The sequence below is a fragment of the Chinchilla lanigera genome, unplaced genomic scaffold (assembly GCF_000276665.1).
Source record: "Chinchilla lanigera isolate Chin_1 unplaced genomic scaffold, ChiLan1.0 scaffold00001, whole genome shotgun sequence".
Classification (NCBI taxonomy): Eukaryota; Metazoa; Chordata; class Mammalia; order Rodentia; family Chinchillidae; genus Chinchilla; species Chinchilla lanigera.
Window position 1 is genome coordinate 4,652,808 of NW_004955402.1, and position 72,089 is coordinate 4,724,896.

A 72,089-nucleotide genomic window follows, 5' to 3' on the forward strand; every position below is an offset into this window, starting at 1 on the left:
TATTTATCAACTAAAAATAATTTTAGGCCCAAAACTGTTGATACTGAAAATCTCTTTGAATTGGGCAGTTTAATTTCAAGGATGATTTAGTCATTCACAATGTTCTGCAAAGGATTGTGGGTTAAATTGGATTTAGTCATTCACAATGTTCTGCAAAGAATTGTGGGTTAAATTGCTCAACTAGTAGAAATCCTGGAATTCAAAGGGCATAGTTAATCCAAATTTTGAGTAATATAAAAACAAGATAAACTGAAGGAAATTGAAAATAAGTGAACAAAAAATGATACTGAGCTCTCCTCCTATAAACTGGCCATGGTTCTCTTCACATGTCACTTGGTATCTTTGTCATATTTAAGAGGAAAAGATAAGACAAAAGCAGAAATACAAGCAAATGGTTCAAATTAAAATGCTTTGGCTGATTTGAAAAGAGGACTGTGCCAAAGTGTGCTTCAGAACAAATATTACTAACAAGTACCCTTTGCAACCTGGGGGCTTTGTGTTCTGTTGCACCCTGAGAGCTCAGGGAAGGACAGAGGAACGCATATGTGGAAAGAAACAGACCCTACCCAACAATCCCTCAGCAGCCTTCCTTATAACAAGGTACCCTGATTAAATAGCCGAGTAGACAAATCTGAGGCATTTAGAATGAATTGATCCTATCTGAGACGCACAGGGGAGGCACTGTGGTTAAATACAAAGCGTCTCCCAAGACTCACATGTTGGGGTCACTAACCTCATCAGTAGATTACTCCATCAGTCGGTGCTGAACAGGCTATTATGAGGCAGGGCTTAGCTGGAGGAAGTAGGTCACTGGGGTGTGGCTTTGAGGGATGTGTCTATTCTCTGGCTCTTTCTAACCCTCTTGCTTCCTGGCTGCCATGAAGTGAGCGGTTTCCTCTGTCAGACCATGTCTGCCTTAGAGCTAGCTGACCGTGCATCGCTACCATGAGCCAAAATAAACCTTCTTCCCTTTAAATTGTGTATATTAGACATTTGTCCCAGCCAAACGAAAACAAATGAGAAACAAAAACAAAACTTAAAAACTGACAACAGTAACACAAAAAGTTGGTTCTGAGAAATAGGGCAGTTTCTGTGACTATCCTTGAGTTCAGAAGACTTTCCAACTGGTTTATGAGAAGAACTTGGAAAATTTTGGAGAAGCAGGTTAGAAAGAGTCTGGGTGCTATAAGCCGGGTTTGATGGCTGATACCTCTCTGAGCCCCAAGGACCAGTTTGATGGCTGATACTGGTCTGAGCCCAAAGGACCAGAATATTGATAGGAATGTAAGCAGTAGAGACCCTGCTCATAAAGTTTCAGATGGAAATGAGGATTATCTTGGACACTGGGCTAGATGGTGTGTATGTTACATGCTGGCAAAAAACTTATCTACATTTTTTCTGTGTCCTCAAACTTTAAAGGAGGCTGATATTAAAGGTTATGGACTAACTAGTCTGGTGGAGGAAATGTCAAGACAGCACAATATTCACGCAGGCTACAGCCTGGAAACTGCTGGATATTTGTAGCCAGATTTACAGTGTCATTCAGGACCAAAATCAGAATAGAAAGACTCAAAATACTTGTAGTTTGGCCAGAAAAGAGGCAAATGTAAAGACAGGGCCTAGAAAGGTGGTTGTTGAAGAGATCAGTACCAATAAAAAGAAGCCAAGTACTTTACATGAGGAAAATAGGAAAGAGGCCTTGAGAGCATCTCAGGAATTGGTCAGACCATAGTAAGAAAGAGTTAAGGGTGTGGAAGTATAAGCTTCTTTGAAAGACTTTCCTTTGAGAAGAGAAAGATGAGGTACACTATTTACATAGGGCTTGCACAGGCCCTAGTTAGTTCCGCAGGATTTGTTTTACTATATTCAGCTGTCCAAGCACTTAGAAGCCACTGCAGCCATGATAGAAGGAGGCCTAGCCACTGGTGTAAACTGGTAGGAGACCTTGGTGTCATCCATATGATGGTGATTTTACCGGTATACTGAATATAAGAGGTTGTGGAAGTTTTCATCTAGATTTCCAAGGAAGGCTTAGGAATCCAAACAATATGTTACAGGATCAGAATCCTTACCAAGAGCATCAAGAAGGGACCGTGTGACACTGTGAGGCCAAAGCTGCAGTGGAGAACTAATGAAGTTGGAGATGCCAGGCATGTAGAGCATCTGCTGGGGAGAGCTGTAGAAGGTGAACAGAGCCAGCCCAAGAGACAACTATGTGAGCTGCAGCTGGTAGGGATGTGAGGTGGGGCTGCCCAAGCCTTTGCAGGCTCAAATCTCATCACAGCACACTCCAGATGGTGGACATGGAGCTGTACAACCTAATGTTTGCCCTGCTGAATTTTGGCCTTGCTTTGCTCTGATTCCTGTCTACCGTTTCTTTCTTGGAATGGGATTGTTTACTCTGTGCCATTGTATTTTGAGAATATGTACCTTGTGTTTTGATGTCTTACTAGTGCTCACAATTAAGAGTTTGCCTTGAGTCTCAGAGGAGAGACTCTGGACTTGGACTTTTGAGCAATGCTGGAATTGTTGAGACTTTGGGGAAAGGAACTGGTGCATTTTCAGTTGTGTGTAGGATAGTTAGGTGGGATTATAGCCTTGCTATTTTACCCCTTTAGAGATTAAATGTGGTTTAAAGGGACGTGTTAGGGGGTCACATTCACAAGGGGTGGATTTGTGATTGCTAGTCTTGAATGTCAACTTGGTTTTCTTTGGACTAGAAAGTAAGGGTGACACTTGAAACAGAAAGTGTGCAACACCAAACCCCAGATTTAATGGGGCTCCTGTGTTGGAGACCAGCCTGCCCCACCAGTCCCAGGTCCCTGCCCCAGGTGCCACCCGTGGGGAGCCAGCCCACTCCTCACAGCTTCTCCACCCGGGCAGTGCTTGTACCCCTGACCTGAGGGCGAATGCGGGTGAATGACGAAGAGACACCCAGTCAGTTTAACCTGTGGGCAGCCAGGGCGCTCTGGCTCTGGTGTCTGGCTCCTTCTTTTATTCACGCAAACACAGTTACAAACAATTAAAGTAACACAAGGCTCATCTGCCTTCCAGTATCCACTTAGCACAGGTTCAAGTAAACAAGGTAAAGTCAGCTGTATTGACTTTTCCCTTTGCTCCCACAAGGGAGGCCAATTAGGCCTCAACTTGCCTCTGGTCTCCCACATTCCTGTGTGCTCGGTCTTATCTCAACTTGTACTGCAGTACTTACCCCCTTTTCTGATATAAATTCATACATTTGATTCTGGATTCAGAATAATTCACAGAACTAATATTCATTCCCTCCTTCCATCCATATTTTACTCTTAAAAAATACCATGTGTTAGAAATGGGCTTATAAAAAACTAGACATTGTAACCTTCTCTCATTTTCTTTCCTTCTTTCTTTCTTTTTTTTTTCTTTTTAAACAGGGTCTCACTATGCATTTCAGGCTGGCCTGGAGCTCACTTTGTAGCCCAGGCTGCTCTGGAACTTGCAATGATCCTCCTGCCTCAGCATTCTGAGTGCTGGAATTACAGGCATGTGTCACCACACCCGGCTTCTCTCATTTTCATAATATGTAAGTTGTGGGAGGGTTACAGAGATGATAGAAATAAAATATTGGGTGCATATCCAATAAATGTCACAGTGGTTTTTCTTTTTTAAATGAAGATGTGGGATTTTCTACATGAAAAATGGAGATAGTAGAAAAGGAAGTTGGGATTCATATTGGATTATTACTTTGAAAGGCAGCATTCAGATTTGTTGCTAGAAAAGATACACTTTATACATGGTTTTGTCAGCTCCATTATGAAATTTTCTTCCCTAATATGAAGTATCAATAAATCTGTTCCTTCAACGTGAAAAACGAGAGCAGTTTAAGTGGTAATTTAGAGGCGCTAACAATAGGAGTCAAGTGTCCATACTGCCTCCGTAGCGTAAGAGGGATTTTGGTGACAGGGGCCATCATGGTGAAACAGTGTGAGTAATGACACTTGCCAGCTTGCAGTCTCATCCCCTTGCCAGTCTGAGAAGAAGTGAGCAAATCTGTTGAAGGAATTTCAGAACTGATATATAAGATCCATTCTTAGTATCATATTTATCAGAAATTATTTCTAAGACTGAAGACACAATGTCAGCATATAACCCAGCTGACTTCAGCACACCCCTTCCAGAACCTTCCAACCACCTGGAGATACATGTGGCAGAGATGAGCTGAGGGCCTGAGTGGCTTCCAGAGGCAAAGTTACCATGAGTGACACTGGACAAAACTAAATAAGTGGGGTGAGAGGACGAGTTATTTGAAATTCCATGAGAATGGCCCTGGCCATTCTAACTTACTGCCTAGTTCATGGTCTAATTCAGGACAGACTTCCCCAATATTCTCAAACAGTATAGAAAATGAAATTTGACATTAAGTTCAAAGGAGTTTCACAGTTGGCTTACTTGAAATACTGTAGCTAAATGCTTGCTCTCACAAGAGACCCCTCCGCCCTACCTGTCCCTCCACAGGTCCCTTATTGCTTGCCGGCTTACACAGCACCTCTACGACATGCTGGCTGGAACTGGACTCAGAGTCTGCCAGAGCAAAAACAAACACTTTGCCTGTTTTCCCAACACACAGGGGATGAATGGCTGCTCTCAAGGTCACTTCTCTTCAATAATTATACTTTTTTTTTTTTTTTTTTAAGACAGAGTGTTACTGTATAGTTCAGGCTGGTTTTAAACTCAGTATGTAGCCCAAGATGGCCCTGAACTTGTGGTGATCCTCCTGCCTCAGCCTCCCAATTGCTGGGATGGCAGGTGTCTGCCACCATGCTTGGCCAATAATCATACATTTAAAACAAGATTTTCTTCTTATGATTTTCAGTAAGTGGTACTTATACAATGGAGCAAGGGCATCCTAAAGATGAAAAGGCATCGGATTGAGCTCAGGACCTCCAGAAAACCCACTTCACCATACAGAAGTGAGAGCATGTTCCAGGCCCCGTGGGAAATGTCTCCTTTCCAACTGCTGAGTTGTGGCAGCTGGAGTTCACTACAGAGCTCAGCTCTGAGGAAACCACAGTCCCAGGGCCATTCTAATGAGATTTCAAATAACTCCTCCTCTTACCCCACTCATTTATTTTTGTCCAGTGTCACTCATGGTAACTTTGCCTCTGGAAGCCCCTCAGGCCCTCAGCTCATGTCTGCCACATGTATCTCCAGGTGGTTGGAAGGTTCTGGAAGGGGTGTGCTGAAGTCAGCTGGGGTATATGCTGACATTGTGTCTCTAGTTGTTGGGTTTCCCACCTTTCATGACTGCAGAGTGGGGATTCGGGGCAATGTGCTTCTAAATTCTCACATCAGTGTTTGGAAGGGGTCCATGGGAATTGGAAGGATTGACAGCTGATACATTCTCAAAGACATATTTTCTTTTTTTTTTGGTATGAGGAATCGAACTCAGGACCTTGTGCTTGCAAGGCAGGCACTTATGCCCCTGAACTATATTCCCAGCCCCTTTAATTCTTAGGCACATTTTCTTTCTTTTATTTTTATTTTTATTTTTATTTTTTTTTTTTAAAGAAATGACTGCTTGAATGTTTTGGCCAGAAGGAATCTGTGAATACATTCCGGCTTAGTGCATATTTATTTTCCCTTTCTTTCATTTCTTCTTTGACTGCTTGTTTCTCTTATGGTTCTGGGTCTGAGGGCACTGCTATGATTTTCATCTTTCAAATATAAAATTATAGTTCTGAACTTGCTTTACATTGAGTATATCTTTTCTTCTTTAGCATTGGATGCAAATTTGCGTTACAACTGTATATTTTTTCCAGACTCATTTCAGAGTATGTAGTTCAAGAACTTTTCTTGAGGGAGGAGATGCATAAAAGGCATTTTTACATGTGTCAAAAGAGTGTTTTGTTTTGTTTTGTTTGCTTTTTAATGAGAAACCTTGATGGAGTCCATATCTCCATTTTACTGGCAGCCCACAGAGCATATGATCTGAGAAGTGGCTTCACCCGTGGGGAAAACACTGACTCAAGAATCGAACCCAAGCTTCAACTGCAAGATGGTGTTATACACCTCAGGGTTGCTGAAGAAGAACGCCAGAGAGCAACGGTGAGACCCACAGTGCACAGCCCGCTGCCTCTGGGTATTGGCACATGCACTTCTGGTCATGAGCTAACAGAACCTGGGGAAACACAGGTGAAGAGAATTAGATTCCATGTCTGCTTGGAGGACCTGCTAAACACCCTGGGTGCTAGCTGAACCTGAAATGTGAAATAGAAATGGTCTTTGATTAAACCTCAAATTCTTATGTTTTCTTGCCCTTGGCTTTCAAATCTACAAGCAGAAGGATATTTGGTTGCTGCAAGTTTGTTACTTAGACTCTAGGTTATTAAAGTTTTATGTATCTGTCTGGAAAGATAGATGTCGGATCCACGGCAGCATGTGTTTTATGGGATGGCTATGTGCTCAGAAAGATCAAAAGTGTGCTTGTGGGCAGGAAAGGGGAGGTAAGATTGAAGTTCTGGCCAGACATCCTGCTCCTACCTCCCTGGAACTGTGCACAAGTCTAAGTGGGGTTTGGAGACTCCTCAAGTTAAAGTAATAAACATGTTGGGATTCACATGTAGACTGGAGAGACAGAGGGGCGAGGGAGATATCTGAGGAAACACAGTACCGTGTGATGGCTACAGTCCTGCTTTTTGGCTTCCTTTCATGCCATAACTCAATAAGCAGCCTGTGAAAATTCAGTCTCAAGTCAAATGAAAAGATCCGAGAAGCAAGACTATCCGGAGACAGTCTGTGTGCTTCGCCGGACCTGCTGGCTGTAGCGGTGCCTGGGAAGTTCTCTGTTTCTGTTATCACCTGCCACTGTTAGGCTTGGGATTTTATTCTGGAAATGTGCTCTGGCCCAAGCCCTACCCACACATGAGGAAGCCACCATGTTGCACACGTCTTTAGGCAGAGACAAACAGGAAGTGTGCACAGACTCTGGGGTGCGTGTGTCTGCCTGCAGGCAGCCAGACGTGTGACCCTCGGTCTTGCCTCAGCCAGAGTGATTATCCTGCACGTCGGGGAGTCACATTGAGGTGTCTCTCAGAGGCCCGTGTTCATTCTGATGTTAGTTCCATCTCTCACTAGTTAAACATCTATTCTTCAGGGTAGGACTGTGGGAAGACGAGAACTCTGACTCCAGTTAGGGAGCAGTACTCCGTGCTCTTCACTGCAGATGGGGGCTGCTTTGCTACCCTGTCTTCTTGCAATTCCCTGGATGAGATTTCCTTGGCTTTGGTTTTAAAACAAATACTTTCTTATTGTTTTTATTTTTCTCCCTTTTTCTTTGCTTGCTTTTTCCAACTTCCTTAAATCAAAAGAGCGACTCATTTGGATGATTTATTTTTCAGTTCACCTTCTGTGTCCTTTATGTAACCGGCTGTCTTCAGCCTTTTAGTTTTTCCATTCTCTAAAAAATGAAGACAAATATACGTTACTTACTAAGCATCTTCTAAAGATCTGACTTTCTGCTCCACATTTTAAAATTATATTTCAAAATCTTAAAGGCTCCAGCATTTTTATCTCTGCCTTACATTTAGAAGCCTTCATACCTTTATCTTTGCTGGAGCAGCAGTTTCCAAATGTCAAGTACAGTTCATGCCATCTTAAGGAAAGGATTTCAAGTGAATACATTTTTTCAAATCTTTACATCTTTTGGGCAAAATTATGAGCTCTTGAATGAGTCCTCGATGCAAGCCTTTCCCCAAACTCGTCACGGAACTATTGACCGCAGAGGAATCTCCCGCCTCCCCTTCCTCCTTTCTCACATGGGGGGCGGATGTCCATCACTAGGCCTCCGTCGGTTGTTTGCCTGTGTGTTTGTCCACCACACAGTGAGTGAATATCGCTGTGGCCAAGGGAACTACACAGCCTGAAAAGCTTTGTAAATACAGCTGCAGTTTTTTAAAACTCAAAAGGAGGCCAGATCCCCAGACCCTTCTAGAAGGACATAACCTTGTCCACTGCTGAGCCATTTTCCAGGTGTTGGTCAGTTTGGGCTGACCATGGCACAAGCTCCCCAGATAGACGGGGGAGGTGAAAGTTGAAAAATGGAAAAATAAAAAGGGTCTGGAAGCCAAGTAGGCAAATTTCCAAGAAATGAGAGAATTGCCAGGAAAAGCCAGAACTCTACCTTCCAGAATTAACCGTTCCTTACCCCCTGTAGGCATTCTCCTCCTGGCTCGTTCTGTGGATTGAGTCCCAAAGAGGCCAAAACAGAACAACAAGACGAAAGATGCAGGTGAATTCCATCCAGGGTGTTCCCTTAGAGCTCCGATTCAGGAATAAGAGGAATGTGACAGGACTCGAGCCTTTATACAAGATGCCATTATGAGTGGCACACCTAAAGCATGTCTGTTTATTTATTTATTTATTTTTGAGACAGGGTCTCTCTATATAGTGCAGGCCAGCCTAGAACTCACTATGTAGCACAGGCTGGCCTCAAATTTGAGGCAGTCCTCCTGCCTCAGCCTCCTGAATGCTGGGATTACAGGCTTATGCCACCATGCCTGGCTTAAGGATGTCCCTTTAAACTCATCCCTAGTTAATGATTAATTATTTGATCAACCGTGCATTTCTATATTTGTTTTCCTGAGTAACCACTTTGAAGTTATCAATATGTAATACAGTGACCATTGCTAATTCCCTGTCACCTTGTTTGTAATTCAGTATTGCTTGTACTATTCTTGTGCTACTTTGTAAATGGTTGTCTGTTTGTTAATGTTTTCATTCTTTTACTTTTCAAATAAAAGAATAAATTAAATAAAATAAATTCTCACTTTTCAGGGGACCGCTGGAGAACAGGTGGAAAGACAGAAGCCCCTGGTGTTTGGCACTGTTGAACCTGAGCCTGTGCCACCTGCTTTCCTCCCTGGGTTCCTGTTTGCGATTGTGCCTCTCAAATTTAGTTACAGACTTCTGGGATATGAAGCAGTCACAGGATAAATGGCACCAGTTTTCCTCCAAAAATGTAGAAGGATGGAGAGAAATTAAAGCAATACAGCTGGTAACTTAAAATGCTTTGTAATTAAAAGCACAACAGTTATATTCTCAAGAGGGATGTGAAATCCCCACTTTTGCATAGCAGAACCCAAGTTCAGAGACCTTGCTGCTGAGAGTGTGGATTCTCTTTGACAGAATGGTGTTCGGTCTCTGTGTATGAGGATGGGATTGCTGGATCCTGCGGTGAGGCTGTGTTTCTGTGGCTTGGGGAACCTCATATATGTCTTCATGATCACAGAACAAATTCTCTCTCCCACAGATGGCCGCAAGTGTTCTCTATGGATGTTCTCCACAGCACTTGTTATCTTTCAGTTTTTGGTAATAGCCATTCTCACAGGTGTGAGGTAATAGCTCACTGTGTTTTAATTTGCGTTCCTTTGATGATTAGTGATGTAGAGCTACCTATTAGCCATTTATATATCTCTTGGGAAGGATCTATTCCAGGTCCTTTGAGTTATTTCAGTGTCTTGCATATATTTGGATATTAGTCTCTCCTTATGTGGATAGCTGGAAAGTGTTTGCTCCCGTGTTGGAGACTGTTTATTGCTTCTTTTGCTTGCAGAAGCTTTTTGGTTTGATGTGATCCCATTCATCTATTTCTGTTTTGGCTGCATATGCTTTTGGGGCCATATTTAAAGAACCTGCCAAGACCAAATATAGATTTCAATCCCTCTGTTGTTTTCTAGTAGTTTCACCTCTTGCATTTAAGTCTTTGATCTATCTTGAGCTGGCTTTTATATAAATGTGAAATTAGAGTATGATATCACTCTTCTGCATGTGGGTGTCCAGTTTTCCCAGCACCACTTATTGAAGAGGTTGTCTTTCCACCAGTTGTATGTTTTTGGCATATTTATTGAAAATCGACTGCTGGGTGTGGTGGGCACACCTGTAATCCCAGCACTTGGGAAGCTGAGGCAGGAGGGTTGTTGTGAGTTTGAGACCAACCTGGGCTACCAAGTGAGCTCAAGGCCAGCCTGAACTGCAGAGCAAGACCCTGTCTCATTAAGACAAAAAAGAAAAAGAAAAAGAAAAAAGAAAGTCAACTGACCATAAATGTGTAGATTCATTTATGGACTCTCCATTCCAGTATCTGTCTTTTTTTTTTTTACTCCAGTATGATACTATTTTACACACTGTAGCTTTGTAGTAGATTTTGGGGAGGGGGGAGTACCAGGAATCAAACTCAGGACCTTGCACTTGCCAGGCAGGAGCTTATGCCACTGAGCTATGTCCCCAGCCCTGTAGTAGATTTTATATTCAGGTATTGTGCTGCCTCTAGCTGTGTTCTTTTTCATTAAGGGTTGTTTTGGCTTTTCAGGGTCCACTGTGGTTCCTAAAGAATTTTACTATTTTTTATTTTGTACTTCTGTGAAAAAATGTCATTGGAATTTTATTAGCATTGAACCTGCACATCAAGAAAAACCTGTACATCATTTCAAGTACTATGGACATTTTAACAATATTACTTCTTCCAACTCAAGAGCATGGGACATCTTTCCATTTAGTTATATCCTCTTAATTTCTTTCATCCACACAGTTTCCAGTGTATGGGTCTTTTAGCATCTTGACCCTTTTTGGCATCTGTTATGATTAGGGTTGTTTTCTTAATTTCTCTTTGGATAGTTCAGTGTATTGAAACACTGGTGGATTTTTCAATATTGATTGTTTTATCTTGTAACTTTATAGAATTTGTTGGTTATTTCAGTACCATGTTTTAAAAAATACATATGTACGTAGTAGCACATACTGCTTTTACAAAATGTTGGGTTTCACTGTGGTGCCTTCCTACGTGTACACGCCATAGTCTGACCCTGGCCACCCCTCCGATCACCCTCCCTTCCTCCTCCCTCTGCCTGCCCTTCCCCCTCCTCTGTCTAATAATAGTCGCCCTTCTACTTTCCTGTCATCTGCACTTTCTGTTCCATACCTTAGGGAAAACATGCAATACTTGTCTTGCTGTGTCTGGCTTCTTTTGCTTAACATGGAGTTCTAGTTCCATCCGTCTTCTTGCAAGCAAGAATAATATTCTTTGGTGCATAGATAGCACATTTTCTTGATCTATCCGGTGTTGCTGGCACCTGAGGTGTTTCATTTCTGTGCTATTGTAACAGCATATTGTTGAGTTAGCAAAAAATTCATTCACATTGGTGGAAAGTGTGTGACTTGGCAGGTTAAATACATGTGGGTCCTACCCCTTGGATCCTTCCCCTTGTCAAGGGGATTTGTGCACTTAGACAAATTACTGAAGGCCTCTGACCTTGAGTCTCTTTATCAAATAAAATCAATAAAATGTTATGCGATGCAAATGAGAAAACACAAGAAAAGGGCTTTGTGAAGAAGCAGGTGCTCAGCTGACGGGAGCCTCTCCTCTCCTCTGGTCCCCGGGGTGATGAGCAGGACCAGCAGGAGCAAGGAGAGCCCGACCTCTGCCCCCGCAGCAGACAGTGGGTGCTACATGAGCAGCGCTTCTTGTGAATTTCAGTTTGGTTTCTCGCCTCAACTTTCCAGACCTATGGATACCTCAGAACCGAATCAGAAGCCAGGGGTAGTAGCGAAAAGACAAGGAGTGTTTAGAGGTCTGGCGCGTCGGAGGGGTTAAATTCACCAGCTGTATTATAAATGCAGATCCTCCAGACAGCAAGACTCCCAGTACCTGCCCGTGCCCTGCACACGGTGGGCTCCATCAACGCACCTAAGACAACTGGACCAGCGAGGAGGCGTTGACGCTGACGAAATTGATCTCAGACACAGAGGCTGTACCTCTTGCAGGCTAGCCTTGGGAAAAACTGTGCAGTGCATGAAACTTATCTCTGCATTGAATGAGTTTCTCCTTTTAAAATTTTTCTCTTTATTAGGACAGGCTTGCAGTACAGAACGATCACAGTCAGCGGGGGGCGCTGGTCCGTGAACATGGCACGTGGTCATTCTTTTTACTGCCCCTCCCCCTCCCTATGTCGTCTCTTGGTCCCCTTCCCATTTGCAAAAGATCTGGCGCCCTGTTTCCTATGATCTCTCTTTTACTTTGCCCTTCATTTGTGTTCTGGGTTTCTCCTAGAAGAGAAACCACGGGATATTCAAGCTTGTTTAACTTACCAGAGGGGTCCTTTCCCCAGCGCCCTGCTGGGAATCCGACCACCTGAACAAGGGACCTGAAGTTGTCTGGCTGGGGATGGCCTAGGGCAGCTTCCTGCCTTGTGGGTTTCAGTGCCTGGAGTTAACCTGGGGAGACACGTGGGAATGAGATTTTTCTGCTGGTTCAGCAGGAGTCCATGCAGTCTGTAGTGGTGCACTTGCCTCTGTCTCTGGAATTCCCAGCAACCTGCAGAGGTGACGGAGGACATAAAGACACTCAGACAACTGCATGGAGATTCACAAAAGGGAGTGTAAGACAGAGAGGAAATACCCGCCCTCAGGGTGCGCAAGTGAGGGTCGCTGGGTCATGCATTTGCCCTGTGCCCACTGAGAGCTTGTTTGCCACCCATTCCTGTGCCCGTAAGGCCAGGTCTGCATTGCTGGGAATTTTCATATGCGCAGGTGGCAGGTTTTGATCATATCCACCTCTCCTGTTTCCCACCCGTGCCCTCTGGGAGGTCAGTGTGCTGACCTCAGAGGAGAGGGTATGGTCAGGCGCCAGGGGACGCCTCCCAGCACAGCATCAACGGCTTGAGGCCATTGTTGAAGGGAAATGTGCAGCTCTTTTCTCTGGCAGTTCAGACAGCGCATTTCTCTGCAGTGATTTCACTGTGGTTGTTCCTGATGGTAAGTGATGCCCTAAAACATTTGCCTTTGGCATTTTCTGGTCCCAAGATTTAGACCCATGTGTGTGGAGATCCAGGGATAAGTTCCCCAAAGCCCTGAGGTCACAGCTCCCCTGGAGTTTACACTATGCTGAGGGTGGGGGGACCTTAGGGAGGAGCCTCCCTCCAATATAGCGCCGAGTGACTGAAGTGTGTCCACTTACCTTCGGCCCCTTCCTGCTTTGGAAGGTAGCCCTGGCCTGGCGTGGACAAGACCTTCCCTCCTTGGGCTCAGTCACCCACAACCTCATACGGTTGTTCTGCTTCTCCTAATCAGACCTCTGCTTTTCCCTTCCAGCAGAGGCGGGCATAACCTGGGAGGTGTTTCCATTCTCCCCAGCATGAAACAAGGCGAGGGGGAGATGTTTCCCACTAGCCCCTTGGCCGGCTTCTGTTTCTTCCCAAGATCCTCTGCTCCTCCTGCAGGCCTGGCCTTAGCGCTTCCCTCCTGGGAGGAGCTCTCTGTCCCTGACCTCACGGCTAATGCACACAGGCCCATGTGGGTTGGAATAGCACCTTGCTGCCTCCTTCCTATTTCTCCATGGTGGCCCCTTGGGCCAGGGAACTGCGTGTTACAAAGGCCTGGGGAAGAGCTGGGGTCCACGGTGGCTCGGCTGCGTGGCAAGCCTTGTGGGTTTGGCTCTCCCTGGATCCAGATTTTGTGACTCACTTTGGAAACTTGAGTTGCAGCTTTTGATTATACTCAGGGCATGTTTGGTAAGCCGAGGGACAAGGGGGTGAGGGAACACTGTGGTAATCCGTGTGCTCTCATAGATGCTTCTGCCAGAGTCATGTTGCTCAGACACAGCTGTGATCGTGTCCATTAACCAGATGGAAATCTGTGGTTATCTTTGTTGGTGCAGGACATCAAGTATGACGCCCACTCCTGCCCACATGGCAGTCAGCAGGTCCTCCTGGACGCCGCCCCCTCTGCCTCACCGACCAAAGGAGCCTTCTCCATTTCCACTTGCTGCTCATCCTCCTGGGGTCATTTCCAACACCAGCTCTCTTTTGCCCTCTTTTTTTATCAGTATATGTCTGTGATACCTAGTAAATACATTTGCAGGGCTGAGGACATAGCTCAGCGGCACAGTGCCTGCCTGACAAGTGCAAGGTCCTGAGTTCAATTTCCAGTACCAAATAAATAAATAAATAAATACTTCCATCATGCACACATTGTATTGTACCTTGGTCCTTCTTATTCCCCCCTCCCATGCACCTTCCCATTCTTCCCCATCCTCAAAGCACTCCCATCTCCACAAAGCCCATCTCTCTATTTTCTGTCATCTACCTTTTATTCATACCTTGGATTTCTCATGTAAGAGAAGCCAACTTATACTTACCCTTCTGTCTCTGATTTACTTCACTTAGCATTAGGGTTTTTTGAAAGAATTAAGGACATCGTGTTACACTGAGCCATGCACGCCATGTTTATGATGACCGCCAATAGCTAAACACTGGAAGTGGCCTGTATGCCCATCGACAGATGAATGGATAAAGCAAGTGTATTATTTACACAGGGCGGAGCACCACTCTGCCATGAAGAAGGGTGAATTTGATCACTGTAGGAAAATAGGTGCACTTTGAGACACCAGTTCTCCTTTGAAGTGGACCTGACCCTCTAGAGGAGGAGAAGGGTGAAGCTCCTGCTCTGGGTTCTCATAAGGAAGCAGCAAGGGCCTGCCCTCAAAGAGGAGAAGGAAACAGCTCCTGATCACCACACTTGGAGGCAGCAGATGCTGAAGGAAAGCGCAGGAAGTCTGTGCCCCTAATGCCACACTCTCCAGGCATCCTTACAACCTTCCTCCCCCTCTCATGGGACTTCTGAGGACCCAGACTTCCTTCTGCAACTTTTTTTCCCTAGGAGCATAGAATAGTGGTGGCCCCCGCAGATGCTCATGAAGACCTTCCTAACCCAATGGTCTATTGACAGCCTAGGAGAAACCCAAATTAAACTCAGAAATCACAGCAAACACTCTTTTGGTTGAATTTCCCATTAGGTGGGAGAATTCATTTTCTTTCTCCCCACTTCTGCCTCTACATAGCTGTCTCTAAGTCCAGATGATGAGAAGGAGCTCAAGAAAAATGCTGGAGCTGTGATGCAGGTGTGGAACGTGGTCCCTCTGACCTCTCTGGAGGGCAGCAGGACTTTGATTTATAGAGGGTGAGGAAGAGAGTTTCTTTCAGCACAGTCTTACCTATGGTCTGAACGTGTTTATGTCCTCCCCACAATCCTGTGCTGAAATCTCACCACCCGTGTGATGCTCTTGGGACGCAGGGCCTCTGGGAGGTGATTAGGTCAGGATGAGATTAGTGTCTTCATGACTGAGGGTCCAGTCCTGCATGGTGGTGCACCCCGTAATCCCAGCACTCTGAAAGTCTGAGGCAGGGGGATCACAGTTTCAAGCCCAGCCTGGGCAACTTAGTGACTTAGTGAGATCCTATCTCAAAATTTACAAAAAAGTTTTTAAAAGTGCTGGGGATGTAGCTCAGTGCAGAGGCCCTGGGTTCAATCCCCAGTATTGCAATAAACAAATAAATTGACTCCAAGAGTTAGCTTACCCCTTCTACTATGTGAGGACAGAGAGGGTATCACCTCTAAGGGAACGTTACCATCCTCACCAAACAGCAAATCTACCAGCATTTTGACCTTGGACTTCCCAGTTTCCAGAATTATGATAAATAAGTAAATGTGCTGCTTACAAGTTACCCAGTGTGGTATTTTTGTGACAGCAGCCTGAACAGACTCAGAAAGTCCTGGTCACCTACCCACTTCCTGTGTGGCATTTTCACTTTCCTGTGGCGCTCAGAGGACTGGGTTCTGCCCACCACTTTCTAAAGTAAGTCAGTGATTTAGGATAAGAAACATAGCCGGGCATAGTGGCACACACCTGTAATCCCAGCACCTGGGAGGCTGAGCCAGGAGGATCGTTGTGACTTCAAGACCAGCCTGGGCTACAAGGTGAGCTCAAAGCCAGCCTGAACTGCATAGTGAGATCCTGTCTCAAAGAGATGAAAAAAAAAAAAAGAAAGAAAGAAAGAAAGAAAGAAAAATAGAAACATGTGGCAAGATAATCCAACTCCATCTTCATCCAACTCTTAGGGCTGAGATCTCTGATCATCTAACAGTTCTGTGTCTTGTCGATCTTGAGCATAATCTCAGTATCTTTCCAACAACGCCACTAGCAATCTGTCAGAGCCGGGACTCTAAATGAAATATATTTGCCCTCACTGGCTGGACTCAGGCCATGCAGGTGGAACAATTACACACAGGCAGGAAATGCAGTGGTAACACTCGGACTGCCATTGTTCTGCTAATGGGCAGGTCCTCACAATCGTGGTGACACTAGCCAACACCCAGCTGCAGGTGCCTGAGTGTCCTGCCATGAGGGTCATCTGCAGCGAGAAGACTCCATTTTGCATCTCCACACAGCATCCAAGAAATGCTGGGGAATTAACAATGAATATCTGAGAGGCAGGTGGGCGTGGTGTATAAATACTCCAGCTCCTCACTCTAAAGGCGTGGCAGCTATTTAATGGAGCACCCAGAGGAATTACCCTGGTCCCGTACAGTGGTTATTTGCTGGGTTATGAACCTTTATTTGCTTTTGCTTTTCTTTTTCCCACCTTACTTTTCTTCCCACCTGTTTCTCAGGATTGCCGCCCAAATGAACTACTTTCACTCAGATGGTGGCCTTAGGGTCCGCTTCTGGGGGAAGAAAGCCAAGACAACGCTAAGCTCAAGAGCCTGGGAAGAAGGCGCTGTCACAGCCTTTGCTGTGCTCTGGGGTTGCTTACTGAGAGGATAAGAACTTGTGGTGCTTTGGCTCCGGGAGACAGGTCACGTGGTGTGGAGCCCAGGAGGGTGAGAACAGAGACCGGAGGTGAAGGAGAGAGGAAGAAGCGTTTTGTTCATGGAGTTGGTTCTGTCAAGGTCTTCAGAAGAGAGCGCAGGAGCTGAGCTCGTGAGGCGAGCCATGTGGAAGGTCAGGAAGCTGCCTGCAGGTCAGGCCTTCCAGGAAGCAGGGACTCTGACTGACAGACATCTGCCTCAAGGGCTTCTTTGTGCTTCACTTCTTATTCTTGGGAAATTTGCATATTATTCGGCTAAGAAGAGAGATATAAAGTGTCTTCAAAAATATCAAAAAGTAAACTATGGTACAAGGTCTTTGGTTTTGAATAGTAAGGACTGTATTTTCCTGTTTCCTTTGGAAATTAGATAGAATATTCCTGATGAAAAGGTGCTTGAGGAAAGTGCTTAGAATATACCACTACCTGCTCCACCCCTAAAGTTTTCTTGCCATGATCTTTCTGCATGGAAATCGCGTAGATTGCAGTGATGATCCTGCAGCTGCCGAGTGAAACAGTTTGAGGTTATGTTGATTTCCTATATTGAACATGTCACTGTTTTTACTGCAAAAGAAATTACCTAGGCCCAAATAATTACCTAAAGGCCCTAAATCTGTTGACATAAAATAGCAAAATCTTTTAATAGATGATACACCAAGACCGAGGATAAAGTGAGCTCAACAAAAATCAATTGCTGTGAGATTTAGTTTGTCTGCTTTGATTCTTCTTGTCTTTGCTGCGGGAAAAGGAGCACATATTGCTTCAAAGACAAGGTCAGGAAACCACTGAAGTCATCCTTCTTCGGTCCCCACACAGGGGCCTCTTCCCTCCTGTGTCTGAGGCAGGGGCTGGGGTAAGCCAGGACCCTACAGGAAAGGTGCTGTTAGTTGGCTTTCTGTCACTGTATCAGGTACCTGAGAGCAATCAGCTTAGGAAAAGAAAAGGGTGATTTGGGCTCATGGTTTTGGAGGCTCCAGCCGAGGGCCAGGTGGCCCTGTTGCTTCAGGACTGTGGCAGTCATGGCGGGAGCCCATCATCATGGCGGGAGCCCATCATGGCTGAGTAACGCCACTCACCTCATGGTGAGGAAGTGAGAGAAAGCGCAAGGGATCAAAGTCCCACAATCCCCTTGGAAGTCACAGCCCAATGAGCCAACACCTCCCCCTAGGTCCGGTATGGTTTAGATCTAAAATGGCCCCCAAAGCCTCCTGTGTGCAGAAGGTAACTGGATTATGGGAGTTTGGAGCTGGCTTGCTGCTGGAAGGTAGAGTTGGACTGGAGCAGATGAGTCACCGGAGGTGCAGCCTGGGGGGCGGTGTTATCTCCTTCCCTGGTCCTTCTCCCACTCTCTCTGCTTCCTGTCTGCTGTGCCATGAGCAGCTCTCCTCCACCACACCCCTGTGCCATCCGTGCCATCCTGCCTTGGAGCCAGCTGACTATGAGCTGGAACCTCTAAACGCTGCGAGCTAAACTAGCCCTCTCCTCCCTGAAGCTGAGGATGTAGGGTCTTGTGTCTGAGGGAGGAGGAAAGAGACCAAAAGAAGGTCCTAGTTCTTAGAAATTCCACCACCTCCTGAGAGCATGGAGCTTGGGACCAAATCTCTAAGCCATGGGCTGACAGAAGCTGACAGAGGCCAGTCAGATGCAAACCACAGCAGGAGGCTATGGCACTGCACCCTGGGAGGGAACAAGCAGAAGCCAGGGCAGGAGAGGAGCACACAGACAGGATGCTGTCTATGCCAGGGAGCGAAGGTGGGCAGGGAAGAAAGAATGTGCAGCATGGTGGTGGGGTTGGAGGAAGTGGGGGACTTGCCCTGGGTTGGAACTTCAAGAGGAAATGCTCAGTGCCTGGGGCACGTGGGTCAGCACACGGCATTTGGCAGAGTGCAAAGAAGGTGAGGGGACCGTCATCCAGAGAGAGGGGGCCACTTCAGAGCAATTTCTGCCCGGGCAAGGGAATTACCCTGAGGCTACCAGCACCACAGGGATCTACTTCAGAGGGATTTTTAAGGTGTCATATACAGAAAGAAACCTTGCTTGTGTACTGACCAGGTACCTTCCTCCCAAGGTACTCGGCACTACTCATGAGCTCATGCAGAAATTCTTGTTCTGTCAGTAAACACAGCTTGGAGAGACGCAAAGAGAGGCAGGGCAGGGCAAGCTGAGTTGTTGAGATTCTTCTGAGATAGAGTGGCCAGTGTGGGCCAATTCTATCACTGTCTCAGAAGAGTCAGGTGACCCAAAGCATCCACCCAGCTGCAGGAGTGGAGCAGGAGAAGCCCACATCTCAAATCGGGTGCCATACTGTTCCTTTCCTCTTCTGCAGCAGAGGAGATGGAGAGAAAGCTACAAAACCCCAGCTCCAGATGGACTCAGTGACCACACCCTCAAACCTGAAGTGCTGGTGGATGTGTGAGCTGCTTCTCCAAGGCTGGCCTGGGCAGTGTAGCTGTCCCATCATGGGGGCCCCAGGGAGAACAGGGGATCCCCAAGGGTACAGCCCCTGGAGGACAGTGGCAGACAGTGCGGGAGGGAGAAGGTCTTGGGAGTGTCCTGGGCACCATTTTCCACACAAGTGGATATCTGGGAATAAGAAGTGTGTGCTGGATCTGAGGACCACTGGGACTTCCGTGGGCTCCCACATCAGTTCTTTGGTTACTGTGTGTCTGGACCACACCTCACCCACCACACATTGCACCCTCCCTCGCTGTCTGCCCCTTTGGCTTCTCCTCCATGAGCTTGCCTGGCCTTCTGCCTTCTGGAAGCCTCCACAAACCCCCGACCTGGGCTCCCCCTACTCACACATCAGTCTCAAATGCCTTTATGTTCCACACACACATCAGGGATTTCAGTGTCCAACACCACCTATGGACCAAAGCAGTGTCGTCCTCAGCCTGCGCTCCCCAGCACTGCGGCATAGCAAGCACTCAAAAGATGTCCTCCGCTGGGAACCACAAACTCACAATGATTCATTCTGCACACTCCTCTAGGGGATAAATGGAGGCTTGGGATTATAGTATCACCCTTTTGAGATTTCCCATTGACTCTAGGGATGGGCCATCCTCTCCCACCCACGAAGACTAAACTAAGACCACTGAGATTAAAAACACCACAGGGCAAGCTCCTCCTTAGCATGGGAGCATCTCCATCCTCTCGAGTCATCCCAGGATTATCCATTGCCCACTGAGTCATCGACCTCGAATCTTCCGCTGACCTTGAATCTTCGGCCAGCCCCTGCTATCCTCGGACACACCCAGTGGATAGTGGCTGGCTCGGGGTGTCTCTGTCTCTGCCCATCCTGAGGCACTGACCTCCCAGCCCCACTTCATGCATTGCTAAATTTGTCTCCGTTTCTTATTTCATCCTTTCACTGCACTCCTTATACAGGTGGTTGGGGATCTTGGCCAGGTCCCTGGTAGTTCTCCGAGCTACTTCTACCTCTGAGATATCTTCACTTATGTTCTTTCACGTCTTCTCACTAGAAGGCACCTCCCTCCAAATGCTGCCTTGATCCATCATCTTGTTAATAAGGTGGTCGGCAATGACTGCAACCTGTGGGTGTGGACGGAAGGGCTTGAGCAGACCCTCTATGCAGAGCTGATCCTTTCGGCTGTCTGCCAGACCAACCTGAGAAGTCTGACTGCCACTGTGACTTGCCAGACGTTCAGCTGCATGTGAGCTGTCGATCTGGGCTGTCACAGTTACACTTGGCCGCTAGCCAGGTCCCATGGGTGCACCCCAGCCACCTGTCTATTGAGGTCTCTCAGGTCTGTCCCCTGTGCTGACCTTAGTGCTGCACCTTGTCCCTTCCCCTGCCTCGCACAGTGGCACAGTGACACGGCTTTCCTTTGCTAAAGGGCCAGCACCACTTCCAAAGGAATCCCAGGTCCTCAGTGCTCCAGGACCAGGACGGCGAGCCCCTCCCTCAGGCCCCACTGGTCTGACATCTGCTTTGTCTCTAGAGTGTAGGTGGTGAGTACTTCTCTCCAACGCTGGCAGACAGTCCAGACTCAGGACTTCTATGCTAGGACAGACAGTGCAAGGTCGGCCTGTCCCAGTCTCTCTGCTGTTCATGATGCAGAGGAAGCCACCGAGCTCTGTGCTGAGCCTTCATGCTGTTTCAATTCTGACGAAATAAAGCACTGATATTTTCCTCCTTGAATTTGTTCTCTGCATTTGGTGTATGCTGTTGGCCGGGGTGCTGCTAAAGGAGCTCACTTTGATTCTCTTTCTCTCACCACAAAGCCTTAAGCTCAGCCTCCTTGGGGCTCCCTCTCAGCACACAGGGCCATACTTGTCACCTAAGCACTCATAACCGGAAGTCTTCGTGCTCACACAGAGCCAGTCACAGCACAAAGGGCCACAGGAGTCTAACTGAGCATGGCCTACAGGAGTGGAAAAGCTCGTCAGATACAGGAAAGTAAGTTCCATAAGCTTCCAGGGTCCCTGTCGTGTACCCCAGTATGACTCCACCAAAATGGTCAAACACAGCTGAAACTGACAAGTGCCTGCTTCCCTTCAGCTTTGGCAAATCCTTGCTTCCCTGTGGCCTTTGGAGTCCCACAGGCCTGGAAACTAGGCTGGGTTTGGCCACTTCCCACTGGCAAAAAGAAAGCTTCCCTTAGCCCTTTTTAAAGGTCAGTGGGAAATGCAATCCCCCTTGCTCCCTGGGGCCTGCTTGTTCTGGAATGTTCTTAGTATGAGGGAGTCTTGCTCTCCTGCCCCAGCACAGATTGGACTGTCCACCTCAAGTCATTCCCTAACTGGAGAGCAGGGTGCAGAATTTCACACTGTCCCTGACTCCTACAGCCCACCATGGCCAAGCAGCCTCTTCCACACCAAGAGCTGAGGGCAGGTTTCTGTTGTAGGCCTGCACCATTCTCTCAGCGGCCTGGTCATCAGACTTCAAGACTCCCGCACTCTTCCTCTCTCTGGGCCCATCTTTTCTTTAGCTACTTATTCCACCTTCTCCACTATGTGTCCACGCAACTCAGTCACGAACACTCTTGCTACTCTGTTATTATTGCTGTTGTCCAAGGGGTGATGCTTTCTCTTGGGCCAGTCTTGGTGGGAGATTCACAGCCTCGAGCCCTGGTAGCTGTGGGGAACATGGCAACATCATACGAAGTAACGGTTAAATACTCAGGTTCCATCCTCTCCCTTCCCAACTCTGCTGCTCAGTGGCCCTGTGAACTGGACAGTTGGGCTCCCTCCTCTGCGTCTCTTTTTTCTTCATTTGAACATTGAATCTTACAGTAACAGTGCCTTTCCCACAGGATTCTGGGGGGATCAAAGGCCTTTTGTGTAAGCAAAGTATTTAGTGTGTTGCAGCTCCTAATTCCAGCAAGACCTCAGTAGCAGTTATCACTAAGAAAAAGGTAAGGGAAGGAGCAAAGTGACCCTGTGCCCATAACGAATTGTACTCACGGCCACACTGACACCCAGTTCTCAGCGTTGTTTGTGCAAACGGACAAACAGCAATGCTTTGCTTTTAGCTGGAAGAGATTAGAGGATTATTGTAACCAATTCTCTCCTTATGGAAGACAATAGAGACTGTGACCTTGAACGTCAGGTAAGGACACTCTTAAAAGACAAGTTGAGGCACAATAAAGATTTTAAGGGTTTACTCAAGCAAATAGCAACTCATGAAATAGAGGACCCGGCTGAAAGCAGCTGGGGCTCCGTCCCAGGAATGTGCAGGAAAGGCTTTTACAGAGTGAGCACAGCAGACAGCAAAGGAAATCTTTGCTGAGTTACATTCACGTAGTTGCCTTATTGGGTCTCTCTTCTTGGAAAGCCTGAGTTGTATCATTATAGGTCAGTTGGCAGCCTCTTTAAATTTCATCTTTCTCTAATTTCATCTTTCTCTAATATGGGCGTTTACAAGCAGTAGCCCAAGTTAGGTTGTTTTCTGTTTTTTATTATTGCATGTTTGTGCTACATAATGTGTACATTCCCTGTGTGGAGTTGGCGCATGTGCAGAACACAATTTATTTTCTTATTTCATCCTTTTCCCTCTTCTCCCTGCCTTCCCTCTTTCTCTTGATCCTCTTCACCTTTGAGAAAGACCTAGCTCTCTACTTTCTGCAATCAATTACTTTTTTTTTTTTTTTTTTTTTTTGGTTTTTCTCCGGTACCGGGAACCGAACTCACGACCTTGCGCTTGCCAGGCAGGCGCTTTTGCCGCTGAGCTAAATCCCCAGCCCCTGCAATCAATTACTTTTGCAAGTCAAGCAAGGCCAAGGTTACCTCCTGGGCCTTAGGGCCTGTGTTAGTCAGCTTTCTGTCACTGAGAGAAGGTCCGAGATAAACAACTTACAAGGAGAAAAGGATTATTTTGACAAAGATCACTTGGCCTTTTTGTTTTGGGGCCCATAGTGAGGACAGAGCTGCTTGCCTGTGTCAGCCAAGAAGCAAGAGAGAGCAAGAAGGGGCTGGATCCCAACATCCCCTTGAAGGCCACGCCTCCAATGACCTCACTTCCTCCCACTAAGTCCCGCCTCTCAAAGATTCTACTGTACCCAACAGGGCTGCATGTCAGGGGCCAGGCCTTCCACACAAGGGCCTTGGAGAGCAACGTCCAACTCAGACTCTACTGCTGGCTTTGTGAGCTGGGGTGGGGTGAGGGCCTCAGGCTCAGTCTCTGTCTCATTTTACTTTAACAGGGGTGGCACTGGTGGGTCTCCAGAGAGAGGCCTCCTGCCCAGAGAGAGGGTCTGCTTTATGCTCCGCCTGTGTCTGTGAGTGGTTCCAGAAGAGAGGAGCGTGTGAGCTGGTTGCCAGGGTAAAGTCAGCACCTGCCTTCCCTCCCCGTGGGTGGCACGGGCCAGTCTTCTAAGGCCAAATGGGACAGAAAGGCAGAGGAAGGTAGGACTGATGCTGCCTGGCTGCGTAAACGGGGACAGGGACTTCACCTGTCCTCCGCCCTTTTGGTGCCGGACTCAGACTGGAATCTCCACCTGTGGGCCTCTGTCTCATGGGCGTTCTGACTTCTCAGCCATACAGCACCGGACTTCCTGGGCCCCCAGCTTGTTGATGGCACAGCCTGGAAGTCTTGCCTTCTGTAAGCATGTGAGCCGATCCCTCAGAACAGCCATTTCCAAGATAGCTGTGGTTCTGTTTCCCGGGAGAACCCTGACTGATAACCGCAATCTCACAGGAAGGCCTCCCGCCCAGGAAAGCTCTCAGCACACCCAGTTATCCAGAAAGCCTTCCTGTCCACACTTGGGCTCCTGTGAAACCCGGCCACTGTGCATCCCCATCCTGCTCTCCGGTTCTAAGTGTTCTGTCCTCGACACTGCTGCCGCCACACTGTGTGCAGCTCGCCTGCAGAGTCTTCCATCCACGCAAGCGTGTGTCCAGACGAGGAAGACCCTTTTGTCCTTTCTCTGTGTCCACGGCCCAGAGTGTGGATTGACATAAGGAAAATATTAACAGCTGTTAAACTCGTGGTGTCATATCCACAAGTTGCTTAAAACCTGGCAGGTAAGCGAGGTGAGACGAGAATGTCAGAACCAGCCGTATTTCGAGTAACAACTGAGCGGACCTGGTGCCAGTTGGGAGATGCTTGCAGAGCCCAGGAACCCTGGGGCGGCCTCCGCCTGCCCAGGAACCATGGCTCTTCTTTGCTCTCTGAGTAGCATTGGCGCTGAGTGCTGGGGCCGGCTGTCCTTGCTGCCTTGGATGCAGCTGAGTCAAGCAGCGGCTGGTTAAGCCCTCAGCTGTCCGGTGGCTGACAGCTGCTGCCCTGGAGCCTGCCAGGAAATGGCTGCACCAGGTGGGAGCCCGGAAGGAGGAGGTGGCCCCACAGGGATGTTGTGCATTTGAGTGGCCTTGTCCTTCCTGGCACTTCTCACTGTCTACAAAAAAAAGAAAGAAAAAAACTCTCAAAAACCATTACACACAAAAAAACATAACTTGGCTGATGCCCAATTGGGGTGGGCATTACAGACACCTCAGTCCAAAGCCAGGCCATGGGATGGTCTTTGGTGAGGGAGGGAAGCTCATCCCTGAGGTGGCCCTGCTGTGGAACAAGACCGTTCTCACACAGGGCGTTGCACCACACTTCCGGGTAAAGGTTCAGCCCTACATCTGCTTCCTTCTCCCGGACATCTCACATCTCAGGCTGTGGAGCAGAACAATCCCCCGAAACATCCTCAACACAGTTTTAAATGCCTCATAAAAGTACAAGTTTGGCCCTTGGTGATTTGGAGGCAACAGAATCTTCTTGAGAGAAACCAATAAATAGTAGATAGGAAGAGAAAACAATCCCGGAGGAAAAGCATTGATTAGAAACAAAAAAAGCTGCAGTGTTCCTGAAAACAATAGGGGGGTTGTTAGCATAATGAGCAGTTAAAATGTAAATGTCAAGTTGCCTCCTAATCTCTTTGCTAAGCCTGATGGAATAAGCGAAACTGAAAAGGTGAAATTATTTCTCCCCTTGAATTTAGAACTTGGAAGACAGCCAGCAGCAAACTCCAGAAATTACTGGGGCCCGTACTCAGGGTATCCTGGGTCCATCCAACCTGCAGCAGGGATGGATGGAAAGCTTTCCACGGAGCCTTTGTGGGGAGCTGCCTTTCCCAACCTTCCATACTGGGCAGGAAGTCACAACCTGGGGCTTTAGATCTACAGAGGATGTTAATAGCCCAGATGCTGCATATTTGGCATGAGGGGATTCACTAACCTCTTACTGAAAACAAAAATCCATGTTACACTGTAAACGAGTCCAAGTGGTCCTGTGGTTCAGCCTTTGGGTATGTTTGTTCTTTCAAGTTTCAGAGTCTCCAAAGAACTTAACAGTGCTTGGCACAAGCTAAGCACTCCTACACAGCAGCTGCCTCTGGTTTCAGATGCCTTTGGACTGGGGTTCTAGGGATGGGAATTTGGCCAAGGCTTCCTTTGAGGACCCAGTTGTGGAGAAGAGTTGCAGGGAGCTCTTGCCTTCTTTGTTTTCAAGCTCTGGTGCATACCCCAAAGTATGGCTCTGCAGAAGCTAACCCCTGCTGTGCAGGGATTTCTCCTTCCTGATCATATGGGCATTGGATGCACTGCTGAGGTAGGATATTAGGGTGTGGCAAAACTGGCTGGGAAAGCGGATGGGACCTGTTAATTACAAGATCCTGACACACATGCAACAGTTCCCAAAGCCCTGAGGGTAAGTCTCGCGAGAACTGGAGCAGGTTTTCAACAGAATGCCTGGACCAGACCTCAGCCTGAGAGGTGGGATCTCAGCGCCGCCTCTCAGGACCCGGATGTAGAAGTTCTCCCAGGTTTCCTCCAGATTTGGGTGGCATAAAAGGAGAGGCAAGCCCTGAAGAGTTTGCTATCACAACTTTCCACTGTAGCCCACGCTCTTCCCCAGATGCAGCATGTGCATTTGTCTTTGTGCTCACTCTCTTTTTGTATCTACTCAGCCCCAGCACACTCCGCAGAGCCAGTTTCTCCCCCAGGCTTCACTTGTACTTTCTCAAACTTTGTTACAGGTTTTTTTTTTTTTTTTCCCAATTCTTTGTTTAAAAGATGAACTTGGAATCTAACTCCAGAGAGAGGCGAGCAACTCAAGAGCCTGGTAATGTTTAATTGGTGAGCCACTTTTAGAAGCAGGCTACCTGACGACACTGCTGTCCCGAGGAGTGGACCAGAGAAGGCTTCTCTGCCCTGCACCTTCACCTCTGCTGGGTAAGGAACAGTAAATGGAAAATAATAAGACCTAGCCCATAGGGCTGTTAGAGCGATAAACAGGACAAGTTGTGAGGTATGATGACAGAATACAGTGAATATTTAATTTTATTTTATCTTTTTGAGACAGGGTCTCGCTATGCAGTTCAGGCTGGGCTTTAGCTCACTTTGTAGCCCAGGCTGGCCTCGAACTTGCAATGATCATCCTGCCTCAACCTCTTGAGCGCTGGGATTAGAGGTGTGTGCCACCATGCCCAGGAAATATTTAAATTTTTAAAATGTTTACCAGTAAGTTCACATTCCATTAATCATCCTTAGAATATTCTCTTCAAACACACTTATCCCATCTTCCTTGCCACTTCCTTTGGTCTTTTTTCTCTTTTTTGGTACCAGGGATTAAACTCAGGGCCTCCCGCTTGCCAGACATAAGCTACAGTGCTGCGTCACCAGACCCCTTGCCACCTTCTGCAGTAGTTCTAGAAGTCCTCTTTCCCGTGAGTGTCTTTAGTTGTGCTGTCATAGCTGCCTTGATGTTCTGAACGGATTCAAAACATTCCCCTTCTGTGGTCATTTTGACTTTGCGGGAAGCACCAGGAGGCTCCTGGGGCCAGATCTGGTGAATAAAGTGGACGAGGACTCCGTGTCATCTTTTCCTGGACCTGCCTTTCTGTTGGAGGCCCTCAGCTGCAGCACTCAGGTATTTTTGGTCACATCTCCTAAACACACAAAAGTGGGCTTTCAGACTGCTTCAGAAACTGGCCAGAATGACGGGATAAGTGTGTTGGATTCAAGGGGGGATTTTGAGGGGGGTTAGCTGCAGTGACTTTTACTGTAAAATGTTTTGAAAAACTTTAAACACACACACACCATGTTTTCTGATCAGCCCTTATATCTAGAGCCTGTGCACACACTGCTCAGCCAGAGTTCCTTTCCTTCTGCTGTGACCGGCCTATGGATTCGTTCCCACCTCCACTTCTGCGCGCCCCTCTGGGGAGACGGGGTTGTAGCTGTAGATTTCCCTGCTCCAGTTAAATGCTGCCTGTCCCGAGACGACTCTGGCCTATGTGCTGCCACAGATTGCCGAGGCTCAGCGTGACTCAGAGGGAAGTTCCTATGCTTCACAGGCATCAAGCGAGCCAGTTACCCAGTCTGAACACACCCTGCAGCACTCTACATTTTTATATTATCTTGTAATTCACAAGTGATTTTTTTAATAAGAAGGCAAGACGTGGAGCAAGTCAAGCTACCATATTATGGTATCAGCACCCCAAATCTATGTTCCAACTGTAGCTCTGATATTTGAAAAATAAATCTTGGTCTTTGGTAACTTGCAACCACTTTGGAGACTTCAGAGCCGTGGCTAAGGCAGGCGAGGTGGCGTTGGGACCACGTGGCCTGGCTCAAGGCCCTGCTGGGGACTCCCTGCAGGGTCCACCTCTGACTCAGGGGTCCTCAGGGGCCATGTCCCTGAGGACATTTCTTCGATTTCAAAACTTTCACTAGAAAATATGACAAGCAGTGGCTCGTTTCATTTCATAAATTACATTACTCAGTTATTTAAAATCCCATGGTAACCTCAACTCCTGTGAGAGTAACCATCCAAGTTTTTTAATAACCTAGAGAGAAAACTTGGTGGACTACAAGATAGTGAGTGAAACCTCTTCCTTTACTGGAGTGCTGGGCAGGGTGGAGATGGGTCGGTGTGTGTGTGCATGTGTGTATATGCAGCCTTCGCAGTCTTCCTTTTCAGTCTCTCCTTCTGAAAACAAGAGCAGAAAGTGCGTGATTGGAGAAGGAAGCTTCTAATGAACATGCACATCCACCATCTTTGACAGCACAGCCAGGAGCACTCCTTAGTGTTTTCTGAAGGCACAAGTCACTTGTTTATAGTTTTACTGCTGTGGCTTAGATAAGCATCGCCCAGGGGACCATGCATTGTAAGCGGGGTCCCACATCTGTGACTGCTACTGCAAAGTGCTGGAAACTTGATGTCACTGTGGGCGTGTCTTTACAGAGGACGTCGGGACCCTGGCCCCTCCTCTTCTCTGTTTGCCTCCTCGTCCACATTTCCTACCACCATGTGCTGCTTCACCACAGACCAAATGTAAGGGGTCAGCAGACCGCGAACTGAAATCTCAGAAAGGTACTTCAATGTAAACCTCCCTGCCTTTATAAATTTATTGCCTCAGGTGCTTCATCGCAGTGATAGAACACTGATTAATATATTTAAAGAGGTACTGTTCTTTTTTATACAATATGTTCAACATTTTATAATTAGTTTGTTTCATTTCTTTTTCTTTAAGGATTTATTACTCTCCAGTGTTATCTGGGAGCTGTCAGCTGTCTAATAAATGTAAATTCTCAAAGACTCTTTGTTTTTGAGACAGGGTCTCACTGTGCAGTTCAGGCTAGACTTGAGCTCACTTTGTAGCCCAGGCTGGTCTTGAACTCGCAATGATCCTCCTGCCTCAACCTCCTGAGAGCTGGGATTACCAGCATGTGCCACCACACCCCACTTTCAAAGACTCTTTCTTACATGACATTGACAAACTGACATCTGGAGTTTCCAGGACTGTCCAAGGATTTCAGCTGTAGGGTGTTTCACAGTTGGAGTCATAAAGCCTATTTATCTTCAACTGCCGTGTAGTATATGTTATATGTTTGTATCAGGGCTGATAGAAAGATGGTGTTTTCATAGATTGCTTTTCAAGTTTTATGTGTTGGGCAAACTATATTGGCATTTTAATTGTGAACGCAAAAACGCTGAAGTCCAGTAGGGCTTGTTTTATGGGGCACTCGTCTATGTTTATGTTCATTTGCCTTAGCATTTTATCAGCACACATCAGAAAATGTTCCCCGGGGGGTGTGAATGCCGATCCAGTGGAGCCTAGCTACGCGACACGGGAATGTTCTGGCACAGTCTTAGAATAATGTTCAGTGTGGCTGCATACATAAAGCTTAATTAGTCAGAGAACAAACTTTGAAAGCTCTGAACAACTTAATTATTTGCCAGCTATCGGGGTAACGACTGCTTTCCTAGAAATGCCGCCCTGAGGGGGGTGCCAGGTGCCGCCGATGACGGTAAAAATAGCCCTGCAGAACTTCTGAGCCTTACGTCCCCCACCCGGAGCAGTAGAGCGCCAGCTCTGATACCACCCTGCCTCCTGGTGTGCCATGTGGAGTTTAGACCTGCTTCCCCAGCTGGGTTATTATCTGCTCCAGGGGCTGTTTATTCATTCATTCACTGGCTCACATATTCTCTTAACACACATTTATTGAGAGCTGCCGCATGCCCACTGCCTGGTCTCCGACCTCATGGAGTCTGCAGTGTGGTCTCAAAGCCACTGGTGGCCCCGTTGCTTTGGGTCTGGACCGAGACAGCCCATCATGGAGGGAGCTTGTGTGGGAAGAACTCAGCCTGACCCTGGCTCGGTGTGAGAGGAGGGGGCCAGGGTCCCACGGTGCCCTTCCTGGGCCGTGCCGCAGTGATCTAGAGTCTCAGCAGGTGCTCTGCTCAGAAAGTTCCCACTGCCTCCTGATAGGGCGGAGGGGTGAACACACTCTAGGTCACACAAAGGACTGACGTCAAGGACGACCTTAAAAAGCTTAGCAGATCCCACACCAATTTGAGGGTTGTTTTCTCTTGTTCCACGAGGAATGCTGTTGGTGCTTTGATTGGGGGTGCGTTCCCTCTCAGCTGTGGAGGTGTGGGCGCTTGGACCACAGTGGTTAGTGTGAGGGACAGGGTCCCCGATGGTGCCTAGGTTCTCGAGCTCAGTGAACCAGACCGGCAGTGATGGCAAGGAGACCGCAGCCTGGTTTAACAAGGTGGCCGTGCGCTCAGACTGACTGGGCTCACGCCGGCCAGAATGAAAGTGGCGCAGCTCTGAGGTTCTGGGTGGGGGAGTAAACATGCTCACTGGGTCTCGGGCGCCTCCCGTTGGGCTTCTACCCAAGACTGACGCAACTGACAGGGGCTGAGTCTTGCCGGCTGCGCCTGCTGCTTACATTCTTTCCCATAATGCACCCTGCTGTGATCGCAGGCATGAGATGTAGTGCATACGCGTGAACCCTCGGTGAGTGCCGGTGGAGGAAGGTCACTGGAGGTCACGCAGGGGCACCCTGGAGGTGGGTGCTGGCCCCCGGCCTGGGTTCAGGGGAGTGGAGGGGCGTGGCCCACTAGCCCCAGTTGTACTGAGACCAGGAGACAGACAAACAGTAGACAGCTAGGACGGGGGCCTGAGTAAACCGAGTTAAGCACCAAGAAAACTGGAACCCAAGGGAGAAGCTCCCTGAAGGGAAACCTCGCTAACTGCGGCCCCCGCGTTGTTTCAGTCTCACTTCCTCCAAGGGCCTGTGAATCCCTGAACTTGGGCACCTCCTCAGCATCCTCCCTTGCGCCCTGGTTGGTTAGTGAGAGCTTTTCTTTGTTCTTTCCAGCAAACTATACTCGATCCGCTCACACTGCTGTGTCCCTGGGCTTCAGTCTTCGTCATCCTTCGCACGAGAGCCGGGGGGACAGGAGAGTTGGCCCCAGTCCTATCTCTGTTGTATGGGTTCTGCCTTTGCAGGAGCGGAGGTTATCTCCTGTCTGGTGTCTTCTTTGATCTCCTTTGTCCGAACACCACAGTTTTTGTCATAGTGGTCTTTGATTTCCTTGGTGGGTTAATTCCCAGGGATGTAATTTTTCTTGATGCTGTTGTAGATGGTATTGTTTTCCTATTTCCAGGTGAGTTCATTATCGATTGTACAAGCATGTTACTACTCTCCCGTAAGGAAGGAGACACTTGAGCCATCTGTAGGAAAATGGGTGCACTCTGAAACCATAATGTTCAGTGAAACACACAAACTTAAATATTGCATGGTTCCTCTTATGTGAGAAACCCAAAATATCAATAAAGAGCAAAATAAGAGATAGTTAATAGGAAATAGGGAGGCAGATCTTTTGCAGCTGGGAGGGGGAGGGAGTGGGGGAAGGGGACTGAAAAAGAAGTCGGGGGTGCTGTGTCTATGCATCAGCTCCCTGCAGGGAACGTGGTCAATACGTATTGCAAACATGTGTTGCTGATGTGTGTAGCTTATTGAGAGGAACAGCCAATGCTTACAATTTTCTTTTTTCTTGACCAGTTTTGCACACTTGAATCTGGTGATCAGAATGACTGATCTGAAAACAACAATATGCAGCATAAGAACCATTGTTGAACTCCTACCATCTTGTGTGATGAACTCGGCATCATTTCCAGTGTTGCTTTTTTAAATTGTTACTGTCTTTGATTGTTTGATTAATCTTATTCTTATGGTTGATGGACTGAGCAACTTCACTGAAGATAACAGTGTGTAATGTAGCAACCACTGTTAATTCCTATCATTTTGCTTTGAGGTCACATATCGATTTTGTTGTTTTTGTGCTGTTTTGAGTTTGTCTGCATTGTCGTTTTGTTAGTTTTTTAATGTTTTAAAGTTAAAAAAAAGAAAAAAAACTTTAAAAATCTTTTAAAGCCTGCTATGGAATTGCACCCTGAAAGTGCCACAGTGTCCCTTGAGAACCGACCCTGGGCAGAGACCCTGAGGAAGGCTGCGTTTGAGCCATCCCGGGGCTCCCACGCATGAGAGCTGAGCTGCTCCTAGGCCAGACCTTACTTCTCCTGCTCTGTGACAAGTAGTGTCTCTTACAGGCCCTGCTCTGGATGACCTTGGGGTGTCTCAAGTCCCTGTTACCATCCACAGCTCCCCAGCTTTTGGAAGTGCTCACCACCAGGCCCTTGGCTGCACATAATGGAGCAGAGGCTCAACAAAGTGGAGGCTCGGCCTGCAGCTGTGAGCGCAATGGCTGCTGGGACCGGATCTTGGGCTGTCTGGCTGCTCCTTGGCCCATTTGCCACCCAGAGTGAGGCCGTGCCTGGACCACCTTCCTAGGAAGCCAGGGGCCTGTGTCAAGTCTTCAGCTCCCAGTGCCTCTCTTCATGTCGCTCCAGCTTTATCTCGAGGTCCCAGAGCCCTGATCATGGCCCTTGGCCCAAGACCCAACCCAGTCAGAGTTCAACCCTGCATCTCCAAGCTTCACTCTGGGAAAATGACTTCACTGCTCAGTTCCTCCACGGAGAGCTGAGAGTTAGTGCTGCCAGCCGAGCGGGGCTGCTGGGGTGAGTCCACCAGAAACGCTTTCCTCTGGCCTCGTAGATAATCCGCAGCACCTCCTCTTCCTCCACCAGCCCCTCCCATTGTCCCGCCCTCAGCTATTAGTAAGTAGGAAATGGCTCTGATAAGAGGACCCACAGCCCATTTGACCTGGAGCAAGGTGCAAACCCGTGATAAAGCTGAATGTGGCTAAAGAGCCTGAGGCCATTCGAGCCCTAGCAGAGAGAGTTGGCTCTCTTACCTTAAAGCTCCAAAGCCGGACTGAGCTGACCTGGGGGACCTGTGGCAGCTGCAGATTGTCTGAGAAGCCCAGCAGGGGACCATGCCCTGCCAGGCTGCCCCAGTGTCTCTTTCCTCTTACCTTCCTGAGGGTTGGCCAGCGTACACCTCTCTTCCTCTCTACCCCCATCCACTCATGGCTGCAGAAAAATTATCCAGGACATTAAAATGGACAAAACTGAGTGTTACATGTCTCGGCTCCCTTCTATTACTAAAACAGAACACTTGGTATTGGATAATTTATAAGGAAAAGACATTTATTTCTTAAAGTTTGGGGCTGTCACCAGATCAAGGTGACATCTGGCGTGTTATCAGCTTCCCACCGTGTTATTGTTTGTGTCCAGATGTCCCCACAAAAGCCTCATGCAGTCAAGGGTATGGGCTAGAATTTGTATTGACTCACAGTCCAATGCTGAGATGATGGGTGTGAGTGCTACACCCACCCTGGGGTGGGCAGCCTGCATACCATGTAAGGCAGGGGAAGAGGCTTGTTGCTGCTGCTGCTGCTCCTCCCTTTTTGCTCTTGCTGTTTTCAGCCGCCATTAATTGTTGCCCTCTGCCATTTGCCACTCTGCCTTGGAGCCAGCCGAATATGGACTGAAACTTCCACAAACCGTGAGCTAAATAAACCTTTCCTTCCTTAATTTTGGGCATTGGGTATTTTGTCTCAGCAACAAGAGAAAAGCATGGGCTGGGGATATAGCTCAGTGGCACAAGTATCTGCCAGGCAAGTGCAAAGTCCTGAGTTTGATTCCCAGTACCAAAAACAAAAACAAAAACAAAAACAAAAAAAAAAACAACAAGAGAAAAGCAACCAACACATACTGATACAACAAATACTTGAGGTAATAGTCTTTGCTTATAGTTTTGGAGTTTCTTGTCCAAGATTGCTTTCAACCCTGTGCTGGGAGAGGGTAGCTCATGGTAGTGGAAGTACTCACCTCATGACCTGGAAGGAAAAGAGAAAAAGAAGAAAGTGTTGTAGGCAACTGAGTTAAATAGAAACATTAGACAGTCAGACAGGGCTCAGCCCTTAAAGGAGCCAATGAGGAAGACGAGATTTCTTGGAACTGTGGGAGAGACAGGCATTTTCGCTGCAATGCCAGACCTCAAGACAAAAGATGAAACAAATGCACCCACATATCTGCCTAGGGATGGACCTCAGGGATTGATATTCTACATAGGTCTCCACCACCTTGAGAAAGCCAGAAAAAATCACTAACTTAACCCCCTACAGGAAAAGCGCCTGTTCTGTATTCATGCTGGCTTGCTAAGTGACTCATTTCCCTATTTGATCCCAATTTAATCAATTTTACCTGAGCAATTATGCTTGTAATCTTATTGGTTGACCATAGTTTTGTCCCGTCTCATGACCACCTAGCAAGTTCCCATGTTTTCCTTACCTCGTGGATTTGCTTTATAAAAATCCCTAGAAAAGGCAGATTCCTTGGCAGTCCACTTGTGACCCCTTCTGTCTCTCTGCCAGACAGAAGCTTTCTTTCCCTCAATAAATATGTTCTACTCTTAACCTCCATTGTTCCTAAAATTCATTTGTCCTGGATATCTAGCAGGTTGGGAGTTTCTTTCCCGTATATCAAAGGAATCAGGGTCTCACCACACTCTTTAAGGTCATGCCCTCAGTGACCTGAAGCCTTCCATCTCTTACAGCTTCTGCCCCCTCCCAGTTGCCGCCCTGGGGCAGTGGGAGTCAAGCTTCCAAGCTATGGGCCTTTGGGGGACATTCAGGATCCAAAGCACAGCATCTGACGAGGGTTTTTATGTCAACAAGGACTCCACAGAGTCCCAGTGTGGCACAGAGCATCGCATGACAAGACACAGAGCGAACGAAACTGGCTTTTATAGCAGACCCATCCTGGAGACAAACCATCAGCCCATTCCTATAGGAAAGGTTAAGCCCTTTATGAGGGTTCTGCCACCTCCTAGAATCTGCCTGGTGTCCATCTCACACTTCACAGTGGGGTTAAATCTCCATGCAAGTTTTGGGTGGAGCCTTCGAGGAGCAGTGCATGGCCACCTTTCAGTAGAACGTGGGTTACCTTCCGGATTGTCTGATTCTACAGGGTCTACACTTCCCTGGTCTATAACTCTCTCTATACATTGCAAAAACCCAGTAGTGATTCCAACAACTCTTGTCCCTAGAGATGGTGAAAGTGAAGTTTGCGCTGGTGGAAAGGCAACTGATTTCTCACCCGGGGAAGAGGCCAGGTTTGGGCAAAGTGGGTCCAGTGTTCCTGACAGCATATACATTGTCTTTGGAGGCTTTTTGGATTTTTTAAAGATTACAGTATAATGATTCCATCCTTAATTAATAAGTGCAATCAAATTTGGGCAAGTGTATATTAAATATTTTTAAGAGAGTCATGATTTTACATTTAAAAAAATTATCCTTTGACATTAGGGCCCCTCCATCCTGTAGACTGTGGCTTTCTGATCTCCAGGAATGCTTGTCTTCTTCTCAGCAGGTTGTTTCTGCTCCCCCTCCTGGATACAGCATGCTTTCCTTGAGAGCAGGGACCCCACCCTGTGATGCCAGGTTGTCCCATACCTCCTGTCACCAAGCCTTGCACAAGACAGATGCCTAGTCAACTCAGTCTGCCTTGCAAAGCCCCAGACAGCTTGGAATCCTTGCATTCACTTCTAATGCGCATCCTAGAGTTGGTTTTGACTGACATAAATAAATAAACAAACAGACAAACAAGAGCTGGGAGTGTAGCTGAGCAGAGAGCAGGGGTTAGGGTAAGGTTCTGGCTTCCATTCCCTGCACCGATAAATAAATAAATATTCAACAGGGGAAAAGCTTGGCCTCTGTGTATGACTTTCCAGGTGCCAGACACCACAGCCAGCATTCTGACCTGTGTCTGCTTCTTTGAAATTCAGCCCTCTGAGGTTGTCCCACTCTAATTCAACTGATCATCAAGGTAGCAAAGCAGAGAGAATTGCATCAGTGCATTGTGCACAAAAGAAGCAAGAATAGGGAGTATCTGGGCCAGGCAACAGCCTCAGGACCTCTGCAAGGGACACAGAGGTCACCGGCAGCCCTGCCTTGGGTTGGCAGGGCCAGATTTCTTTGCCTCTCTCCTTACCCACCCCACCCAGATCTCTAGTGCTGAGGGTATAATCGTCTAGCACAGGTCATGTGCGGTGGCACTGTGGTGGTATTAGGGCACTGCTGTACCCAGTGGCTGTCCTTCCTATGGGGAAGGACACAGACACTCAGGAGGAGGTATGTTTAACAGCTAAGAAAAATATCATCCCATGTCCAGAGTGGGCTGAAAGAGAAACTAAAATATTCAGTATTTCTATAGTTAGCTGCACTTTCTTGCTGCTTGATGGACAACGGCCCCACATTTTTATTTTGCACTGTGCTCCAAAATCTGGCACCCAGCACTAGCTGTAGAGGTGTACCTGACCCCTGAAACTTGAAGGAAGAGAGGTTAGCTTGGCTCATGGTTTTGGAGGATTCAGTTCATGGTTGGCTGGCTCCAAGGCAGGAACAGCACGGCAGAGGGGCATAGTGGAGCAGCACTACTCACTGTATGACATCCAGGAAACAGAGAAGGGAGGAGACAGGAACGAGAATACATCTTTCCAGGTCACACCCCCGTTCTGGCCCCACCTCCTAGCAGCACACTCAGCTATGAAGTCAGTCATGGAGGAATCCACTGATGAGCACAGCACCCCAAGATCCAATCACCTTCCAAAATCCCCACCTCCGAGCACAGGAGACTCTAGGGAACGTTTTCAAAATGAGCGATAATGGTGTATTAGCAGATGAGGGGTTTTCACCCTGGTCCCACTCGACTATCATGTCCTTACACACACACACACACACACACACACAGGAAGGTTTGTACCTGGATGATGTGTTGTGAAGTGGTTAAACACACAGGCTTTGGAGCCAGGTCCCTCAGGGAGCCCCAGCTCTGCCAGTTGCCATCTGGGTAAACTTGGACAATTTCCCCTAATAGGGTGGAAGTTTACGTAACTCTGTTTTCTAGAGCTGTCCTGTACCATGCTAAGCCTTCAGTAAATGTGTGTTTGTTTCAAGCGTTTATTGAGTAGGTACAGAGACTGGAGCTGGAGGGTTGAGATGCTGACACAGATGAGACACAGATGCTTGAGGTCAGATGTACACACATGTATGAGTCTGGAAGGATTAAATCGACTGAGAGCGGAGGAAGCCTTACACAGTGGGAAAAAAGAAATGCCCGCATTTGTATTCAGTGTTTAAGAAGAAAACACTGAGCCACCAAACAATAAACATTGCAGATTTTCCAGGGCATCTTTTTCCCATAAGCCACCAATAAGTGGACGTGCGTTATTGTGAAAGACAGGTTTCCTAAGTTAGTGTTCCTTTGTTATACCAAAATAATGTAGTAAGGTAAAACCCTGAGTTTATCATTCTGGACAGTAGAAATGGTATAATTCCCAATAATATGCTGAGACATTTTTCCAGGGTTTGAGAGGAAAATGCATGTATAATATTTATATTCATCAATAACGCACAATACAGATTGGAAATTACTACATTTTTAGTGAAACTGCAGAGGAGCGTGAATACTGCTACTGTCCGGGTGTATGTGCCCCTCCTAAGTTCAAAGGTCAGAGCCTAAGATTAGTCCGATCCTCCGAAGAGGCAGCCCTTTGGGAGCTCATTAAGTCATGAGGACCTGGAAGGATTAGAACCCTTAAGAAAGGTCTTGGACTCAGTTAGAGCACACACGCATACATACGCACGCGCGCGCAACACACACACACACACACACACACACAGCCTTCCACCACAAGAGGACCAGCTCACCCCCTGCCATGTGGGGACACAGCAAGAAGTCACCGTCTTGTAGAACAGCTCTGACCAGACGCTGCATGTGCCTGAGCCCTGGTCTTGGGCTTCTCAGCCTCCAAAACGGGGAGAAGTGAGTTTCTAGGCTTCGTAGATGACCCAGACTCAGGGGCTGTGTGACAGCAGCACAGATGGCCTACTACAGATAGTTCTTTTATTCTGACAGTAGTGACCTCCAGTGAATGACATTTTTAGCTGATGATGATACTAGTAAGCAAAGAGTAAAATTATTCAGGTCCATGTTTCTGGACTTGCTGTCTCCACTGGACTTTTTTTAAAATTTTGAAACAAGAGATTTTGCAAAGTCACTAAGTTGTCCAGTCTGGCCTCAAACTTACAATCCTCCTGTCTCAGCCTCCCACAGTGTTGGGATTACAGGCTCCAAACCCACCATTTTAACATGTCCCTAAGATCTGTCTTGTTCACGCAAAGAAAAATAGCTCAGATGTACATCTGATGGGAGGATGCCCCTTCACTGCCCCAAGAATCCATCAGGGACCCCACATGTCAGTTTCCGCAGCTCACCACACAGTGCCATGTGTCTACGAACAGAAGCCCAAGTAGGTATTGTGAAGCATGGGGGGTGATTCTACCCATAAATATTTAAGTGAGAAAGGCTGTGTCAACTGATGTTAAACTGTTGATTTTCAAACAATATCATTTTAAATAAAGATCCCTTCCTTGATAGCATATGCGTGAAGAATGTATGGCTGATAAGACAGAGGATAAAACAGGCAACAGATTATCTCCAGAGGATGTTTCCATTCCCACAGGATACAGGGGAAATTCCTGAAACAGCTAGGGAAAGAGATAAAGCAAAGTGCTCCCTTCTTTGATGGATAGGATGCTAATGTTTTCTCTTCCGGAACTTGCATTCCTTAGGAAACAGGAGCAAAAGGTAATTGGTTGAATTTTTCACAAAGTTGCTACCTCCCACCGTTGACCTGTGTAGCTCTGGAAGTTTACGTTTGTTTTGCTTACCTACTTGCAGAGGAAATCCACTTCCCTGAGTGTGTAAATGGCCTTGAGAACTCGCTGTGTTTGCCCAGTGCTCTGTTAGCACACTCACATGCACGTGGAGCAACACGACCACCTGACCTTGGACAAACGCTGTGGCTGTGAAATGCACGCGGGGCCTGGCGCCAACATGAGTTAGTGAAATGAGGAAGGAACATGCAGTCACGTTTTGGCAGCTGTTTGGCACGGGAACAAACACCTGGAAGGAGATGGAAGAAACTGCCAGCACCTGGCTTTACCGAAAGGGAAAGGTGGGGATCTGGGGACCAGGGACTGGGTCTGTTTCCTGGTTTGGGGAGGTAGGGAATGACTCCACAGAGTGGCGCAGGGAGTGCACTGCCCGTGTAAATTCCCCACTGTGCGCCGAATTCCCTAGGCTCCTGCCCTAGTCTCCTGTGACCCCACTTTCAAGGACCAGAGGGACAGCCGAAGAGGCTGGACTTCTCCGGGGTTTCTTGAGCCACCTCCGCTGCCCACGTGCATCCTGGGTTTGCGGAGTGACCAGTTCTGAGCAGCGTCCTTTAGGGGAGATGAGCCCACTGCTGGTTTGTGGAAAACGTAAGCCAGGAGAATCAGAGCGGCTTTGTCAGCGATGAATTTTGACCTCTGCTCACTCACCGTTTTGCCTGCTTTACAATGGAGAATGTTGTGACTTTAACCACGAGAGATTAGAGCAAAAAGTCACCATAAATATCCATTTACACCTTGATAATATTCTCTGCTTAGAAAAATGTGTGTATATGTGGACTGCAAATAATCCTTTGCAATGAAAACACCAATCTGTATCATTTCATTTCAGTTAGACCAACTGGAGCTCATTATTTTAAAAAATCAGAGTTCCACTAAACACTGAAGGATAACACAAGTGTAATTTTTCACAACCCAATCATGAAGTTTCGTGAGTAGCCAAAACACTCTGCAGAAAGGACCCACAACCCTCTTCTCGCGTGAGCACCTTCGTGGACAGTAGTAGGCACTTTTCCTGTTCTTCTGGCTCGTGAAACAGTGTCCACCCGGCCCTAGCAAATTGAGAGAGTTCCGAGAACGCGTCTGCATTACCACCGCATTACCTTTCCTTGGTGGGTTCAGTCCAAAACTGCTTTTATGGATTCACTTACTACACACATCACATCTGCTGAGAAGTCAATTCCAAAATGACAGCATTTCCAGGGGGAGCTATCGGCTCAGAAAGTGATTCATGGACCGTTAATGCTTTCTCAGCCCGAGATTTATTCTCTGTGATTTCGTTTCAAATGCTCTGTGCAGAAAGTAGAAGGAAAGAAGGAAGGAATAGAAAAAAATAATAAATTTGTGATGTCTATTCATTCTTCTAAATTAAGGGCCGGGATGTGACCTCTCTGCAGTGTCCAACTACTGCACCCTTTGGGCTGGACGCAGGCAAGCAGGGCAATTCTGTAGACAGGTGCAGAGCGTGCAAATGTGGATGTCCATCCTCTGACCCTGCCAGGGCCTGCACTTCCACCCTAAACGAGCTCTGTGGTCTCCGAGCACTTCGGCTCCCTCTGCTGTGAGAGGGGTGTGTGGCACTTCTATGACTTTTTGAGGAGATCTAAGGGGGACACAGAAATGTCTTCATGCTGTATGCGGTGCACAGCAGGCTCTGTGTCCTGGGGAGACGGGGCAAAAGGGCTTGCCGGTGGGCACTCTCCTGAGAGCAGCGGGGCTCTGAATCCGCCATTGTGGTCAGCAGCTGGTTCAGATGCCAGACCCACAGACTGCTCATGTAGCTTAGTTCATGTGAGAAAGAAAACCTGGTAATTTTGAAAATTCTCCTTCTCTCCACCCTTGGGAGCTGAGGTTGTGCTTTGCTCCATCTAGGTGAGAAGACGGAGCCCCTCTGCCAGGGCGTGGACTCTGAGTGTCCCCAAAGGGCCCTGTGTTGAAGGCTTTGTCCTGGCGGAGCCATGGAGAGGTGATGAGGCCCTCTGAGAGGTGAGGACCTGGGTGGATGCCTCTCGGTCCTGTGGTGGGTGCCCTTGAAGGGGCTGTACTGTCCCAGGTAGTGCGCTGCCTGTGTAAATTCCTCACAGTGCGCTGAATTCCCTGGGCTTCTGCCCTAGTTTCCTATGGCCCCACTTTCAAGGGCCAGAGGGACAGCCAAAGAGGCTGGAGGACTTGAACCACACTTTCATCAAGAGACACCTAGAAGGGGCCAGGGATTTAACTCAGCGGCACAGCGCCTGCCTGGCAAGTGCAAGACCTTGAGTTCAATTCCTGGAATAGAAAAAAAACTAATCAGGAGACTTCTCCTCTTCCGCTTCCAGGCCAGAAGGCACGTGGTTTTGAGCTGCGTGCACTGTCAGGGCTTGCTGCCGCCCAGTGACTGCGGACTGAGCCAAGGTGAGCTGATTATCTCAGGTACTTTGCTGTTGCGATGGTAATCTCTCAACACGCTGCATCGTGTGCCTAAGCAACAGGGCGACCCAGCTGCCCGTGGCCTGGCCACCCGCCCAGCGTTGGCTCCAAGGGGGGAGGACATTGCCAATGGCTGTGTCCTCGTCCTCTCCTGTGATAGAACTGGCTTTCCCCGTACCCTATTGGTCATGTTTTTCACTAGGTGCTTTCTGGATTTTCATGACCTCTCCCAAACCTCAGTTAATTAAATACGGTTTCTGTAATATAGGAATGTCTCATGCTCCGTCACCTGAACTTTGACTCTGGCTCATTTTACTATACCTTCCCATCAGTTTATGGGTAAGACACAGACCTCTGGGTGTCTCCCGATGAGTTTTTCTGTACCAGGAATTGAACTCACGACTTTGCACTTGCCAGGCAGGCGCTGTGCCGCTGAGCTATATCCCTGGCCCCTCCTAAATGTCTCTTGATGAGAGTGTGGTTCAAGTCCTTTAGTGCTTTATGGCTTCGTGCACCATTTAGCCACTCACTGTATCATGAAGAAGCCACTGGTGATTCTAACTGAAATAAAGTGTCAGGGAACAAGCTAAGACTGAGCGGAAAGTACCACAACAGAAAAGGTTAGTGTTAAATCAGGTGGTAGTTACTGAGTCAGTGTAATGTGAAGCATGTCCCAGAATAAAGTGATTTCTACACGGGCACAAATGGAGGCTGGGTAGAGTTCATAAGTAAGCTCAGGCAGCAGAGCCAAATACATCTAGGTTCTGGTCTCTTTTTAAATATTTAACCTTCCCACAAACTGTGTGATTCCAGAGTGCCTTCATCTGTGAGTTGAGCCTAGTTATAACTAATCTGATAGAGACGAAATGAGGAAATAGACATATCGTCATGCACTAAGAAAATGATGGGTTATTATTTACATTATTATCATGAGCTTGAGAGATTCATAAATGAGATCTGTACTTTGGTCTCAAATTCAGCTTTAGGGAAATTTTATCCCTTTACTGTACCAAAGACGAGGTAGTGATAGCCAGAAGTGAAAAATCACAAAAATGGACAGTGACGACCACCAAGAATAATTTTTATTTATTTATTTATTCATTTTTAAAGAGCAGAATATATTTATTGAGGGAAAGAAAAGAAAGCTTCTTCCAAGAGAGGGACAGAAGGGGTGTCCGAGTGGGTTATCTGAGACTCTGTCTTTTCCAGGCACTTTCACAGAGCAAAACCACAAGCTGAGGCAGGTCTAAAGTAGGGGAAAAATGGACGAAACTATGGTCAGCCAATAAGAATTGTTCACGTAAAACTGATTAAATTGGGATCAAATGGGGAAGTAAGTCACATAGCAAGTGGGCATGAATACAAAACAGGGGCTTTTCATGTAGGGGGTTGGGTCAGGGACTCTTTAAGGTGATTGCTACCTATTCAGAATATCAATCCCTGATGTCCATCCCTAGGGAGGTGTGTGGGTGCATTTGTGTAGTCTTTTGTCTTGAGGTCCGGCCCACAGCAAATACGCATCATTCATGTTGGCTCCTTTGAGGGCCTGGCCCTGTCTGACTGCCTATAATATTTCTATCTAACTCAGCTGCCTATAACACTCCTCCCTCTGAAGAAGTAACCCGAACTGCCATGAGGGAGTAACGGGTGATGACCGCTCTGGCTTCTTCAGGCTGAGAGGGGTCGTAGTTGACTGGCAGTCAGAGATACTCTTCAGAGGGTCTATCTAAAGGCCCTTGATAGACACCTGGCATTTTCATCTTGGGTGGGCGTATAGCTTTAAATCTCTGCATTCCATTTTGGCTCTAGGGGATAGGTAGGCCAGGCACACATGCAGAAAAATATTAAAGGGCTCTTTTTCAATGTGTAAGGATCGAACATCTCCCAACGCTTAATGATGCAATTGAGAGGAGTAAGTGACCTTGACTGGAGTTTCCCATGTCTCCATCCAAGGATCTTGGTGGGGAACTCCAAAATGATACAGAAAAATAAAAACTCCCAACCTGAACAATATCTGGGAAGAGTTCATGTTCTCTAAAATCGAAGAATGAATTTTGGGAACAATGGAGGTTAAGAGCAGAATATATTTATTGAGGGAAAGAAAAGAAAGCTTCTGTCCAAGAGAGGGACAGAAGGGGGGCTCGAGTGGGTTACCCCCACCAAGAATAATTTTTAAAAGAAATATTTTCTTTGGATGAAGTGTTTATAGTACTCTCCTAAATCAAGTGCTCTGACACAGACTAAGTAAAAATGAAAACACATACAGCAAAAATTTAACTTACATTAAGTCTATGCAGCAGACCCATACCCAGAGACCAGCAGAGGACAATGATGGAAAATGAAGCAAAACAATCCAAGAATCACTTTGAGAACATGACCTGGGGTCTGAAGAAGCCAAAGGGTACAAGCCGGGAAGCTGCGGCACTAATCTCCAGGCTAAGTACCTTAATTCCAGGGAGACAGTGTACATCCTCACTGCTTCGAGAACAAAGGGATATTGTTATCACCGCCACCATCGCTATCAGCAGACATAACTACTCAACATCAACAGACATTCTATTCAATAGCAGCAGACATTGCTGTTTGCTAAACACACTGAGTGCCGGGCACAAGGAAAGCACCTGGCAGGCACAGCTCTCCAGCCCTCTGTGTCTGTGAGTTTTACACCTGCAGATTCAACCGACTACCAATTGAAAATGGTCAGGAAAGAATCACACCCTCACTAAACTTGTCATTGTTCTCTACCTAATATAGTATAACAACATGGCATTTGCATTGCATTAGATATTATGTCATCTAGACTTAAATTGCATAGGATGGTGCAGGTAGGCTATCTGCAAACTCTGTCATTTAGGGAAGGGTCCCAAACATCCCCAGAGCTCGGTACCTGTAGGAAATCCTGGGGCCAATCCCTAAAGGATACTGAGGACCCTGGTGCTTCCCTATGTGGTGACAACCTGTGTGACCAATTCCAACTGCAGATGGGCACACAGGAGTTGGAGAGGCAAGAAACCTGCCCAGCACAGTTCTCGGTGGCAGAGCCAGCAGTCCCATGTCCAGGACAGGCGACACCGTAGCTGTCGTAGTAAGGGCACCCTGGTGTTCGCACAATAGACTCTCCCATTGTTAAACCTGATCTCCAGCTTGGTCTACACCAAACCCTGTTCTCTCCACCAAAGCAAAGTGTGCACAGAAGCAGGGTTTCCTCAGCCTTCTGCTTCCTCCTTGGAGTGCTCCCCAGTCTGTGGGGATTCTAGCCTGGTGTGAGCAGCGACGTCCTGGGAGAGGGGCGGGCTGCGTCCCTATGGACATCGGCTAAACGTCGTTCGTTGTTTCGCCTCCATTCTTTGCAAAGTAAGCGTCTCAAGCAATTAGGTCCCCACACCTTCGTTTATCCTTTTTGTTGTTCTAACCACTTTATTGATTAAGAGTAAGCTGATTTTTGAACAAAAACTCAGTGATACTCGCAAGGGGGGTGCTTGAACTCTTGGGGAAACAATGCTGCTGGCTCCTGTGGTCCCATATATTTCCAGTTTGATGAACAGACAAACCTATAGCGAAATAGTATCTTTTAAAAGATCCACTGTTACAAAAGCAACACACTGTTTTATGTTCTGACCCTTTGGTTTATACAGTGAGCTGCTTCTTTCTTCACGTGTGCTGATTACCACGCTATATCAGAGAGTGTCAGCGGCCAGTAACAGAAAGTTCTCAATCTTAAGGACCAGACTGTATAATAGAGCAGTGATAGAAACATGAGCAACATTTACAACTCCATGTGCTAAATGTCTACGCAAAAGATTCTGGGTGACCAAGAGGCCCCAAACTCACTTGGGGTAGACAGTATACAGGCAGGATTTTCAAACAAGGTGAGGTGGGGACTTCTAGTGTAGGGGTCAAAGAAATAAAAGCCTTCATTGGAAAAAGTAGCATGTGATAAAGATAAACAGAGTACACTTGTTTAGTACCCTCAAGGCCCTGGGCTTGACACCCAGTACTACAAAAGGGAGGTGGGGTTGGACAAGGAAAGAGGAAGAGACAGAGACAGAGACAGAGACAGAGAATGAGAATGAGAATAAAGTAGTGGGTGAGTCCCAGAGTGCCACTCTGGCTAGTGCTGAATAGTAAATTGGTACTATTTACTAGGAGAAACTAGGGAACCAGAGAAGTAATTCCTCCTGCAAGTATGGCAGGTGATGAAGAGAGAAAAGACTGGGTCAGAGAGGTTGAAATGGTCCATGGAACCAATGAGACAAGACTACATTTGTTCCTTCTGTGTTACTATAAAACAATCTGAGCCTGGGTACTTCCCAGCGCAAGTGTTAAAGGTTCAAGGGCACAATGCTGGCTTCTGCTCAGGACTGGGGATTGCATCCACATAGCAGGAGAACGCATGAGAAGAGAGATCACATGGGACAGGAGGCCAGAGAGAACAGCAACCTGCTCCAGACAGAACCCGCTCAGGGTCCCATGAGAATGACCTCAGTCCCGTATGGAGGCAGCAGGACCTGAGGACATGTCACTGGGCTCCACCCCAGCACCACCAACACTGCCACCCTAGGGGCCAAGCTGCCACCATGTGAGCCCCTGGGGAAGAGATCCAGTGCAAACCACCACAGAAAGGAAACACTACAGGAGACAGGCTGGTTTCTCGGAGGCCTCAGGTGTGGACAGGCGACTTTCAATGCCTGACCTGCCGGGAGGAGGGATAAAGTCCCCTCCACGACTGTGGGCATGCAGCAGTGACTGTCCTGGTAGGCAGGAGCACACGGTCCCATGGATGATCTGGGTGACTGTGACAGTAGGGAAGAACCATGATAAGCTCCTATTCATGTGATGTGAGGCCGTCTGGTCTGTTCCACAAGCGGCACTGCCTCCGTGAGGAACAAGAAGACCAGAGGCTGGCTTGCAGGACAGAGAACTGCAGTGGAGACACAGAACTGCGTTTCTCAGCTTATGCACAGGAAGTTGCATTTCTCAAGAGGCACAGGGTAGCGATGCGGTTCCCAGGATGGGCTCCAGTCACACCCTTCTATCTGTGCAGCTGCAGTTAGATGCAGAGCACTTTGGTGTGTTTGTTCCAACACAGTGTGACCTGTTTTAATTCAGGGGCAGCAGAACCTGATTTCTAGGAGCAACCAAATAATGGGGCTTCTACTATGGATGGGGATGCGGCTTACAAGCTGTAAACATGGTTTGTGGCTATGAAATTGGAACAGGGTAAGGGAGCACTTCTGGCATCAGCCTTTCATGGAGAGGGCCTTTTCTTATTTAGTGTTACACGCTGATCTCAGAAAACTTAAAGCCATCTCTGCTGGAAACCACTAACTTCACTGCCCACCAGCCAGTCTGTCTTGTAGTTGATCATTTAAGGAGCTGGCTGGTTCCCCCGCACATGCTGAGTGACACCCTCGAGGTATCAGGGAAAGAGCAAAGCCTCAGGAAAAGGAGGAAGGTGAAATGAAATCTATAATTCAGGTGAAGGGTGTATGGATTGTCTCTCCTTCAGGCTGAGAAGCCAAGACATCTGACTTAATTATTTCTAGCAAATTCTTCTATAGGCCCACACTTCAAATACTGTGAAATACTCCTTGATTCTTAAAAGTAGAGTTTTTTGCCTTATTCATCCCATTGTACAACACCAGGCACATCAGCTTTTGTGTTTGAATTATATTGTTTCTTAGGTGTGGGCAAATGAAACAATGATTATCTTGGTTCACTTCAAAGGCATTTCTCAGAACTTCAGTGATAAATCCTACTTGATTTGAAGTTAATCATCACCCTTCCAAAGCAGTGTCCTGACAAGCAGAAGGCTGAGTGAACCCACAGGTGAACTGGTCTCTTCCATATTAACATTTTCTTCTTTATCCATTCATAAAATGTAAATTTAATTGTCTAGACATGCTGGCAGGCTTTCTAAATTTTTCTTTGCAGAGTATTATACCAAGCCCCATTTCATCGTGCTCTAACTGTAATACACGCTTCCCAGCAGTGAGTCTAATTACAATCAGGTGCCTCAGCGTTCACATAAAGTAGCTTTTATAGTACAGCTGGTGGGAGGGAATTGTCCTTCGATCTATCCTTCTCTGCCTCTGCCTACTTTCCTTGGCATTTATCCCTGTGTAATTGAAGTGTTTCTATGGCTCAGAATATGTATTATTTTAGCCTTGATCCCCAAAACCTCCGAGGTCGCATAACTTTACTCTCACTGGGGTTAAACTGCAGATTTCCTGCTTACTTTAATGCTGGAAAACAGGTTCAAAATATCTGACTTTGGGACATTGAACCATCTCTCAAAAAAAAAAAAAAAAAAAAAAAAGAAAAACTACTTGACTATAGAAAGCCAGTTTCATATACTTAGGAATCTTCCACTTGGGACAGAAATCTTTTACTAAAAATAAAATATTGTCTTCAGGTTTTCCTATTTCATTTTAAAAAATAGGGATCAAGTGAGGATTTTTAGTCAATAATTTTTTTCTTAGGTAATAGAGCTTCAGTCAAGGTAAGTGATTGCCTAAAAGGAAAAAAATACATAAATGGTGGAGAGACAGAATCTCAGGAAGGAAAACCTGTGAACTGATTCTCCAAGAACCATTTCTAGAGATAGTGGGGAACTGCTACACAGGACAGTGTTCTACTGGGGCTAGCTCCATCCTATTCTCCATCCCAACAGGAAGTTGTGCCTGTCTCTCCCGCACATGGGCGGGATTAGAAAAGCAAGTGTCCATCTGTTCCTCAGAAGTGGCCCAGAAACAGGCCAGGAGTCCTCTACTCCCCCTGGCTTCCGGGAAGCGCTAACTCTCCCCCGCCAGTATCACCCCGAGATGAGGAGCCGCAGAATGTTTATTACAGGGCAGTGGGCTGTTAGGGTCCATTTCCCTCCCTTGCTGGACTGATGCTCAATGTGAAGACAAAATGGAGATTTTCTCAAAAGATTAAGCTTGCAAATGTGAACTGTTTCAAAAATTTGCATAAAGAGAACGGGACTTGAAATAGAGATCTGCTCTTTCTGAGACAATCTGCTGTAATTTTCTAAGGAAATCTTCCTTCTCAGAAAATTACACTGGAGGAGGTCACCTCTCAGAGAGAGGACAATTGGTGGGTCGCCGCCTGTCTCTCCTCTGGCCTCTGTACTTCTCCACAGCTGTTTCTGTGATCACATGACCCCCAACATCTCTGGAAGTTCCACTTGCCAAGGGTTTGCACTCGGCCCCAGGCTGGCGGAGGTGGGGGAACTACTGACATCACTTCTGGCCAGGACACACATTGGCTCTCTTGCTGACCACTGGCTCACATACATCCTTTATGGAAACTTGTTTTGGAGATGTCGTTGTGGGTGTGGAAGTAGATATACTTCACTGTCCTATCTCCAATACTTTCATTGTAAACTATCAATATATAATTTTCTCTAAACATACTATGTGCATTTTAAACTAGGCACGGAGATGAAACTTAAAAAGTAGTAAAATAACCATTCATAGAAACTCTAGCTGGGTGTGGTGGTGCATGCCTGTAACCCCAGCACTTGGGAGGCTGAGGCAGGAGGATCAGTTTTAGTTCGAGGCCAGCTTGGGCTACAAAGAAAGTTCAAGACCAGCCTGAACTGCATAGTGAGACCCTGTTTGAAAAAGACAAAAAAGAAAAGAAAAGAAAAGGAAAGAAAAGAGAAGAAAAGAAATTCAAATGCGGATCCGGGCAGCTGACTTTGGAGACCCTGAGTGGGATGCTGACCAGGAGATAATGTATGCCGCTTGTGTGCAGACAGACAGGAGGCCAAAATGCTCTGTGTGAGACCCCTGTTTGTGACCTGGCTGCAGCCAGATTCATTCGGAGTCATTTCTGAGATTCCACCTTCTGCTGAATGACTAACCCCTGAGCTACTAACACATCTGCGATGTTATCTACCCCTGAATTATCTCACAAAACTGGAAAAGCCAGGAGAATGTGCCAGAACTCAACTCCATCTGCTAGGAACTCCCAGCTCCCAGCTCTTTCTACGAAGCGATGTACATCTAGCTCTTATTTGGAACAGGGGAGAGTTATTACCAGAAACTGCAAAACACACGATCAAACAAGCACCCTGAGCGTACTGAAGCATGGATGAGGATTATGAACTGTCAGAGACTTATTCATATATCCTTTATTTTTAATTTTTAAAAAATTTTTTGCCTTGAGGTCACTTTGTAGCTTTGTAGCGAAGGCTGGTCTCAAACTCGCAATGATCCTCCTGCCTCAGCCTCCTGAGTGCTGGGATTACAGGTGTGCACCACCACACCCGGCTCATATATCCTTTAGATAAAAATATCTGAAGAGAATTATTTTATTTTTATGAACACTATGAAAAATACAATAAAATATCATGTTGGCTTTTTTTAATAATAACAAAATATGTACAGGACTTTACAAGGTACATGTCAAAAGGCTTGTTTATGGCTGGTTAGAAAACACCCTCCCACAGCTCTACTATCTTTATGTCCTGTGGTATCATCTCTGGTCTCTGGAGGTGGCAGAGATAGGCTGAGGCTGAAGGCTTTCTTCCAAGAGAAGCAGGGAGGGAGCCGCTTGCTCAGAAAAGAGATCAGCGAGAGACAGAGAGAGAGGTGCATGTTTCTCAGAGACGTTCGTATACTCCTCATCTATCAGATTGCTACTGAGTTCCTCCAATGTGTTAGACAGTCAGGGCGCAGAGCAGAGCGGTGTCCTTCCTAGTGAGCTGATATGGCTGCCACGCTGGAGGGAGAGGCATGTGCACCGGTACTTACCCGGCGGAAGCCCCTCAGAAGGCCCGGCAGAGGGTGTGAAACAGACCGCAGAGTTTGCGTGGCCCTCACTCTTGCTGCTGGGGTGGAATTCTGGAGCACCCCGTGGTTAAGAAGGATGGAGATAGTAAACAGCGAATGCAGGCTCTGTGTGCTGGAAACTCTGCTATGAATTTCATGAGCACGGTTTCATCACAGCCTCCCGGTGGCCACAGGGCAGGCCTGGGGGGCAGGCGTCCCCTCGTTCACACCCCAGCTGCAGCCTTCAGGAGCTGGCTGTGGGTGGGCAAGTCGGTTCCAGGTAGAGTGGAAGAGATAAAGGTAAGAAGAAGGCAGACAGTGAAAACTGAAATTTTAAATTTATGCCTCTAAAAAAACTTCAGGTTCAGAACACAAATTACTTAAGCGTTTTTTCCATTCCCAGAAACTCATCCAAAAAATCCATTTTCCTAAGTGTCTTAGAGACACAACGGCCTGTGACGTGGGCCCTGGGCTGAGAGAGCCACTGTACCTGCCCTTGCTCTGTGGCTGCCACGCTTGGGAAACTGCGGCCTTAGCGGGCGGCGGTGCCAGCCTCAAATCAGATAACGGCTTGCATTGGACGCAGCCGCAGGTGGGCAGAGAGGAGGAAACACACCCCAGATCACCGTCCTGAGGACACCCGAGCCCATAGCTATCCCTACCTCGGGACCATGGGGTACCTCTCTCTCTTTCTCTGAGTGTGTACTTTAAATTTCTGAACAATAAATTCCTTTATGTCTCTTTTTGATGCATTCTGAAAATTCTTTCTGTGATGGAAGCAATGAACCTGTAACTTCATGCTGCCGCAGGGTGGGTTTAGAGTGTTCGTCACCCATTTTGGAACCTCCTGGGAGCCGGTCCGGTGGCATTCACCTCTTCTACAGATCAGCCTCCCTGCTGCTCATGGGATGGTGATAGGATGTACCAGAGAGGTCAGCGCTACGTAAGAGAAGCACTTAATACCAGGCCAGATGTAGTAAACAGGAGCTACTCTGTGTGTGCTCATCCCAGGGGCCATCACCTGTTACTGTGACTATTATTGTCGTCTCCACTTTACAGGTGATGGGACCAAGCAAGACAGCATGGGGGACCGGCGATGTCACTGCGGCATGGACCGCAGGGTGCCTGAGGACGGCTAAGCAGAGGCGCTGGCCCGGGGGCAAGAGCAAGTGCCAAAGGCAGGTGGCTGGGGCAGAAGGGAGGAGAGCTCCAAAGGCAGGGACAACTCCACTTGTCCAGGAGCAGAGGACAGAGTGCAAAAACTCACATGAAGTCACTGAGATGCACATGTTTAATATCGCGTGGTCTCTCTTCTGTGAGGAATGGAAAGTATAAACAGATTAATGCGCAACATAAAAGGCAGGTCACAGGAAGCAGGAAGATCAATCTTCTGCCAGCGGGAAGGGGGCCCGGAGATGGCGGGAGGGGAGGGGGAGATGCGAAATAAATTAAGATGTGTTGTGCACACGTCCAACTCCTCACAAGGAGTGCAGTCATAATATACTGCAAACGTGCAGGAATAAAAATTAAGTTTAAAACATAAAATAATAAAATCTGTTGAGGATAGTCGAAAAATTTTTTTTCATTATGTGGATTATAGTAGATTACATGAGTGGCTGCATCTACCTGATTAGACGAAAGGCATTATTTTAGAACTTTGGAATTATAGCAGCTTATGACTTTTTCCCCCCATGAATCAATGAGAAAGGAGATTTAAGAATCTTATCAGAATCTAGAAATGGAGGGAGGGATGTGGAAGGAGAAGGAAAGAGAACGTAAAAAAAAGATGTATTATGGCCACACCCCGACTCCCCACATTGCATGCAATTGTTACGTGCTGCAAACTTGCACTAATAAAAATTTAAATATTTTGAGAATCATACAGAAAAACCCAGAACAACATAGCTGTGCCACAGAGAGAGGCCAAAGTAATGTCTCACCATGTCCACATTAAATAGTACACACACACACACACACACATGCATGCACACACACACGTCAGTGCAAAAAATATGCTGAGGTTCCGTTTTGATTTTTCCCCTGGCTCCGCACCTTGCTGCAGTTTGGCCTTTAATGAAAGCGTATCACATTCAGCCTGGTGCTCTCATACCATAACCTTTCTCTTTCTCTGTTCCACACTGGTCTCTAGAATTCCTTCCTGTCTCGTGTGAAAAGCTCCAGTTTCTGCACCCCTGTGCTCCACCCTATGTCGCAGCCCCAGCGCAGTGTCGGTGGAGCTGACCAGGAAGGTAATGTAATTTGAAAGCATCCAGTAACTAGTAGCGCCTGTACCAGTTGCCCCTAGCTGGAGCAGAACTCTGTACCCGAGTCTGTCCCTGCAGGCTGGGAGACCCTGTCTTATGCAGATAACCCTGCACACTTTTCAAGCCTGCCCAATATTAATTTATCAAACAGGAGAAAGAGAACAAAAGCATATCAAATGAAACACTAGTGTTAGTCCTTTCTACTTGAAGATTGGGAACTGCAACAATGAATTCTGACTTCCTTTTGTGTTGTTTTTGTTTTTTCCAGTACTGGGAATCAAACTCATGACCCTGCGCTTGCCAGGCAGGTGCTGTGCCGCTGAGCTAAATCCCCAGCCCTCCTTTTGTGTATTTACTAACTCTCATTTCCTATCAACACTTCAGAGGTCAGGCGTGATGGCACATGCCTGTAATCCCAGCACTTGGGAGCCTGAGGCAGGAGGATCTTTGTGAGTTCGAGACCAGCCTGGGCTACAAGTGAGCTCAAGTCTAGCCTAAACTGCATAGCAAGACGCTATCTAAAAAAAAAAAAAAAAAAAAAAGACTTCAGAGTGAGAAACACCCAGGTTTAAGCAAAAATACTGAAATTTGATGTCATCTGTGTAGCTCATTATTACCTTTGACCTAACAAAGCCAACTTCCGAACATTACGTGAAGTCCGTGAATGATCCCCAAGATAAGCGGCTTTTCCACATGCCTGGGATACTTTCTCTCTTCCCCTAAGAGAATTTTACATCTGAGAAAGGCTCTTAAAACAAATGGGTGACTTCTTGGGCTCCAAGAAGAAACCTCAAATGAATTACAACTAAAGGGAAACTTACCCTCTAACTTTTCCTTTTAACAGGGAGTAGGAAAGTTTTCTTGGATCTGTAATTTCAACAGCTCAAATTTTGTTAGTAGTTCCTGCCAGGTTTAAAGCCTAATGAGAAATACATGCATTGTCCGTGTCTATGACTGCTGCAGACACAATCACTAGGCAGAACAACAGGTGTGCAGCAAGTGCACACTCACTGACTGCAAGGAAAGCTAATGAGTCACTTTCCCTCTGTATTCAGAGTTCAGAATATGTCTATATGGTCTTAAGGTCTGAAAGAAAATAAGTAAAAGATGAGATTCCTTGAAGTCCTTTTGGTCTTCCCCTAGTGCAGAGGTACCTTAGTGGAAATAAGATGTTTGTAAACAAAGAAAAGAATAATCAGCTATGGCTTCCCAGCGTCTCCCTAGGGTCTTGTGGTGGTGAGTTGAGTAATTGTTAACCTGAATGGGAACACTCAGCTGAACGAGGCTGTGGTTCTGGATGTGAAAGACCCCACTTTAAGGAGGGTTGTTGTTGGAACAGTATAAAAAGAACAGGAGGGTCTTAGTTTCTTTTCTCTCATTGCTGAGACAAAATACTTGACACTCAAAGTTAAAAGAGGAAAGGTTTATGTAGCTCACAGATTGTGGAGACTTCAGTCTATAATCGGCAGGTACCAAGGCAGAGTGGCACGTGGCAGAGGGGAACTGTTCGTGGTGACAGAAGACAGCAAAAGCAAAAAGAGAGACAATACTCTTTCTGTTCCTTGTATTTTATGCAGGTTCCCCACCCTAGAGCGAATGTAGCACTCATACCCTTAATTCCAGCCAGAACTATCCCTAACCCATCAGTGGACTGATTTACTAATCACATACCCTTAATCCCAGGGTCACACACTCTAGGTTCAGGTACCCCTGAAAAAACCCTATGAGGCTCTGGGGGGACCTCTAGATACAAACCATAACAAGGAGGAGAGGATTTCAGCTGATTTGTCTTGGAAGTTTCTTTTCAGCTGGTTTTCCTCAGAGAAGCTTTGGCTGTTCTCTTTGCGGAGCTCTGGTCCTGGCTGGTCACTAAGGACGTCTGCTGTTTTCTTTGGAGGAGCTCTGGTCCTTGACTTATCCTTGGGCATTGGCTTCTGGCTTTCTGTGCAGGTTCTTCAGCTCCCAGCACCAGCCTTTCAGCCTGAAGTGCAGACTCTAGCTTCTAGCACTGGCCCTTGACCTCTTGGTGTAGACCCCTGGGCCTTTGTCTGGGCTCCTTCGGCCTCCCATAGGTGGCCACTGCAGGCCAGTCTTGTAATTTCTGGGTCCTGCATTAAATCCGATTCAGAGCATGTGCAGCCTTTTGAGAAGCCTTGCCTGAGCCCTGCAAGCTCCTGTCAGCACTGAAGAACACAGGCCCACATTTGCTCTCTGGAGGAAAAGTGCTGGTTATTCCTGCATCTCCACTGTGTATCTAGGTCCACGGAAACAAAGGGAGATTTTCGAGAGCCCAACCATGACATCGAACCCTGCCCCACAGCGTCCCACCTGAGCCCCTCCCGTGGCCGCAGGTGCCTTTGTTTCCTCTCCTGCTGCCTTTGTCTCTTTCCTGCCACATCAGGGCACAGCTGTGTGCTCAAGAACAACTCAGCCTTTCCTGAAAGCTTGTGATTTTCAAACTTTTCCTGGATCAAGGAAGTGGCTGCCCCTAAACCCCAAGTGAGAATTTGATTATTGTAGGTATTTGTCTAGCTTCCTGTGTAGTCATAGCAACCTGTAGTGGAAAGTTACTGGGAGATTTTAAAGATGATGCTTGAAAATCTTCAGGAAATAAGCTTTGTAATTCGACCTGCTGAAACAAGTGACAGTAGGTAGAGTAATAGGAGAAGAGGCAGACAAATTTATTGAGGTGTCTGTGCTCATGGGATAAGTATATAGTAGGGCAGTCATATTGTTTAAGTGCAGGCCAGGGACCAAAGCTGCGTCTGCCCCAGAACGGAGAAATGCACAATTGCTGTAAACCTCCCATCTAGTACAGTGGACCCCTGAAATCCGCTGGGTTGTGCTCCTAGAGCCCCTGTGAATTGTGAACAACCATGAATTTCAGGTAGGGTCACAAAAATGCCTATAAATGCCTACCTTTCTACTTTAAACTCTGCATACGTTATATTTCCTGGGTTATATAATTTAATTAAAAATGCTGTATTAATAAAGCCTTAGAAGGTGCAGGGCACTTTGGTGGCCTCTTAGGGAGCTTAGCGCTCTAAGAAGAACAAAACCTAGAACACTTGAGATAGCTACACTACGGCAACCTGTTATGATGTGGGGGTGCTGGTGCGTCTGCCCAGCTGGGTTACAGAGCAGGATCCAATCAGCAACAAGGAGGACTGAATAAAGCTCTTGGATTGGCTACTTGCAAACCTCCTGCCCACCCCCCCCCCAATTGTGGAGAATATTTGCAGTTTCAGTGAAAATTCTGGGTTTTCCTCTAACAATTATTAGTTAGGTTCTAAGGAAAAATCCAAGAATGACTGAGGCTGGGAACGCCACATCCCGACCCGCGGGGTACTTGGTATACGTTCTCACGTGGCTCATCCCAGCTTGAACTTGTCTTTGCCACCTCTCCAGTTCTGTTGCTCCTCCAGTGCGGTTTCCTTCCCATCCTCACTTTGTCCTGTGCCTGAGCCACCGCATCTGTCTGAGAATGCACACAAACAAGGTAATTCATGGGCAAAAAATATAAAAACAAGGCACCCGGTGTCCAGGGAGAAGACGCAGGGCTGTCGGGAGGCAGGGACGGGACAGAGGACTCTGCAGTGAATAAGGACTCTGGTTTGTGTGGAGTCAAAGACTCAGTCTGCTGTCTGAGAAGTCCAGGTAATGTTCTCCTGTGCCACGGACACATGCCTTGTGAGTGTCCTCCACGGCTTGGGGGCTTGTGCCAGGGTGCAGTTGGCAGCACAGCCTGACTCAGCTGGAGATAGGGACCTGAGGGAGCCGATGGAGGGGCGACCTTCAGGCCATCTCAGAGCCCCTGCCATGTGCTGCAGACCTGGCCACCCAAGGGCAGAGGCAGCCATTGCTTCGACTCCCAGCTCCACTGGTTAAGCCTGGCCCAAAGGATGACGCGGGCACAGTCCTCCTGCCTGAAGCTGGTCAGCACCTGCATAGAGCACGGGGAGGGGCACAGGGCCCATGGGTGTCCAGGGGCACAAAGGAGTGGCCGGTAGAGCAGGACAGTCCATTGACACAGTCTAAGAACAAAGGGATCTCACGGGAGAGGGGAGCAGCACATAGTCTTAGCTATGCCGAAAGCTCAGAATGCCCAATCCCTTTACCTCTCCTGAAAAGCCTTCCACAGCCTATTGTCACAGCCTTTCAGGGTTTGCTGTGAAATGTGAAACTTTGCCTAAGATTTCATGAATATAGGCAGGCATCGTAACAATTGTCCCAACATCCCTCCTGTCCCTCACCCTTTGTGAAAGACATGGGCAAGGGGACAGGGCCATCAGCCTCCCTGCCTGAGGGGCCTCAGATGTCACAGCTCACTCACACCCATGCCAGCTCCCAGGTCACAGACTAGCTCAGGGCATCAGGCAGAAGCCCATTGGTCCCAGCGCGCCTGATGCACGTGAGCGGGGCTCCCAGAATCCTAGAGCCCCCCCAGGACAGTGGGGCGCAAGCAGGCGAAGCTGAGGCAGTCCATCTTAGCCCCTGTTTCACTTTCTGGGCTTTCACCTACTCTCAGCTGGCCATAGTGCAAAACACGGATACTGTCTTTTGATCTTTGAGAGAGAGACTGAGATAGAGACAGAGAGAGAGAGAGGGAGAGAGATAGGGAGGCAGAGAGAGAGACAGAGACAGAAAGATAGAGAGAGAGACACAGGGAGAGAGAGAGAGAGAGAGAGAGAGAGACAGAGACAGAGACAGAGACAGACAGAGAGACAGAGAGAGATAGAGAGACAGAGACAGAGACACAGAGACAGGGGGAGAGGGAGAGAAAGAGACAGAAATAGAGGGAGACAGAGAGAGAGGGACAGAGAGAAAGAAGGAGAGGGAGAGGGAAAGAGAAAGAGACAGAGAGAGAGGAAGAGGGTAGGGAAAGGGACACAGAGGGAGAGAGACAGAGACAGAGACAGAGAGGGTGGGGAGAGGCCACATGCACATAACTTTTCTTACGGTATCACACATGTTATAGTTATTTTGCTATTATTCACTGCTGTTGATCTCGTACTGCGCCTAATTTGCAACTGAAACGCCGTGGGTTTGTGTGTATGGAAAAAAGCGGTGAGTACAGGGTGAGATGTTGCCTGAGGCTTCCGTAGCCCCTGGCGGTGTCGGGAGGTATTGCCGCAGAAAAGGGGAACTACTATATTTTTTCCTGCTCCAGACACCAGCTAAACAATGTCTAGGAAGTTGGGAGCCAGCCCCCGGACGCAGCGGAGCTGGGTGTCCCCGCACCCTGGACTCCCATTGTGTGCGGACTTGGCCTATCACTTCGGTCACTGGATAGCCTGGGTCTCCCCAACCTTCCATCGGCGACTGTATCTCACGGGAACATTTTCATCCTGACGGGAACTCTTTGTCGCCTTCTTAGCAAGGGCAGATTTTCCCCTCTGGCGCTCTGACTAATTTGTTTGCATTGTATTGGTTTGATCATCAAGCAGAGACTGTTTGGTGTCAGCCCATGTGGAACTCTCGAATCATCACTTTTTCCCTCTTAAAAAGTTCTACCAACTAAGCGACAATTTGCTTTGAGAACATGTTTCTCCCATAATGCACTTATGTAATTAGCCTAGGTTGATGGGGAAAGCTTCAAGGCATTTTCCAAAGAGGAGAACAAGTGGAATTCTGTACTTTTTCAAGTCTAGCTTATGTAACAAAATAAATGTCAAGTTGCCTTATTATTGTCATATCCCTAGCATATTCATATTTCACAATGCAAGGGTTGATTTGCTGGCCCTGTATTCGTAGCAGTGTCCTGGCGGAGCCGTCCTTCAGGGCTGCGGTGTTCCACCGAACCATTCCACAGGAAAGCGGCATGGGGGAATTCTTGGAGAAGGCCCAGCCACCTCAGCTTCAGAGACACCTGGATCTGGAGACCCATGCCCCAAATCCCAGCACTCTAGGAGGCTGAGGCAGGAGGATACAAGTTCCAGTTCGGCCTGGCCAATTTACTGATTTAGTGAAACCCTGCCTCAAAATTAAAAAAAAAAGTTAGAAAGTGAGCTGGGACTGCAGCTCAGTGTGAAGGCTGCTTACTTAATCCTCAGCATCACAAAGAAGAGGAAGAGGAAGAGGGAGGAGAAAGGGAAGCAAGAGGGGAAGGGACAGCAACTGTGTGACTGAAGCCCTTGTGGTCCTGTCTCTGAGCGGGACCCATGCGCGTCCTCATCAGAAGTAAAGCAGGGGACCATTTCCGGGGAACAGGTGCTGGGACGGCAAACCTGGCCCATGTTTAAGTGACCATGACAAGCAAACTTCCGAATCTGTCAACCCTTTGACAAGGGCGGCTGGCTCCCTGCTGTTGTAGATTTGCCTCCATGAAATGTGACACCTGCCTCAGATCTCTGCGTGATCATCTGTCAGGTGCTGCTGTCTAATTCCAGGTGCCTTTGTCTTCTGACTCAGAAAAGCTAATGAGTGCCAGCATTTTGAAATTCACAAAAGAGGAGTTATAAATATTCACTTCTCACCAATTTGTGTTTAATAAGCCTTTCCCACATTAAAACTGATGAATTCTCAGAGCTCCAAAACACTTCCAGTTTGTACTTTCTGAATCTAAATGTGTGTAGACTGCTGTGTGTATGAATTTAAACTCACATGAACATACTTTCTATCATTTAAAGCCTATGGGAGCAGGGCATGGTGGTACATGCCTGTAGTCCCAGCACTTGGGAGGCTGAGGCAGGAGGATTGCCCTGAGTTTTAGGCTAGTCTGGGCTGCACGGTGAGTGCAAGGCCGGCCTGAGCTACATAGCGAGACCCTGTCTCAAAATCCAAAAAACAAAAACAGAAACAAAACAAAACAAAAACCCACCAAACCTAACTAAACCAGACCAAATAAAACACAATCAAACCAAACCAAACCAACCAACCAAACAAACAAACAAAAATCCTCTGTGCATAAGGCATCAAAGCTCTCCCATGCAGTTAAGGCTTACAGTTTCATTTTTTTAGTGACTAAGGAAAAAGTGGCTTCCTAGTGATTCAGCCAAGTGTTACAGATTTTAATGTTTTTGTTTTCAGCGGAATTGGTGAAGTTATTGTGCAAAGTACACTTAGTAATAATTCCTAAGAGTGTTTTAGGATGTTCACAGACATGAATCTTAAGAAGATCTTATTCTCCTGCCCACCTCTTGGCGGACGGGAGTCGGGGCGGCACCGCACATTGCAGGTGACGGGCATTTGGGTACTCTCTTCTCAGCCTCAGTTTCTCTGGTGAGGGGAATACAGGTAATACTCCTAAGCGTTGTGGAAGGAATTGAGTGAGACTTTAGCAGGTGCTAGCTCCTTCTTCCAGGGTTCACTGCCGAGGCACACCAGGAGAAAGAAAACGGATGTTTCTTGATTTCCAAGATCTCTTGCTTCTCACACGGGGATTCCACCATGTCCCCCGACCAGCTGTGATCCCCAAACAGAGGGTCACTTCAGAATTGTAAACAAGCTGCTGAGGCCGACTTTGAAATATTTTCCCGTACGGCCAACTGGCTGCCCCAATTAGGCATGTGCAGCCTGAGGCTTGTGTTCAGCAAACAAACAGGCTACAGCCTCAAAGGCGGAGGTTGCTTTTTGCAGACTTGAGCACATTTCTTTTCATGTTTTGCCATCACTGTTCTTTTAAGTGCTGCAAACCAACTATGCAATGTGTAAATTTAAAAACATACTGAAAAAAATAGTTTTTCAAGCAAGCGGCTGGAATGCACTGCTTGGAATTGAGATCAGCTATTTTCCTAGCGTCGCGCCTTCAACTTTCTCTCCTGTTCGCAGGCACTAGCTCGCTTCCTTGGTTTTGCTCAACTTGAGTTTCACCTGAGTGTTTTTACGACTTTGGGAACTGCATGATGCAAATGTGCAGGAGAAAGATCCAATTCAAATGTCCTTGATTAATGACTTATCAGGGGGTTGCTTCTGTCAGAACACACAACAAACTTCCAAGTAGTTAGGACTGCGGCATTTGGGGTCAGGCACAAAGGTCAGAGGACTCTTGGGAAAGTTACTTAAACTCTCCAAGAAGTGAGCACAATAATATTGCCTTCCTTGCCATGGTGTGGTGGCCAGGGATGTGTACACTGAGGGCCTCACACAATGGCCGGAATATGAAAAGTCCCCAGTCCTTATCAGGGTACAACTACTGGAGGTTCAGACAGCCTGTAGCCAGGCTTGTGTGGCAGCTTAGAAAATTCCAAGAGGCGCTCTTTGACAGCTGCTTGCTTTTGCGGCCAGTACCCCTTACTATAGGTAATTTGAGAAGCTTTTTGGAGAAAGGTTCTTTCCAGAAGTTCTGGGATTTGCTCAGGGATCACCTGGGAGTTTCGGAAGCTGGGAAGAATTGTCCCCAGAGCTAAGAGCTTGAGAACAAGGTAGGGCGACATGGAGGAGAAAGGGCGTGGGTTTCTTCCCCGTGGGTGAGACAAGACGAGCGTGACTAATGCTGGATCTCCTCATCCTTGGCTGAGAGCCGAGTTGACTCAGAGTTGAACTCACAGTGAAAGCAGGTGCAGATGTAGGCAAAACAACACAAGGGAGTTTGCTCAGAGCTCGACGCTCCGTGTCAAATTCACTACCTGCCGTATGCCCGCACACGAACCGGCAAGGACTTTCCATAAGAGGAAAAACTGAGAACAGATCTTCTGTCTCAGCAAAGTCCTTTTCCTTACTACTTCTGCTGCTTGGCTTATGGATTTCAGTGAACATGAAAGGCATTTCTAAATCTAGAAATTGACAAAAGAATGTGCGTGGAGTCTACAAAAATCATACCATCCTAGAGCTCAAAACTTTCCTCTTTGAGGAAATGGAAGCACAGGGATGGAGATGCTATGGGTAGCAACAGGGTCCAAAGTTGGTGGCATTGATGGAATTACATCGTACCTCTCCTGGCCCTTTTCCTTCCTCATCCTCCCACCATTCTAAAAATGCATAGCTCCTGAGATTTCTTAGCTTTGTGAAAAAGTTTGTGTCATGAGAAATAGCTCCTCCAAGGACTAGGGCAGTTAATCAAGTGCGAGTGTCAGAAACTGACTTTCTTCAGACACAGCAAAGCCATCAGAGGCAAGCGACCTCAAGTGCCTTTCTCCCAGGTTCTCACGATGACGGAAGTCAGTGCCGGAGCTGGAGCGGAGGAGGCTCTGAGTCATCCCAAGTGGTGCTGCTGACAGAAAGAAGAAAATCTGAGATTTCAGCACCATTGAGAAATGAAATGAAGGTCACTTTCCTCTTCCTCCACAAGACAAGTGGGCTATGGCTATCGGGACCTCTGAGTGTGAGAAGAGAACCGCATCTCAGCCCCTGCGGCCTCCTCCTGAGAACAGTGGAACTTGCTCTGACCTGCTGTGCATCGAGTTGTGATTCTCGGCACCTGGTTGGACTCCATCTAATCGCAGTTGAGATCTCTGTTGTTTCTGGCTGGTAAACACGGGAGGGAGTCTGTCGGCAACACAGCAACCAGGCCCATTCGCTTCACCCAGGATGTCCTTTCCCAAAGCTGTGTGTCAGGAAAACATCACGTCTGGCGGACCCAGTGCCAAAGTCGTATCAATGATGGTCATGATCGTTTTGCTTCACCCACGTGAAAGCAGAGCTCATCAGTACTCCTTTGTGCTTCTCTATGTTCTTCTCCACGTTGAGGAGAGTGAATCCCAGAGCATGGTCCAGAAGCGCCACAAAGAGTTTCTCCAAAGAGGATCTGTCAGTGTGTGTTGGTAAGGCTGTGGGCTGCGAGACCCACTGAGTGGCCAAGACCTCTGCTGGACTCTCTCTCGCCTCTCTCTCCCTCCCTCTCCCTCTCTCTCCCTCTCTCTCTCTCTCTGTCTGTCTGTCTCTATCTCCTCCCTCCCTCTCTCTCCTCTCTCCCTCCCTCTCTCTCTCTGTCTCTATCTCCTCCCTCCCTCTCTCTCTCTCTCTCTCCCTCTCTCTCTCTGTCTCTATCTCCTCCCTCCCTCTCCTCCTTCTCTCCTGATGGGGCTTTGCTGTTAACTCCCGAGCCCAAGCGACTCTCCTGTCTCAGGCTCCGGAGCAGCCAGCATGGCAGGCACACGACTCTGCACTTGGCCGGCTTGCGGTTTTCTACAGCTGCAGCTGCCTATGGCAAATCCACACCTGGAGCCAGGCAGGCAGTGTTGGCCTGCACCTGCGCCGGCTATGCACTGACGTGGATTGAGACTTCCCCTGTGCTTACCATTGTCACGGACATAGTCTCTCTTAGGAGAGGTTGGCATCTTGGAGTTTTAGTAAGAATCTTGATCACTGGCACACTTACACACACACACACACACACACATTCTCACAAAAAGTACCAGACTTTGCTTTTGGGTTGAATGCTGATCTCCAGATAACCGGTCTGCCTTTTAACCACACAAATTTCAACTGGCTAAGCTTCTGCCTCCTACTCCCCCTCCTAGAAAATTATTGAAACATGATTAATAATCTTAAAAAGATCTCAATGTCTCTAATTTTGAAAATTGTGAAAATTTTCATCCCACCACGGAAGATGATTCCTACCCATGTGATCCTCGTCGTTTCACCCTCGCGGGACGGGACTGCCCCGGACACCACCTGAGGGGCCTCTGCGGATGGGACTCCTGCTTACCCTGCAGCCTCATGGTTGGTCTAACGATCAGAACACCAAGCTAGCAGGACAATGAAGCCACGTGCTCACTGTGTGGAGCATGATGTGGCTCTGTTTGTGGTACACAACAACTGTTAAGCCACCCAAAGTGTCAAGCCAAGTATTCCTTTACCGTTACATTAGCAGTATTTGTGATCGCGAGGTCTCCTTCTTCCATTTAAAGATTGCTGTTTGCTGTGGGAGATTCATAGTGACCAACCCCAGCATTCTGCAGACCTGAGGCCTTGAGCTTGCTTGCTTGTGTATGAGACTGGGCTGCACGTGAGGCCTCACATAAGAGCCTCAGGATTACAAGGAACCGAGCTAAAGGGGTGCACCACAAGGGTGAGTTTTGTAAATATAGTGCCTTTATTAATGAGATGTGCATTCTTTCCATGTAAAAGAAAAACAAAAATCCCCAAGGTTTTAAAACACTTCAGTGGCATGCTACTTTTACTTCTGTGTAATAAACAGTCTCCCCCCAACACCATTTGAAAATTAAACTTTTCCACTGTGATTAAAAAACAAAATACCTGACTTGCTTATCAAATGGAACACAACTCACAGTTGTGGGGCCCAGAGGGGGTGTTCCATTTCCTCTCTTAGCTTGAGAATCAGAGACAATCAACAACCACGTAACCCTTAACCCTCAGGAAAGGCAGGGCCAGATGTCCTGGGTGTGCAAACTGGCGCAGACAGAGTGACGCTGATGACATCACGCTTGCTATTAGTATCCCTGTACCAGCTTGGGCTGACTGGTCTGCCCTGCATTCTGCCCTGGCTGTCTTGTCCACTGCCCTCAACTCCGGGGCAAGGATGTGGTTTCAGTGTGTGGTCAGCTTCCTTGTTTGCAAGAGACATGGACCAAGACCCCTCGTGGATGCTGAGGACCACAGATGAGTAGCAAACCTTATACTTTCTGTGCTTTGTCCTGTTCTTTCTCACTGTAGATCTTGGCAGCCTCTGCATATAATCATTTTCTTTCCTCACTAAGTCAAGAACTTTCACCTTTCCTTGTGCAGTAGCGTGTTATGCTTCTCTCTGGCCTTCCAGCTGCTGGCTTCTTTAAGTAAAAGGAGGATTATTTGACCACAGTCACTGCAAAACCTCCATGGGTTGCTTGAGAAAAAGAAGGCTACCGAGTGCCTGAGGGGCAGGTAGCATATACAGTGTGGATACACTGGACATAGGGAGGATTTGTGTCTGGGTTGGGGAGAGCTGTGCAGTGTAGATTATCATATTACTTACAATGGTGGGAGTTTAAAACTTATGAACTGTGTATTTCTAGGGTTCCCCTGTTAACACATTTGCTCCTTGACTGAAGGCAGGTAGCTGAACCCACAGAAAGCAAAGATGCAGATAAGGTGGTGCTCCTACACTTGCCACCTCTTTTCCTCCAGGTCTTGGGGGGTGCACAGCCTGACTATCCACTGCAACAAATCATATGAACTTTGTGTCTCCCTCTATAGGAAAGAACATTAATATATTTTCCCTGGGCACCATCAGTGGTGCACATTTGCTTTGCACTGTTCCATCTTCATAACCTGTGAAATGTTTACCATATTCATATCTCAAGGGGAAACAGAAACTCAGTTACACGAAGGATTCCATCAGGGGATTTTACAGTAAGGAAATGATGTTTCAGTTGTTTTTTACTTTTTTGTATAACAATGTGTCAGCAAAGGCAATTTGGTAAACATACCACAAAATTCTCAAAACTTTAATGCTTGAAAAATATAATTTCTTTAATATAATTATCAAAGTTTGTGTTAACTATATTCTTTTGCTGAGTTTATAGGTAATATTCTACATGGCCTACTTAAACCTGTAGCTACCAAAACACTGTGACTCCAAGCACACACCAATCTTTGGAAGCACGCTTTGTGTGGTGGCCTCGGGTTTCATACCAGGGTTTGTAAGAGACTTGTCTTTGCCCTGTTCCCCAGGGGGTATGTTCGGTCAGATTTGTGTGCTGAGTTCAGTGCTGGGAGTTCACTGGGCAGGGCCAGAGCAGAGTTGAATGGATGCCTCTGCCCCAAAACAGACCTTGTGAGCCTCTCCCACAGGAAGCTCCGGGGCTGAGGCTAGAATTGTTCTACCTTGAAGTGAGGGCAAAGGGTATGGTCAGTTGTCCACTCCTTTGTGTCTTCATCCTCCTTCTTTCCCCTGTCCCATCCCACTGACCATAGGGGGAGCCATGTCCTCATGTAGGGCAGCCTGGGACGGTCCGGAGAGGGACTCCACCAGGGCTTGGGGCTGCCAAGACCCCAGCAGCTGGGAAGTGAACAGTTCAGCTCCAGAGGGGCCGTCCAGATGGGGCTCTTGGAATTTTTCCTAAAGTCCTTCGTGAGCAGTCCTGGACATGGGTAGCCTTGGCCATGTGCCCAAGGGCTCGCTAATCTGCTTAAGCCTTTCTTTGCTTTCCTCCTGTCAAAAGACAAAATAAACATATTTAGCTACAAGATCTTAATTGCTTTTATTTGTGATGCAAGAGTCAGGCAACATTTCCTTTCGTAAACCAGAGTGTTCCCGTGAGCTGAGCAGAGGCTGGTCTTACAGGCAGAGGAGGACTGAGAAAAGCTGAAATAGAGAAGGAAAGGTGGATTGAGCCCTTCAAGCTACTTGGTTTGTAAGGTAGGAACAAGGAGACAGAACCACAGAAAAATATTGGACTGACGAATACCAGGTTCCTTTAGGTTACTTCTTGTGTAAGGATTAAAACAGGGAATTTCACAGTAACTGGCCTGTTTGGGAAATTTGGCCATCAACTCTCTTTGCTGATTTCTCCTAGTGTCAGATAACAACTCAGATTCAGTTTGCTGATGTAGAACTAAAGTGTGAGCGCCTATGCTGTTATTTGTAGGCTTTCCTTTTGGGACCAGTACAGGCATCTTCTAATACAATGGCCTCCTAGACTTTTATTGAACACATCTAGGAGCCATGAAGGTGTCCCTATGGGGTCCATGAGCTCGTTGACTCCCTTTTCTAATCTGTTCCTTTGTACTCTCATGAATTGGAGCTAAATAAATGACAGAGTTCATCTCCCACAGTTTCAAGGATGCTGGAAGACAGGGGGCTCCAGGGACTAAGACAAAAGAAGGTTGAGTTTTCAAAACAATCAGTAGCGAAAGTACCGGTATTCATGCTGGTTCCCCAAGCCCCAAGGCTTCTAAATCTGTAACATTTGAAGCCAATTTTAAAAAGAGTTATTTGCAGGGTGTAGGAGATGTATTTTGGAAAGTATACTAGTAGTTAATCAACTGTTGCTTCTGTAACTTTGAAACTATAATTTCCTTTGCTTTGAAAAGCATAATTTCCCTTGATTAAGGTCAATGGATTGTATCAGAGTTGATTTTTTGGTTATGATATTTTATAATAGTTATGCACAAAACTAGAAGAAGAATCTGTGACCTTTCCATATTATTTTTTAAATGCATCTTATGTAATTTTTTATGTATTACATATACAATATTATATCTAGAAAATAATTTCAATGTCTCAAAATAAAAGTTTAAAGTGTATCTGCTGAGTAATGTAAGAGATTATAGATGGATAGGTAGATAGGAAGATAGCCAGATAAAGCTTTGTTTTTCTGTCTTTTTATCCATTAGAACAGACAACACTGTTAATTATCTTTTCATCCTCAACCCATGTTTCATTCTGAAGCATTAACAGTTATCCTTTGAATGCACACTTTCCTATCCCTGAAAACAAAAAAACAAAAAAACCACGAAACAAATGTTCTTTGATGGGCAAAGGCTTTTATCATAGTCATCAAGGACAATGGATTCATCTAATCTCACTGCTTTTTCTTTCTTTCTTTTTTTTCATACTGGGAATTGAACTCAGGACCTTGTGCTTGCCAGGCAGGCGCTGTGTCGCTGAGCTGTATTCCCAGCTCCTCATTGCTTTTTCTGAACAAAGTCGTAAATGTTTTGGTTCTACCTACATGCTGACAACCAGGTTAAATGCATCTCTAACATAAGGTACGTTAAAATAGATTTCAAAAACCTTATCTCTATATTTCTACACTAGAATTTATTTTATTGGTTTAATTCGCCTAACATAGCCTCCAAACTTACAAATCGAAGTAGACTCTATTTTTTATTTCTTTTTCTGTTGTTTTTTACTTTTTAGGTGCCATGGTAACATACAGTACTTTAAAAGCCAAAACAAAGCCACTTTATCTCTTAATTAAATCATTTTCAAAATATAAATGTTTAATTTCTTTTTATCTTTAAAGAAATATGGTATGTACTTTGTCCTTGTTTCTAAATTTTTAAATAGTTTCTATTTTGCGATGCTTGTGGATTCAAATTGATTATAATGACAGAGATAATCAGTTTTCCCCACTGTAAACATCTTATTAAACTGCAGGACAACATCATAACCAAGAGCTGCCACAGACCCATCCATGGCCTTCCCCGGCTCCCCCAGTCGTGCTTGCATGTATGTGTATATATTTATTTCTATACAAATGTTCAGATTTTTTTCTTCCACTAAGTTTTTAGTCAAATGCATACCAGGCTTCGTGTGTGTTGCCTCTGGTGATCAGGGTAGAGATTTTAGCCACAGTGCTCCGCGCCTACCCTGGAGTGTGCTGTTTCCTGTGATAGCGAGAAAATGTTCCTTTTGAAAATTGGCCCGAAAGTGTCACCGATGAGCACAGAGCACTGGTGATGGCGCTGGTGGCTTTCACCTTTCATTTCAGGACCCTGTGCACGGAGGGGGCACTTCAGGAAGGGGGAGACAGCCGAGCTCGCCCTTCCTCCCCGCTGCCCCTCACACCTTGGCTTTGTCCTATTTGTTACACTAGGAGCAGCGTCGGGGAAATCACAGCTTCTGTAAGCAGAGTCACTCTTCAGAGACGGTAGTAAACAGCTGACTCGGAGAGGCTGTTTCACGGCAAGTACTGAAAGACCTCACCTTTCTAATGAAAACTCTGGAAAAAAATCAAAAGTAAGTTAATTCCTTAACACAAAATGAAAAAGAAATCAGGACAGGGCTGGGGAATAAAATCGCAGGACGTACTTGCTACAAGCAGTTGTGATGATCTCTTACATCTCCGTTAGTGCCCTCACCACCAGTTAATCCCCCCCAGTCCCACACGCTCACACAGAGGTGTGCGCCCACATACACCCATGCGTGTGCACACGCACACGCTAAGAACCCAAGCGCAAAGGGGAAACCAAACACACTCCCTAACCGGGGTGGCTCGTGGCTGTCTCAAAAATGCACATACTCTAAACCCTACAGCAAATGGGGAAAAAAGAAATATTGTTGGCAAAGTGTGGTAGACAGTGATTATGTTCTCAGGATAAAAGGGTTGGATGTCATATTTTCCTCTACGTTAACACTAATGACAGAGCTTTAAAAAACACAAGATGCCTAAATCTTGTTAGGATAGGTAATCTCATGTCAGTGTAACAGTGAAACCCAAATTCTGCTCAGCTCTGATTTTCCCTATCAAAGTTTGTCATTATCACTCGGTATACTTTTCCCACCCGGCTTTGCTTTCTTCACACTTCCTGAAGTAGATATGCACGCACGGGAGGGGAAAAACAGGAGACACACTGAGAAAAGAGGGGGCCTCCATTAAACTGTTCACATCAACCAGGGCCCTTGACTGGCTCATTCGCCTTTGAATAACGTGAGGGTTTCTGTAGCGCAGTCTTCAGTGCTGTGCTCCTCCCTGACTCGTGGGACACACCCAGCCTCCCCAGGGATGCCTGGACCCATGGGTAGCACTGAGCTCTCTCTATGATTTTCTTCCTATACATATGTACTTGTGGAAAAGTTTAATTTATAAATGAGGTACCATAAGAGATGAATAGCTCTTAGCTAATTGTAAAAGAGAAGAATTTTAATAATGTAATCTAAGAAGTTCTGTGAAGGCAGTCTTTGTTTCTCTCTTTCCCTCTCAAAATATCTTGTGCTCTCAGAAATATTTTTTCTTTCCTTATTGAGATAAGAAATGCCAACTCTTCACCTGAAGGAAACCCTCTGTAGCTTCTCCTGGGCATCTCTGAATTGCAAGTGTCACTACGCTTGTGCTCTGAGGCCGTTACCAAGTATAATGAGGGTGACCTGAACAGGGTGCTCTGACTCCGCACTCTGAGTCTCAAAATATTGCAGCACAAAGTCTACGACAAAGGAGATAGGCAGGAGGTGGTGCTGGAGAAGAGGGAACTAGCTCCCAATAGTGCGGAGCAGACCCAAAAGTGAGCTGCCACTGGGACTCTGTCTAGGAGTTTTTAGACCAAAAAATGACTGGGGTCAGATCACTGCAAGTCAAGCTACGGTCAGCCTATACGGCGAAGACAAGCTGACTTGAAGGAGAAGGGGTCTCCGAGGGTAAGCACGTGTGTGCCTGCAGGGGCCTCTTGTCTGCTATCCAAGTGGCACTTTAAAGGAACAAAGTGAGAAAGAGAAAAAACCATTTTCCAGATAGGCGGGAGGAGAAGCTGTCAGAGTGGGCTCCCTCACCGAGCTTGTTACTGCGCTTATTACAGCCCTGGACTTATGTCCACGCGGTTCTTGTGAGCACTTGAAGCCAGGCTCCTGCTGAGCTGAGTAAGGCCTGGTCGTCGTGACGCTCCCTCGGGCCCGGCCTCTCTCGCTGCCTCCTCTCCCTGCCTAAGTTGCCTGCCTAGGACACCATGCGGCAGACGTCTCGGAGGCAGCGCCTGGGTAACTGGCAGGTGGGGACGAAGACAGCATGGATACAGCAGCCAAGAGAGCGACCCATGCCCGTGGTGGGCAGGAGGGCACAGGCCTCATCACCCTCCTCAGAAAGATGTGCCCTTTAAACTCAGGAAGTGTTCCTTTGTGGAATTTTTACTCACTAGTTCTCAGAGCACAGCTGGCTATAGGTAACTGAAGCGGAGGAAAGGTAACGGGAGAAGGGAACTGCTATGTTAACCATGCAATGTGGACCAGGTGGCCCTAACAGCCAGCTGAATGGTGACCTCTCACGAAGGCCCCTGCCCCGTGTCCCCTGGTGCGTCACTTCCTGCCCCCAGCACTGGGAGCCTGCCTTGCTGTAGGACTGAGCCTTCTGCTGAAAGCGAATGGGGAGAAACCTTCAGACCTCCTGGGTCCCCGTGTCTGTGACGTGGGGCTGGAACTGTCCCCTCCTGCTGCAAGAGCTTTGTGGTCCGAGCAGGTGAAGCCTCTGTTCAGCCCCAGGGCCCTGAACCCCGCTGAGAGCTTCACAGGCTGCTTTCAAGTGAAGCTGGCGGTGGATTTCCACAAAGAGCACCCCGCCAGAAGGTGGGTCACGAAGGTCACACGCTGAAGTGGATCCAGGCTGTTCCCGAGCATTGGTGGCAGAGACACTGTGCAGGCGAAGCCACCCCACCACTCTGCACCTGTCCGCAGTAAGCGTTCCTCCCATCCAAGTACTAACCAGGCCCGACCCTGCTTAGCTTCCCAGATCAGATGAGATCGGGCGCGTTCAGGGTGGTGTGGCTGTGGACTACAGCAAGCCTTCCTAACCCCACAGATGTTCTTTCAAAGGGTCTGTTCCTCTCATGACAGAGAAGCAGCTCATGACAGCGAGCACTTTGTGGGCCCGCAGAATCCCCCCTGTGCGCAGACATGAAGGCCCTTCCTGACCACGACAGAACCCAGCTCTGCTATCCTCCCCAGGGGTGCGGGAGCCAGCCGTCCGCTCCTTGCTCCTGGCCGGGTGAGAACTGGCTGGTGGATGACGTAGCCCATTTCTCATTAGCCCGAGTCACCCACTTCCAACATGGAGCCTGGCTCCTGCCAGATCTGGCAGCGCAGTTCATCAGAAACAGGGCTTTTGGATAGTGTTCTAGGGCAGTTTCAGAAGAAAAGGTCTCCAGCCGAGGAGAGAGAGGGTACTACTTTCTACACGCAGCTTGCCCTGTGACGATTCTGTATCCGGTCAAAAACAAGCAGCTTCTCTGTATGAGGAAGCTCCCCGAAACCAGCCCATTGCATGGGTCAATCAGAGCAAAAGCTGACAGCTCCCTGGTCACTGTGGCCAAAAGCCATCTCTTCTGCTGCTGAGAGCCATAACCGGTGTTCAGAATCGAAGGCGGGGCACCACACACCTCTGCGCCGCGGGCGGGCACCCAGCCGTCCTGCTAGGGATGAGGATGTTGATGTCACCACAGGGTGAGGAAGATGAGACTCCGCCTAGCTCCTGGCCTCATCTCACCGGAATCTCCCTTTCTTTTCCTGAACAATCAGGCTGCTGTCTTGGCTAGGGAGTAGCAACCTCTTTTCTTTTTTTGTCTTTTTGAGACAGGGTCTCGCTATGTAGTTCAAGTTGGCCTTGAGCTGACTTTGTAGCCCAGGCTGGCCTCAAGCTTGCAACGATCCTCCTGCCTCAGCCTCCCGAGTGCTGGGATTACAGGTGTGCGCCACCACGCCTAGCCGCAACCTCTTTTTGAAGCTGTGACCAGCAAACACATGTGTGTACACGCAACACACACACACACACACACACACGCACACACACAACCCTGTTAGACTACAGGCTTCAAAGGTAATATCTGATCTTTCTCTGCAGGAGCTTGCTGATTTCATGCTTGTTTCCATGAATTATACCAAAAATATACATTTTCCTCCACTGATTATTCTCAAATGTTATAAGCATTTACTCTGCAAGAATATTTAATGTCATAGGAAACTATAAATGCTCAGGCACACATATAAAATTCTGATTTTTGCTTCAATTCTTCAGGGAGCTTAATAGGGCGGTTAAGTATCCAAGTCCTAGAACCCGATGCCCTGGATTCAAATGTAATTCTGCTGCTCACCAGAGATAGAATTCTGGCCGAGTTGTTTGTCACCAAGGTATCGTGTGTCACGATTTGCTTATTTCTAGAAAGGGGCTGATATGAATAGTATCCACCTCCTGATCCCTGCTGTGTGATGACCACGTGCGTTAATCCAGGCAAAGTGCTCACGCTGCACCTGACACACAGTCAGTGCCCGGTGAAGGCTGTTGTCCTAATATTGCTAGTGCTGTTGCTGATGAAAGTGCTCTGTGCGCAGCCTCCTACAGGCTCACTTCAGTGACAGCTCTGTCAACAGCGTTTCGCTGCTGTCAGTCATAATCCCGTTCATTCCATCCCATTCCTTGTTGGACACTCCAGCAAAGTGTGCTCCTCATGTTGTCCATGTTTCCTAGCTCAAAAAATGACCCTTGGCGAAGTCAACTTATTTGTTCAAGGAAACAAAAGTTTCAGAGGCAGAATTGACCTGGCCTTTTCACCTTGGGACCAACATTTTTCTGCACACACTGAGTTCCTCAATGTACAGATATATTGCTGATAGTAGAAATTGTAATTTTGAGTTTTACTTGCTGCATGGTAAGATGCTGTCTAATACTCATCAGAGGAAACTTTTCCTATTCTTTATATGAACGCAAGGGAGCTT